The sequence below is a fragment of the Palaemon carinicauda genome, chromosome 12 (genome assembly GCF_036898095.1).
Source record: "Palaemon carinicauda isolate YSFRI2023 chromosome 12, ASM3689809v2, whole genome shotgun sequence".
Classification (NCBI taxonomy): Eukaryota; Metazoa; Arthropoda; class Malacostraca; order Decapoda; family Palaemonidae; genus Palaemon; species Palaemon carinicauda.
The window spans coordinates 33,726,191-33,783,690 of record NC_090736.1 but is presented as its reverse complement, the minus strand read 5'-3'; the positions used below and the strand labels follow the sequence as shown (position 1 = coordinate 33,783,690).

The 57,500-nt window shown below is 34.4% G+C and overlaps 1 protein-coding gene across 1 annotated transcript; it reads right to left on the bottom strand.

The window, feature by feature from the left end:
• Positions 1-24,228: 24,228 nt before the first annotated feature.
• On the bottom strand, positions 24,229-25,341 carry LOC137650756 (uncharacterized). The gene has a single exon (XM_068383914.1). It carries the CDS (start codon positions 25,339-25,341, stop codon positions 24,229-24,231), a length of 1,113 nt encoding a protein of 370 aa, XP_068240015.1.
• Between the last annotated feature and the right edge of the window lie 32,159 nt (positions 25,342-57,500).

Here is a 57,500-nt window from a genome sequence, read left to right as displayed (position 1 = left end):
AGGCAATGGAATCTAGACTAACTGAAAGGCATTTTCCAGCTCAATGTGTTGACAAAAACCACAAACCCCAATGTATTATAATCTCTATCTTGCTAAAGAATTGCTTGATGAAAGGTAAAAGCGAATGTAAAATAAAGCAAACAACTTATTTTTGTGATCAAATTGTTGAAAAGCTCCCTCTGTATCATTCCATGTTTTGAGACATATAATACCCATAAAGTGTACAAAAAGCAATACTAATGTAGAGAATAAATATATAAGTCAATGATAAATTGAGTGAAGGATTATTAGTGGAATTGATTAAATCATCTTTGGAAAGGAATTTTTGTGATTTTTCTTAATATTTACCTATTTATCGAAGAATTTAAGCCATAAAGAGATAAACTCAGGTGAAAATATTGTTAAACCCTAAAAACAGAAAGGTTATAGAACACAAAAAGCTTACTTTCATTAAATTTTGAGCATTTTGAATTTATGGTGAAAATGTGCACAGAGCTGTGAAACATCCTATTTGAATATCCGCAGCGAAAGGGTTGAGTTAAGATGATACGTTCGTATCTGTCAAAATAAGCCTTCTGGAATTGTTGTGAATGGTATAGAAGTGCAAGTGGTGGTGTGGCTAGTAATTTCAATTTTCTGGAAGCGTTTAAACCTTTTAAACATTTCCTGAGCTAAAAAAAGTTATGTAAAAACTGAAGAGTTGATTACACATTCCTATAGTGTTGTCATAAGTATGACATTCTAAAAGGGATCATAAGTGTAAGAAGAGGAAAAGTTTGTGTCTGTCACAATAAGCCTTCTGGAATAGTTGTAAATGTTGTAGAACCGGTTCAGTAAGTGCAAGTGATGGTGTCGCCAGTAATTTTAGTCTTCTGAAAGAGTTTTAAAAATTATATAGGTTGCCTGAGCAAAAACGTTATATAGAAGATTTGATTGCACATTCCTATAGTTGTATTTTCATAAATATGATGAATATGATGAGCATTTTTCACACATTAATAAAGTCGTTAAATAAGTCGTGACTTTATCATTTTCTATAATTCGAGTTAGATTTTGGATGTTAGCCCAAGAAATTAAAGGAATTTCTTTATGGTAGTCACAATATCTTAACATTAATTGTTGATCGTTAAAAATAACTTTTCTATAAAAGGCTAACATAATAGATTACTATAACAGAAGTCTATCTATGTAGTGATTTAATATCTGTGATCTAAAATGGCAGGATTTTTTTTATGTAGAAATGAATATAAAATAAAAAATCAACCTTGATATAAGCCAAGGCAAAAATAAGACAGTTGTTTATTTATGTTTCATAATCGTTTGCATTTGTTTCCATCATTATTTCTTTTCAAATAATTTTGGCTTTACACCTGAGGTTTTGGGAGTATATACATTGAACTGTCAGTTTTTATTTCAGGAAAAAAATGAAAATAAAATCAAATCCTTTTGAGTTTATCAATATTTTTCATTTCATTATAAGAATGAAGAAAAGCATTTTCCCTAACGAACGTAACTATTTTTTTTTTACTACATATGAAGCTTTGAGATATAGAAGCACTAATTTGTTCTCGATAAAACTAAAAATTTAAAAAAAAATCATAATGATTTCTGATTTGGAATTTCTAGTGGCATATCACTTACAGACTCACCAGATATAGAAACCTACCCACGCGTGTTGGCAAATCTGTACACATATGCACACACACACACACACACACACACACACACACACACACACACACATATATATATATATATATATATATATATATATATATATATATATATATATATATATATATATATATACACACACACACACATATATATATATATATATATATATATATATATATATATATATATATATATATATGCATATATATATATATATATATATATATATATATATATATATATATATATATATATATATATATATATATATATATATATATATATATATATATATATATATTTATATGCATATATATATATATGCATATATATGTATATATATATATATATATATATATATATATATATATATATATATATATATATATATATATATATATTCATACACAACGATATATACTGTATATATACACGCATCCTCCACTAAATAATGATGAGCAAGTGTCTGGATACATATATATATACATATATATATATATATATATATATATATATATATATATATATATATATATATATATATATATATATATATATATGTATATATATATATATATATATATATATATATATATATATATATATATATATATATATATATATATATATATACATACATATATATCGTTACGCTGAGCACCAAGTGAGGGGGGAACGAGTAGTCATACTCTGATCAAAAGGTGTTACCGTTAGGAGTAGTTTTATTTTATTGGATTTGTGAGCTATAGGAAACATCTTATTATCGACTCAGTTTTTATATATAATGTATAAATTTCACATAAAGCCATATAGTCTGCTAAATACCTTCCTTAAGGAACAATGTAGTGTAATTTTCAATACGGGGGTTTGTTATAGTTAAAATTTTCCATCAAAATTACATCATAAAAAAAGAGTCATGTAATATATGAGAATATAAGGTTATGTCTCAAAATTCTCATGTATTTGGTCTTGTTGGTAAATGTATTTTATTGTTGGCTTATGTGGTATATCATCCAAAATAGATTTGCTGAAAAGAGACGGTTCTCTGTTTCTTTTTATTGGTGCTGATTATTTTTTTGTCATTAACTGCATATATGATCACCAGCATTACATATATTTTTGTGAAGCAGACACACAACAACGTACATTAAACAACATAATGTTAATAATTATCAGTGATATGATGAAGATTCCTATCACCACAAGTTACCAATGAATTCCATAACTATATGTAAAACATCCAGAACTTTATTATTGTGCAGCGTTACACCGGAAGCATGAAATCTTGCAAATGACTGCAATAAATAAGTGAAAATTTTAATCTACCTTGAACATAAATTCTTTTTCATAACCAAAATGGAAAGGGGATAAATTCCGTTGTAATCAGCGCATTTCATTACAACCGTTACAACCCAACCCTGTTTACTCTCACTAAAAGCCCATATCATATATCCATTAAAACCTGTTGGTATGTGTTGCTATGCGCATTTCTATTTTCCCATCGTGAGGATTAATGTGAGTATGGCTTTATACGATTATAAGTATATTAGGATAATAAGATTTTTATTTTCAAAGGTATCAAAATATGGGATTTTTGTTTCTAATTAGCTTTCGTCCATTTATTTTATAATTTTCGCTTGAAAGGTTTAGATGAAAAACAATATGTAAGCACATTCTGAATGCTCTCAATAAATGTACATTTTAGCTGCTCTTCCTATGAAATTTAAAGAATCCATAGCTTTCCTCTCGTACTTCTCCCATTGCTAATAGGAGTCACTGTCACTGTTGTTTGTTATGACAAAACTTTTGACGGTTATGGAGAGGCATTGCAAAAGACTATATACTGAAGGAAGTGTGACGGAGCCGAGAGAGGATTGTGGACTCAAAGGCAGGATGCAATCAACTGAGTTATTTATTAAGGAGCACTCTCCTTTATATACAAAACCTCAAGGCAACAGGACATAACATGTTCGAGAGACAGACAATATTACAGAGCAAAACCGGAGACATGATCATTCAGGTTCTTTTTAGTGCGAGGGAAGAGCGCAGATACAAGCATAATATATACAAAATAATTATGTACAATTGTGTGACACACGGTTGGTACAGAAGATAGGAAGGCTCAAAATACGAATGTTAATGTTGTGAATTTCACTATTTTATTAAATCTACCCAATGTACTGGGCGGATCGCAAGGCCTTGAAGAGGCGAGATTCCCAAAACCTTCCAGGAGTTAACTAAAATACGGCGATGAAATTTACAATTTTATTATAAAAATAAACTTTGATACAAGACAAACAACATCCTTAAGCATTCTCAAGACTTAATGAAAAACAAGGCTGACTCTTGGTAATATAACACGTGCTCTTCAAGCACAAAGTCCACATTGGACTCATTAACAAACTGAAAATAGTGACAATTCGAATTCAATACACAACGAATCACACACAAAATATCCCTATTCTTATTTAACTCAGGATTCAGATCCCCAATCACAAGGATCTCTACATTAAACTGCGATATAAAAACTACATGTCTTGCACACAAACTTATACTACAACCAACCTGGTACACGAGGTAGAAAGAAGAGAACAAATTAATAAATGACTTATCTTTAGGGGGGACGATGAAGCAAAGAGCTCGAGTGAGGCTCGGCAGCTTCGAAGAAAGCTTCGTTTTCCCGCGTTAACTAAAGTTTCCTTAGCAAAGTGGAGGGAAATCTTAGCTTATTTATTTGCAAGGGGTTTGAGAATGCCTTTTCATATACTACAAGATCAAAAAACATTTAAGGCTTTTCTTTAAACACAAGGGAAGGCTTAAGGCTTCGGCTGAGGGCCAGAATTTGTCCATATCCAATGACTTGGAAAGTCATTGACACTAAACACATACATAAGACATTTTTGTCATGTTGCCTCAATTTTACGTTAGATTCATCATTGATATATTATAAACAGACAATTTCCATAACACTCGCTCCTTCCCCACCAGGTGGTTAAGATTTAAGTCCCAATACAGTCGTGTATCAAACCTCAGTCATTCGCCCGCGAGATCCCCCAGCCTTTCCCTCATTTGATGAAACGTTTTGATGTCAAATGGCGGGACTTTCGAATGGCCAGTTCGAAAATTCCCGACAATTAATACACTAGTTGGCAACTCCAAAGGGAACACAACTATAGTTTGACCGCTCAGTATTCAGATGGCGCTGTAGATATATCGCATGCCGTCTGTTTGTTAACATTTAGAATTAGATTGACACAGAAGAAATCATGGCGCCAACAGTGAATAAGTCACTCAGTGTGTTGTTCCCAATAAATGAAAGAAACCGATCATCATTAGGTGTTTCACCGGTTCCCTAAGGACAAAGAACGGTAAGTACTAGGAGTATAATACATGAAATATGTGCTATTGGATCTAAGATTAAGCTAAGGCATCCGCAGTAGGCCTACCTTTTTTTCAAACCTTTTTTTTTCTTATTTTTTTTTCTTTGGTTATAAAGCTGTTAATATGATATATTTCTCAGGAGCTGACATATTTGGCGTTAGGAACACGTTTAGTGGTATGTATTATATTTAACTTTGATTTACCTTACGAGTGTATGAATATTTCAGCATGTTTGCACACCTGAGTAACTTTACAGGAGTATACTGCTTCAACATGTTCTTTTGTTAGGACATTCCTTGTCTTCTCATGTTTTCCCTTATATAAAGACTAACATTTTACAGTATTTTTATACTGTATTTTTTTGTATTTGTATTTTCATGTACATTGAATGTGTGTTTACTGTCTGTGCTTTACTATGTTTACATACTTTCTTTATCTTACGTTTGTACTATGTATTTAATTCTTGAAGAAAATTTTTTTCTAGTATTATGATTTCTCATATTTATAATTATATTTGACTTTATTTGCATGTAATTCATGGTGCAATTTTGGTTTGTTTGTATTTTTTTTTGGGGGGGGGGAGGAAGGAGAGTTACAGTTTTTATATGAGCAATATGTTTTACTGAGTTTTTTTTTTTATTTATGTAAAATTTATTAAAGTTCATTTGCATGTGATTTATCTTGCATTTTTGGTTGGCTGTATGCTACCTTATTTCTATTTCCAACCCACTTTTGATTATTTTTATGTGTGATACAATTTAGTGAGTTATTGTGTTCCTTCTGTTTGTATATTTATACATTTATGAGTTTATATTACTAAAGAGTATACGTGAGTGCATCGTGGATATCCTTTCCAATAAAAAGAAATTACAATTATTGTTTTATACACACCTAATAATATCTCCATTCTACAGTGGCTTACAAACTGTGATTAAATGTATACCTACACATATGCACTTGTGGCTAAGTTTAACATATCAGATATACAGTATGTTTTACTTTAATCGAACGTTATACTGTATAAAACATTTAAAAATGATTGAAATATACAATACTTAAATTTGCAAGAAAATCGACTAAATTATAACCGATATAGGTATTAAGTTTCTGAAAAAATACTAAGAAACACAGGGATGTGTAAATTTGCAATTTAGTTATCTAAAATTTACGAATGTCATAAATATAAGAATGAAATATACTAGTAATGCAATATATGAACAAATAAGTGACAAAATTTACAATCGAACTCCATCCTATATTCCCGTAAGCATTACCGCTCTGAATGGTTAACCATCCGCTCAATAGATGGAGTCATTCGTTTCGCTGCCACATTTTTGCTATTCTTGACATCAAGTAGAAGGTCTTTGAAGAGTCTCGGTGCAGTATAACAAAACGTGCTTCCTCCTATTGCATGACTCACACTAATTTTTAATAGTCTATATGGGTCATCAGCATGTATAACTCTTACAGCAGCGCTAGTAGCTTGAGGGTAGGGGACCAAGCAATCACGAAGATATTTAGGCTTATCACTTGTAAGTGCTTTGTGAGTCAACAAACAAATCTTAAATTCAATTCTAGCCTTAATAGGTAACCAATGTAGATCGATCAGTGCAGGAGTTACTCTCTCCCGAAATTTAATGCCTTTTATCAGTCTGGCCGCCTGGTTTTGCACATTTTAAAGCTTTCTTATTAGTGTATTGGGCAGTTTATAGTACAGTGAATTACAATAATCAAGCCTTGATATTACGTGACTCATCGCTAAAATTTTTGTACTGCCCTCTGATAGTTACACACTTTCACTGTGTTCACTATTTGATCCCTCATTGACAAATTACAATATATCAGAACATCCAAATTTTTCACAGCAGGCATAATACTAACATCAGCGTCACCAATTTTTATACTTTGAAATAACTGGTAATTCTTCAAAGCCACCTTTGTGCCAAAAAACATACAATCTGTTTTATCATCATTTAATTTAAGCTTTTTCCTCTGCATCCATGTTTTTATTTCAATCATTATCTCATCAATTTTCTTCTTTGTATCTTGTGTTGTTGAAATTGAAAGGTAGAACCGAGTATTATCTGCACATAGTTTAAAGCCCACTTTTTGTTTTTTTCAAGATATGTGATAGCTCGGTAGTATATATGCTGTACAAGATAGGGCCCAAAACACTACCCTGTGGTACACCTTTCATAAGAATTCTCTTACTGGATCGATTTCCAGAAACTAATACATTAGTCTTCCTGTTCGTTAAGTAGCTTCGTAAAAATTCCTGTGCTTCCTCAGTCACTCCAATGGACTTTAAGTCATCAAGTACTCGTGCACAATGGTATCGAAAGCAGCACTAAGATCTATCAATCAAAATTTCACACTTTCCCTCATCAAGAAGACCTATCGTATCATTCATTATTGAGCATAAGGTAGTTTCTGTAGAGTGATTAGCTCTGTAGGCCGATTGATTTTCCGGGAATACTTCTAACTCATCAATATGCGCCGATAATTGCTCACTTATGATTTTTTCAATGAGCTTTGACATGTAGGATAAATTTGAAATGGGCCTATATGAATTTAGTTCGTTTACATCACGTTTACCTTTGTATATTGGTTTGATCAACGCAGTTTTTTCATAGATAGGAAAACTGGATTGTGATACACTTAGGTTAATTATATATAGGTAAATATTATATACAACTTGCTTGTTTGGAGCTTCACTTATTGAACGATTTGGGAAAGGGTCGTTTCCACTATGTATTCTTCATCTCTCTCATAACCTTTAACAAGTCACGCATATTGGTGTCCTTAAAATTTATTAAGTTTTTACCCCCCTTCACTAGCATGACTGACTGTTCTTCTAACTGATCTTGGGGGAAACCTCTATAAATTTCATCAATTTTTTTCATTGAAGAATATATCAAATTTCTCTGCACACATTATCAGGCAAGACATTTTTTCTTTAATCCCATCAAATCATCGAGGTTTTTGTGAAACCTCCCTCGTTATTAGATTTTTTACTTTCGCCGTTGTAGAATTTTCTTTTTGTTTTTCTAATAGGTTGTTATAGTCATTTCTGGCCTTATTATGTAGATTTCTGGCTTGTGAGGATTTGGCTCTTTTCCATCTACCTTCCATCTTACATCTATGTCTTTTTGCCTGTAATAGCTCACTATTATACCATCTAACATTTTCTTGTACAACTGTTTGTTTGCTCTTTATAGGACACTTGGTATCATACATTTTTCTCAAATTGTCATTATATTTTTTGGTATAACAACCAGCACATTCTCTATCTACCATATTTTCACATTGTATGTTCTCACAAGACATTTGCGCTACACTAACTTCAATAAAACTCTCAGCATCGAAGTTTTCCCGTTCCCTATATGCGATCCATTTCTTCAATACTCTGATGCAATTTATAACATCAAAAGTGATGAGTTTTGTGTTTTTGTGCTCTCAAAGTCTGGTTCAACTTCAAGGTTTTTTATTAGGTCAGAATCTTTCCCACAGATGACCAAGTCGAGTGTATGACCATCTACAGACATTGATACCAAAACACTGTTTATTAAATTGAACATTTCAAATACTTCCTTGAGTTCTTTAGCCTTATTGTCATTTTCATCATCTGCCCAACAATTAAAGTCACCACCAATTAATGTATTTATAATATCGTCCACCAAACCCACAAGAACACTAAATTCTTCAATGATTTTTTTTTCATATTACTCCCCGGTGGTCTACACAATGATATTATATTCAATACCTTACAGTTTGTTGGTTTTAAATAGATATATTCAAACGTTTCAAATACTATTTCATTCATGATAGAAATCCTAAAGAAGGTTTTCGACACGAAGACCCCCACTCCTCCAGTTTTTTCCTTTCTTGTTACATGGTAGAAATTATGAGTACACGGCATCATCTCCTGAATCTTTGAGTTATCACTAAAATTTCCCTGCAACCAAGTATCAGTTAGTAAGCATAAATCTAATTCCATTTCATTAATAGGATGTCTAATCTTTATGGTTTAATTCCCCACCGATTGAATATTTATCAGACTACACTTTACCAATGGGGTAGACTCCATGACCAGTTCTATTTTTTATCCTGGCAAGCTCCTCCTTGTATAATTTACAGTTTTCATCATAAGTCTTATGATTCGTATCATTGTAATTCCTCACTGAGCAGTTATGACACTTTTAACGTATTAACACTACAATCCGTGGTTCGGTGTTCCTGGCTACAGTTGGCACATACCCAAGTCTTGCTACAACTATCGGCAGTATAACCAAATTCCTGGCATTTATAATACTGAAATACATTTTAGGAATCATAAATTTGACAGCATCGTCCATACGTGGTAAATACTCTATCGTCCTTTTTACGGAAAACTCTCCTGATAGTTGGACTACACTTAATAATGACATGTGAATTACTGCTATGTCTTGATTTAAACTTCTTGATCATTTTAAAGTCCTCTTCACTTTCACATACATCATTCAACTATTCATTCTTCTCCGTTATACTAGCAATTATATCATCTTAATTTTCATCAATATTGCAGACCTTGATCTTCCGTTTAAGTAGATCCTCTTTATCCACTTCTACCTTATTGTCATTCTTGACCTCTTCTAAGTCATTTTTAGCCTTTTCTAACCAAACTTTATCCGCAAAATGAACTAACAAGTGGCCTTGTTTAGAGGTTTTGACCTGTTCAACATCAAGGGTTATCTTCTTCATCATTGTTTTCTTGACCTCTGAAGCCTTCATATTATCCTCCGAAGATTTTATGACCAAAGTGTTTTTTGACTTCAGCTTACTTGCATATGTGGTCTTGGTCACATTCTCTTGTTTGTATTCTGCAAGTTTCTCTTTCAGCTCAACAATTTCATGACACATATTGGTGTATTGAGCAGTTATCATATCCATAATATCTGGCATCTTTTGTTGTACATTTACCTTCATCTCTTCCATATTGATGATTAGCCTAATGAGGCAGTGGCTATGGCCGGCACTCGCCAAAGGGGGATGCCTGCTAACAGTCATGGATGGACACCTACAAAAGTTTATGGGATCCACTTCCGGCTTGCTCATCAACTGGCCACATTTATGACCAGGTTCACCAGGGCTCACCTGTTGATTTGCCATCCAAGACTCAACACTGAAAACTTTAGAAAAAAAGTTAAACCACTATAAGGCAGCAGAATAGCTGCCAAAGTCAAAGGGAGCATTGCTCTACCTAGTGAGTGGTCAGGGCCTACCATCCAATCAGCAGCTATAACTACGTTTTTAAAGTTTCAACGAATGTTCCAACTTGGTAGCAAGTCTTACTATTGAACAATGGTTTGCATTCATGTAGGAACAAATTTAATCTAATAATACCATTCCAAATTAGTGTAAAGTTCCATGGATTCTACATAGTTCAATCAACTGCTATCATAAGTATTAAGAGCTTCTCCTAAAAACCTTAGAAATATTCATCCAAAGGAGAATCCACTTCATGAAACAAATATTACAGTATGTTGACCACATCGAAACCACAAGGAAAAAATACATGGCTTTTTTGCGTTTTACAGAAAATTTCGGTTGGAATTTAAAGAATCGTGAATGTGGAAGCCTATTAAGATGGATAGGTACGATGGGTCGTTCGCGACCCCGAGCGTCAAAAAAAAACAGGTTTTTCTCACGTGACTCACCCCCGTGACTGAATTTGTGGGTGATCGACCTGCAGGAGGTGTCTCCCCTACACGCTCTAGTAGTGTCCAGATGTGCATTGCTGTAGCTGTACTCCTTCCCCGATTTCTGAGACGCGTCGGGGTCGAGCGCGACCGAGTTTACCCTTCTAAGGTAGTTTGCATAATTATCAAAGTTATTACGTATTATGAAATTGTCGTAGAATGGTGCAACTTGTATAGGTTATCAGTTGTGGAAAGTCTTGGTGGATTGTTTGGCTACCATGTGCATGATTTTTTTTTTAGTTAAAATGTCGTTCATTACCACGAGGACCATTTTACCGCGAGTGCCCCTTTTTAATTTTTTTTCATTTTTTTGCCAAGTCATTTTTCCGTAAGATATTGCCAAATAGTGTCGTAAAACTTTTGCTTGTTTAGTGTTGGAAAGTGTGTCTAGATGATCTGGCTACCCATGCATGACTTTGTTTTTGTCAGATACGACGTAGTTATTGGTATATTGGGTATTTAACTGCGGTTACCAATTTCTGTTTTTTTTCAATATTTGTAAAAATTACTACGTAGTAAGGAATTGCCGTATATTATTGATTTTTTTTCATGTTTATGTGTTAGAAAGTGTGCCTTGATGGTTGGGCTAACACGTGCATGTCTTTTTTTTTATCTGAGATGCCGTATATTAGAATGTCGGGCATTTTACCGCGAGTACCCCTTTTTCATTTTTTTTCATTTTTTTGCCAAGTCATTTTTCCGTAAGATATTGCGAAATAGTGTCGTAAAACTTTTGCTTTTTTAGTGTTGGAAAGTGTGTCTAGATGATCTGGCTACCCATGCGTGATTTTGTTTTTGTCAGATACGACGTAGTTATTGGTATATTGGGTATTTAACTGCGGTTGCCAATTTCTGTTTTTTTTCAATATTTGTAAAAATTTACTACGTAGTAAGGAATTGCCGTATATTATTGATTTTTTTTCATGTTTATGTGTTAGAAAGTGTGCCTTGATGGTTGGGCTAACACGTGCATGTCTTTTTTTTTATCTGAGATGCCGTATATTAGAATGTTGGGCATTTTTCCGCGAGTGCCCCTTTTTATTTGTTTTGCATTTTTTTGCTTAGTCATGTTACCGTAAGGAATTGGCAAGTAGTGTCGCAAAACTTATATTTTTATAGTGTTGGAAAGTGTTTCTAGATGATCTGGCTACCCATGCCTATTTTTTTTTTTAGCCAGATATGGCGTATATATAAGTATGTGTTCGATTTTCCTGTGATTGCCATTTTTTCGTTTTTTCCCATTTCTTTCAAAATTACTACGTACTAAGGAACTATCACAGAGTAATGATTCATTTATATGTTTATTTGTCGGAAAATGTGCCTTGATGGTTTGCCTAGCACGTGGCTGAAATTTTTTTTTTCTGAAATGCGTATATTAGAATGGCCATTTTTCCACGAGTGCCCCTTTTTATTTGTTTTGCATTTTTTTGCTTAGTCATGTTACCGTAAGGAATTGGCAAGTAGTGTCGCAAAACTTATAATTTTATAGTGTTGGAAAGTGTTTCTAGATGATCTGGCTACCCATGCCTATCTTTTTTTTTTTAGCCAGATATGGCGTATATATAGGTATGTGTTCGATTTTCCTGTGATTGGCATTTTTTCGTTTTTTCCCATTTCTTTCAAAATTACTACGTACTAAGGAACTATCATAGAGTAATGATTCATTTAGATGTTTATTTGTCGGAAAATGTGCCTTGATGGTTTGCCTAGCACGTGGCTGAATTTTTTTTTTTCTGAAATGCCGTATATTAGAATGTTAGCCATTTTTCCGCGAGTGCCCCTTTTTATTTGTTTTGCATTTTTTCGCTTAGTCATGTTACCGTAAGGAATTGGCAAGTAGTGTCGCAAAACTTATATTTTTATAGTGTTGGAAAGTGTTTCTAGATGATCTGGCTACCCATGCCTAGCTTTTTTTTAGCCAGATATGGCGTATATATAGGTATGTGTTCGATTTTCCGGTGATTGCCATTTTTTCGTTTTTTCCCAATTCTTTCAAAATTACTACGTACTAAGGAACTATCACAGAGTAATGATTCCTCTAGATGTTTATTTGTCGGAAAATTTTGTTTACTTTTTTTTTGATTGAATATCATCAAATTTTTTTAGCTAAAATATTATATTGTTTTACAATTTTTTTTTTTCGATTTTATTTCCCTTCAAAAAATTTTTTTTGGGTCAGAATTTCAATTTTATAGTCGTAAAATAATCGACAATTATCCAGCAACCCACCATACAATTTTTATGCATATCCAATAATAATTAGATTAGTAAATAACACCTTGAAATTGACATACCCTTCCTACATTTCAAGTGGCAGATTAGGGAGTCTGAGTCAGTGTGGTTGGCGGCCATTTTGTGGACATATCCGAAGCGTAAGCTGCCCTATCTATATATATTCTTGTTCCCTATAGAATTTGTGATATTTTGGTATATTTTTACCTGCATAAATATCATATTATATATTAAATATATGTATTTTTTTACGAAATTTCTAAGTACTCAAAAAATTACCTTTAGATATGGCCCCTGATATAAATGTAATTTACAAAATAATGAAGATTTTTTTACATATTTCTATTTTAGGATAACATATGTTTATTCCCTAAAAAAATTAGCCACTTCCTATTCCATTTGGGTACCCAAAAAAATTCATGAAATTTGGACAAATTTTTTTGGCCAAAAAAAGTTACTCTTTTTTTCTCATTTCAGATCTTCACCTCCATGGGTCTGACTTCATCCAAAATACATCAAGATGTGTCCTAAACATTCAAGAATCAATTCCTAAAAGGATTTGTGTATATATGTATAAACTTTTTTTTTATGAATTATTATGTCAGGTCTTTTTTTTTTCTACTTAATTTTTTAAAATATTTATAATAAATAGTTTTTCTGCAGATGAGTAGTATTTATTTTTACAGTTGTTTTAAGCATTCATTGAAGTTTTTTTTGGCAAAAGAAAAAAGGAGGTTACTGCAAAAACTGATTTTTCAAGAATTTTTTTTGGCGTCGGGGTCGTTCGCGTCCGAGTATACCCTTAAAGGGGTGTCCGAGGAGCGTACCTATCCAGGGTTAAGATTAAGCATGGTCATTACCTAAAGGGCATTGTTGAAAGAATTCTATGGGCTTGGTTTGTAGGGGTTACCTTACTTGCATATGAATACATGACTTAACGGAACGCCTTTGGAACTTTCCAGACATGATAAAAGCTTGAACAAAAACTTACACTAAAATTTCATAGATTTGATAAAACTAAAGCACTTATCACATGAATTCTATTGGAGAAGAGGATTATATCTCACCTAGCATATATACCCCACTAGCATTTACCAGCCAATGCAGTATTTAAACAGGGTATCCTAGTAAAATGGCTAAATCCTGGAAACATCCGAGAACTTGGTGAAAATTCTGATGTTTTAATAGATTTAGAAGTGAAAATTCTGATGTTTTAATTGATTTAAAAGTGAAAATTATGTTGTTTTAAAAGATTTAAAACTTAAACCGAGAGGAGCAATAAATGTTAAAAGCTCTTGACAACTTCAACAAATTGCTTCAAACATTGCAATGCTGTTCAAATACTTATTGCTTCCTACATATACGATTGCCCCTTATTCTTCATAACGCAACTATGCTATAACTTCCAGCACACAGAAAAGGCCCCTTAGAAGAATTTAAAATGTCATATTGGTTATGGGAACTATTCTACAACGATTTTGAATATTTGGCAACCATTGGCAGAACATTGTAAATAAAAGTTACAATTGAACACTTTAAATTTTTAACATGCTTGTTTTGTTCTAGGTAACAGTTAACCCAACCTAGTATAAAAATTGAACATGACAATTTAACCGAAAATTGCACCAGGCTAAGATTAGTAGAGAGAATTTCGTTGGAAGAATTGTTAGATGAGAGCCAAAGTTAATGACTTTCCTATTAACCATATTATCAAATTTTGTTTAACCAGTTAAACTTAGGTATTCAAGAAGTCAAGTGACCATTTTCTTCCCGCACTTCTATGACCACACCTTGCAGATATGTCGCGTGTACCCTAAGAAACTAGCTATTAAAATTAGAATAAGATAATTAATAGCGGAGGTTTCCCTTTCTATATCTCAACCACCAGAATAGCTGATAGAGATTTGTTTTTTTTTAAACTTCCATTATTCATATATATCTTATGTGACGAGACTAGCCTCTATTGATCATGGCACTTAGCTCAAGCTATCTAAATTCAATTTCAATTATATGGTATACATTAGGATAATGAGCAATTAAACAATTCCCATAAAACATAGCAGTTAAAGAAGTCGCTAGACAAACCATTGTTAAAGGAACACAAAAAACTTTGATAAAACTAAAACAATTTTAAGTTTTTCATTAACACAACAACAGCACGGAGAATTTCTGAAATAAACCGGGAATAAGCTATACTCTTCGGTAGACAGTCTTGCAACCAGCTTTCATCCAATCACAACCGTCCATTACCTTTCGCGCGGGCAGGGATGAAAAACAGGCACGGAAACAAAGGAATACAGATCCACAGAATAGAGTGAACATTACATCACATCAACAAAGCATTAATTATTGAAATTTTACATATCTCTACAGGAAATTAAATCATTTAAGTAGTTTTTTATTCCCTGTAGACTATAGAACATTTACTCAAGCATTTTTCCTATTTATGACGCATATTGGTATTGGAATGAAAACAAAAGTCATTCACAAAATGCTTTGGTTGGTTGATTTTTTAAAAATTCAATTGTTAAGTCAATATATCATTATCCTAATGAATGCTACGTCAAATATTTTATTAATTAGTTCTTAATCCCTTCAAATGTGTTTGACATTAAAGTTGTACATTTGACTACTTTTTAAGTAACTTTCGTCACAAGAACATTTCTAATTTGTATGAAAAAGAGATAAATATGCCTTGCTTTTTTCTGGTTAATTCATTCGATTCGAGAAAAGTGGTGTCTGGTATAGAATAAAACAATAATAGGATCAGTTAATTCTAACAATCATACCTTTTCCATCGTGAAGCTCAACACTACACAGTATTCTAAAAGTTTTATTCTAGCGGTGACCAGATTGTTAAATGATCTTTCTAATCTTGAAGTTAAATCGATGGAACTCAACAGAAGTTCTTTTTTGTTGAAAGGGTTGACTACGTCTCTCATAGTTTATGTGCGACATATCTATTTTAACGTTGATACTGCTCCTAAGGTATTTGAAAGTTTATATTTATTACTTATGTATAATTAATTTGTTATTCTCTTTTTCCTCTCCTCGTTGGGCCAATCTCCCTGTTGGAGACCTTGGGCTTGTAGCATCCTACTTTTCCAACCAAGGTTGTATTTTGGATAATAATAATAATAATGATAATAATAATAATAATAAAAATGTTTATTCTAATTCCAGGGAATAATATAATTTTCTCTTTGGTTATTCGATTGCGAATATTGCCGCAAAATGGCATTAAGAGAGGCTTTTTCTTAAATATCGTCATTTAGTGATTCTTTGGATTTGGGAATTTGGTCCAGTAAGCATGGCTCTGGGATCAGGGAGGCCATTCAGTACCCAAGGGCAACAGGAGAAAAAACCAACGGTTATAGTAAGAAGGAAAATTTTAAAGACTGGAAAGCAAGATAAAAGGGAGAAAGATTGAAGATGACTTACAGACGAAGGCCAGAGTGTGGTATGAGGGGCAGCTACCTAACCTAACCTATGTACCGAAAGGGCAAGGCAAAGACCTTAAAGCAATGCCTACACTGCTATATATATATATATATATATATATATATATATATATATATATATATATATATATATATATATATATATATATATATATATATATATATATATATATATATATATATATATATATGTGTGTGTGTGTGTGTGGGATAGATGGAGACGGTTTGGGCATGCTCTTCGCACTTCACAAGAGATATTTGTTCACCAAACTTTCAACTGGGCTCCACAAGACACTAGAAGAGTATAAAGACCCAGGATTACATGGCAGAGGACTATGAAGCGTGAAGTAGGAGATGACGAATGGAGAAATATTGATTTAAAAGCTCAATACAGAGACGAGTGGCGAAATTTAACTGAGGTCCTTTGCGTCAATAGGCGTAGGAGGAGATGATGATGTGTTGGTGTAAATTAAGTCCTTCCTTGTTAAGAGATGCTTTATAGCATTGGCCGAATCCGAGACTATAATTCCTAAAAAACTGTCATATTTTCCTTAATCTCTACCAGGACTATAGCAATATTTCCTAATGTTTCCAAAAGTGAGACTTTTTTTCCATGCGTCTTGGTTTATCAAGAAATTCAGAGATAAATTCCAACCTTTACCGGAAGAAGCACATTTCTTCTTGTATGTCAAATCAACAAATTTCCCTTATCTGCTAGTTTCAATACAGCTGTTATATCATAACAAGAAAAGGTGTTTATATAAAAAGGAAATTATTTAATCTATTAACCTTTCTGTGTTTTTTTTTTATTTTTTTTTCATATCAGGCTAATTTAACATATACACTCCGAAATTTGTTCAAAGTCTCTCCAAATTAATAGCAACGAAATCAGAACCAAGATGGAGTTGACCTAACCTACGACGGAAACATAAATTAAAAGCTTATTTTACGGGTCAAATCTAACAAGAGGCCCCTTGCGTCAATAGGCGTAGGAGATGATGATGGATATTAGCAATGTTGTAAATTTTAATAAAGTGTGTAATATATCAACTACGAGCAGCTTTTCTTATTGAACAGATTCGGACGTCAAGTTTATTTCCCCACTCTATGGCTCTTTATGAAGAGATAGTAAGTTTGACCATTATCAGGCAAATACAACCAAGTTTAAGCATGGACAGAACTATACATTGATTATGTTTTTCACATAGCAAAGTATTATGAGAAACAACTAATGTTTTGAATGTATTCTGGTAACTATTTTCACACTACTATCGTTTCCAGAGGCCGTGTAATAGTGTTTTTCACAAATATCTAACAAACCGGCTTATGAATTTCCATGAAACTACAGCAATGAATGTTTCAAACATTGGCCTAATTTTTGGTGGTACAATGAATTGACAGATGTGCTTAAATGACGCGTTTACTCTTAGAAAAAAGAGGAACTTCTTCCCTTCCTTCAGAGCGTTTCGAAGAAGTGTTACTTAATCACGTAACTGTAACGCAGAGGTTCCCCCAACCCTCCTTCGGTGTTTACACCTATGGCTATCCTAGTACTCCCCCCCCCCCCTTCCTTCTTCCCTTCTTTCCTTCATCACCATTGCTATTAGACTACGATTAAATCCCTCTTAGGAAAGACTGTGTACTGCACATATAAAATGAGCCGGAAGAACAATACAATGTTTTATGGGGGTAGATAATGATTAGATGGTTAGCACAAATGATCAAACAAAATAGAAGTTTAAAAAAGGGGTGTGGAATCGCACTGAGAGATATCCTACTCGGGCTCCTACAAAGTTTAGATTTGCGACTAAAACATAAAATAAAATAAAAAAAAAAAATTAAATAAAAACATTAGTAGAAATAGAAACAATTTTTGTCCTTGAGAGTGATGATGAGTAAAATGTATAAGTGTCCACTTCTTGTTTTTTTTTTTTTTTTTTTTTATCCCTCATAAATCTTAGGTTTCCAGCAATTGGTGATGACATTATTTTGGAAAAGCAAAGCTAATGAATACTTTGATACGAGTATATCAGCTTGGCATGTAGACAATGTCAATGGATTTCTCAAAGTAAGGTTGATTGGTTCATTAATTGATGTCTGGTATAATTCCAGTGACAAAGTCGCAATGATATTTGTCACATACCTTTTAAGTAACAAAAATAGGTACTGGTACTTATAACGTAAATAAATATATAAAACTATAGGCTGAAATATAATAAATCTTATTTATGTATAAACACACACACACACACACACACACACACACACACATATATATATATATATATATATATATATATATATATATATATATATATATATATATATATATATATATGATTTAAAAATTTATCAAATGGCCGATGTCAATGCCCTTAAATGAGACATCTTTTAGAAGTTTACCTTCTAAGGAATTTAAGCTACTCTCTCTGGTGAAATTGATTTGATAAATTATATCAATCAATGCTCTCTGTCATTTTCTTCCTGGCAATTGATGTATCGAGTAACCTGTGTTGTATGGAAGAATGAGTCCTACGGCTTAACCTAAAGAAAACTATATTTCTATTGCTTTACCAACACTCGCTTTAAGTGCGAAGTGTATGGTTAGCATGGCTTCTTTCGTCTCCGACACTCTCATTCTTGATCTTCAATGTAAGTGAGTGAGTAAGATATAAAACGTTGGTCTTGTGTTTAGGTAAAGTCTAAAGTCACGAATCACATTACCCGGTATGCTGAACTTTTACTGACAAAGAATTTCGTATTGCTTGGGGTAGGTCATATGACAATTATCTATGGGGTTAGACAGGCGTTTAACAATTTGGGGGATGGGAGGTACAGGGGAAGAAACGTTATAACAACGTCAACGAGGGACGTCATCACTTTTGCGAATGTGTGGGTGGCTAAGACTGGCTTTAGCCTCATTTTCTTAAGTAAAAAAGTTAATGAGACGTAATTGGCAATGCACAGTATTTCCCAAAATTAGGCTATTGTATGAAGCCCTCCCTGCTTTGATATCATGGAAATCTATCAGTTATTTTAGGAGTTATTTAAAAAAAAAACACTATTACACGGCCTCTGGAAACGATAGTAGGCAATATTACTTGCTCTTTCATAATGACATGATGGTTACGAAGGAAAACTACATAAGCTTTCCAATCAAAGAAAACGGACAACACGACGTCATATAGATCTCCCCGGACAATTCTATCCTGTTCGTAATACTAGACAGGCAGGCAGTTAATTCTAATAGCCAGGCCTTCTCCATCATAAGACTCAATACTACGCAGTACTCTAGAAGTTTTATTCCAGCTGTTACCATGTTGTGGAATGATCTTCCTAATCGGGTTGTTGAATCAGTAAAACTTCAAAAGTTCAAAGTTGGAGCGAATGCTTTTTTGTTGACCAGGCGGACATGAGTCTTTTTATAGTTTATATATGACATATTTGTTTTTGACGTTGTTAATAGTTTATATAAGACATATCTCTTTTGACCTTACTTTTTTTTAGAATGATTTATTGTTAATTTGTTCTCTTCAGTTATTTAATTCCTTATTTCCTTTCCTCACTGGGCTATTTTTCCCTATTGGAGCCCCTGGGCTTATTGCATCTTGCTTTTCCAATTAGGGTTGTAGCTTGGATAGTAATAATAATAATAATAATAAAAATAATAATAATAATAATAATTGGCAAGGTTTATAAAGGCTACAGAAGATAACCTTACTGGCAGTATCTGGCATATCATGCGTTTGTTTTAAACTGCATTAAAGAAACTACCTCATTGATGCTTTATTCAGAATAAATGTAATTAATTGAGATACACATGAAACCTAGATAGTTCGATTAATTTATTTAGATGTTCGATTCCATGAAAAAAAAAAAAAAAAAAAAAAAAAAAAACGAAACGGGCGAGTTCTGCAAAGTGGTTTTTGTAATACATTAAAGACGGAGACTTATGGAACGATAACAAGAATTACCACAATAATATAATAAAAAATATTTGGCTACAGAATCCTATACTGTTTTGTTAGACACTGTTATAAAACCTCAACCTCTCTACAGAGTTTAAAAATAAATAGTCTTGTGAATGGGGCATTATTTTTTTTATTTGATATTCTCTCGTATGTTCTACTGATTGGACCTTTGCCAGCAGACAGCCCTTGAGCTCATGAAGATAAATCATCTAGATGAGTTTGTCATTTTTATAAGTGAATTGAAGAATATTCATCACTTCTATCAATAAATAGCTTTACCCTTAATTCCGTTCAGCTGTTGTTACAACTTAGAAAATCTGCTAAAACTATTGGAAACCTCTGAATCTTTCGCCTGCAACCGGTTTTTTTTTTTTTTAAACATATTAAAAACTTCATTATCAAAGCATTTTTACTTTTCAAACTCCACTAAGTCGCTTCAATTCATTCCATTCTGAAATTATAAGACGAAACACTGTTGTATTTAACGATATGAAAACGCAGAAAAAAGATTATTAAAAACCATTATGACTACGATTGTAAAAGGTCAGATAAATGTCTATAGGCCTATATCTAATTTGTAAATGCACATAAAACTAAAGGCGATTACGACACAGATTAATTAGATGGGAGCATTTCGTTAGATCATTTCCTTGAATATTACACCTTAGGGGCAGAAATTGCTTGAGATTTGGCGTTCAAAGAGAAAGTCAAGAGAACAATTATCAAGAGATATATCTCATTTAAACAACACTAGATATACTATATCGTAATTTCTACTTACAACTAGCTGAAACAAGAGGAATATTTCGAGGCAAATAACTGTCGACTATTCTCTAGAGTCTAGATACTATTGAATCAACACCTTAATTCTCATAATGAGTACTTCGTTAAATTGAACAACTAAAATAGCATGTATGACTCCATTTCAAAAGCAAAAACAAATACACGCAAGCGCACGAACTCACATTCCTATCACGCAAATGTAGGCAAGTTAAACTGCAATGATGTTTTTTCTTCACACGACGCAAAAGAGTTAGGAGAAACAGCCGCTGCTTAATTAAAGTGTATTCTGGTCACTATCTACGCACCAGGCAAAGTTGCTTACAATACAGTATTGCATACAGTAAACAGCATTAGGTAAATATAGTTCGCTTTTGACTGCATTCATTTTAAAATGGACTTTTGCGGTAGCAGCCCATAAGGGTAAACCAAAGACCGGTAAACAGATAATAGTTACGAGACAAAATGGCAAAAACTTTTCAATCAACGCAAACGGTTGACATGATGTCATTACAACGATTAATTAGGCTACAAAAGATAACTCATAAGCAATATGTGGCTTAATATTATTATTATTATTATTATTATTATTATTATTATTATTATTATTATTATTATTATTATTATTATTGTTATTACATGGAATATCAGGATGGTTTAAGCCCAAGGGCTCCAACTGAGAAATATAGCCCCGTGAAAAAAGGAAAAAAATAAACAAAAGGTAATAAACAATCAAAACAAAATATATAATGAACATTAAATTAGATATTTCTATATACACTATCAAAATTTCCAAAAATTGTGTATCGAATAGTACGCAAGATAAAACTGGAAAATAAATCTAATATATCAAGCATCTATATAGAAAACTGGTTCCAGGAGGTGATAGTTTTTTTCATCACGTATTTTAGGATGAAATTGATAACGCCTAGAATTACTGGGTGTACCAACACACAATCGATTCCCTGTTATGTGAAAAAAATCAAAGCATGTAAAAAAATGAATAATACAACATGTTACTCGAGAATTGGAACTCATTCATCAGAGCAATGCTGTAGGCTTTGATTCGTCATTATAGTGTAATGACTTATTTCTGGAGGCGGGAATATTTAAATATATATATATATATATATATATATATATATATATATATATATATATATATATATATATATATATATATATATATATATGTATATATATATATATATATATATATATATATATATATATATATATATATATATATATATATATATGCATATATATATATATATATATATATATATATATATATATATATATATATATATATATATATATATATATCTATATATAAATATATAAATATATATATATATATATATATATATATATATATATATATATAAATATATAAATATATATATATATACAGCATATATATATATATATATATATATATATATATATATATATATATATATATATATATATATATATATATATATATATATATATATATATATATATATATATATATATATATATATATATACTCAAATCATCCAAGAAGATACAGGGAGTGAGCGACTAATTACGATATCTAATTCGGTATGATTACTTTCTATGACATTTTCAAAAGAGGCGAAACCGATTATTTACTCCGCTGCAATGCAACTACATTCTTTACATTGAGCTTGTTGCAATGTTCTCCAACATCACAATTCTCTTCGCAATATTAATAGTCTTTTTAACTGCTTGTCGTAATTAATGGATTTTAATTATTCCCTGCGGCTAGTTACAACAACAGATGTTTGATATGATATAATATTATGTGAAGGAAATCCATATCAATCTAAATTTGGCAAATTAACGCACAGCGATGCTAAATAAACCATTTGAGCGTATCTTTATAATTCATGGTTATAATTTACTATCAGAATGAGCAATTAATACGGGCAGTTAGACGTTATTATTGCTTATTGGAATCAAGTAATAGCGGTAATCAGGCGAAGAGATAATTAGATTCATGCGCATCATAGTAATTATACTCGTACCTTGTGATTTATGAATAATTGGATGGATTGATATTCGGCTGGAAAATTGTTATGTCGCACAAAGAAGGAAGTTCGGATTGAACATTTACATTTCATTAAAATTATTGACCAAACAGAAAACATAATAAAGTCATTTGAAGATAGGATAGTGGCACATGTTGGACTTAATCCTTTTGGATGATTTGTGAGTTATAGTGTTCGATCGAAAACAATTCCCAAAGTCAGTTATGTCAGGATACAAAATAACTCAAAATCAATCAACCAATCCTCCGTCAAGTAATGTACCACTTAAGCCTAGTACAGACTATGATTCATGTATCAGCCTCGTGAAGCAGTATATATATATATATATATATATATATATATATATATATATATATATATATATATATATATATATATATATATATATATATATATATATATATATATATATATATATATATATATATATATATATATATATATATATATATATATATGAGAGAACCTCAACTAGCAGGAAAAGTTACTGTGTTGCCAGATTTTACTTTTTCTGCTAGAAAGAGAATGCCGATGCTCTCTACCAGGAGAAACTACTCTTATTATTATCAAACTAATATTATGAAAATAAATAAAATAATTATTATTCAAATTATTACTATTATTATAATTAAAATTAGTATTCAAATAAAATGAAGTGTTGGTCGTTGTCCACTCAATAGAAGGCACAGAGTCAAGCCATTGGCGCTAGAGAGCTGAGCGACCGTCCTTCCACAGCGAACGCTGACACAACACTGAACAGTGGGCACTAGTGTTGCCACTATAAAATTTTGTAATTCCCAAGAACGACCCATGAAAAATTCCAAGATTGACTATAAATTCCCAAGACCCTCAAAACACACATTTGAAAGGTAAACCCAATTGATTTGAGTGATACAGTATAAATATTTCTCACCTGGAGCAGTTGCTAATTGAGGTAAACATTCATGGCTTCTTCAATCTCGTCAGTATCACCTTCATCCGCATATAAAGTTGCCAGTTCACCTCCTTTTCTGCTAGCTTCTCGTTCCATATATCGCTTATGACACTTCCCTCCTTCAACATCTTTAATGAGTGCAGGTGAGGGTTCCCAACGGTGGCACCCATCTTGCCTTGAAATGGAATGCATTACAAGAATGCGGTTTGCAACAGTTGACACTTGCAGCTTGTTAGTTTGCTTATTTTTAATACGATTCAGCTGGGAAAATACTCTCTCTACACAGGCAGATGAGTGTGGAAGCACCATTAAATTGCACATAAACGTAGAGAGATGATGGAACTTTGTCTGATTATTGGCGTCTTTAATTGAATTCAACTCAAGCCAGAATGAGGTTGCAGGCATACCCGAGATGTTTTTCATAGATTCCTTGAATTGCAACAAATCCTTCCACTGATCTTGTAATTTATCTAAATCTTCTTTAACTAAGTTTGGAAAATTCACTGCCAGTTTTCCAATAGATTTACTCCCTCTCTGAGGTGAAAGTGCTTCTTTGGGATCCATGATACTTAACATAGCGAGAATACTATCCTCCTTAAAATTGAATATTTTCTTCATTTGAGTGCACAACTCCACCAAAAATCTCTTACAATCATTCCGAAATCTGCCTTCTTTTTCTCCTAATGGCTGCTTAATGAGCATGGCCTCACATCTCCCACCAAGTTCTATAACGCTTTTGTGTTTTGCAGCATCATTAGGATCAAGTTCTGCCAAACTATGTGAATGAAGAATGTCTTCATCTACAAACAAAGCAAGGATACTTCTATATTCATCTGATATAGTAGAATGTAGGGTTGCAATTCGAAAATATTGAGATTGGAACTCAAGGTTCATTTTATCAACTTTTCTTATGATGTAATTAAGAAATAATAACATGTGCTTTGTACCTGGGGTAGCCATGGTCTTGCTAATTTGCGATGCCCCATCCACCTTATCTGTTTTAGCTTCTCCCTGAAAGAATAACTGCAGTGCATCCCATTGTTCTAAAATCCTCGATAATACCAACCCCCTTGACAGCCATCGAGTCTGTGACAGTGTCAACATTTTGTGCTTAGGAGACTGTACTACATCTTGAATCATCTGAAATTGGTGTTGACGTTTACTGCTCCTTGAAAAATAACAACACACATCTTTTAAGAATGTTTCAAGGAATGATGGCAATGTGTTACTGGCAAGGCTCGAACATAAGGCAAATGAGTGACATACACACCCTAAAATGAACACAGACGGAAGGTCTCTCTTTAGATGAGCTTGAAATCCATTGTTTACCCCTAGCATAGTAGAACAATTGTCACTTGCAAATCCTACAATATTTTGTAAGGGTATCTCTTCCTTTTCCAACATCTCTTTTACTGATTTATAGAGTCCTTCTGCACTCGCATCATCCACCTCTACAAAATCTAAAAGTAAGTCTGCAACTTTACACTTTTTTTACATCATACACTCGTACCATCACTGCTAAAATCTGAGACACAGAAATATCCGTGCTTTCATCAATAATCAATGAAAAATAATTTTCTCTACAAAACTTCGCTACCACCTGTCTTTCTTCCCATGCAATGCCATCCTGAAGCATGTATGAGGCTTTTGTCTTTTTCATTTTCATGTTGCGAGCTGTTTCACACTCTGGGAACATTTTCTTTATTACGTCAACCAAATGGTCAGCTTGAGCAAAAGGTACACAATGTTCTGCCATGTAACCTGTTAAATACATTTCAGCTTTTGCAACCTTATCTTGTGGAAGTTCTGCATCACTCCTCTTGAAAATTTTTTTAATATTTAAGGTGTTCTTTTTTGCATCAAAATTTCTTGTGTGCTTTGATGAAGCTTTGTGCTTCATAAGTGCTGATTTATTACAGTTCTTTAGTTTCCAGTCACAAACACTACAGATGGCAGCATTTTTATCATTCGGATCTTCTTTCACCCAGTCTCTAAGTTCGACATCTGTCAACCATTGCTTATTAAATGATTGTTGATACCACCCTTTTGATTTTTTTCTTGGAGGAGTATTACAGCCACTCTTAGAAGTTCCAGGCTCAGGATCGCTAGAGTCACTCATTGCTGCGGGTGCATATGTGTGTTCTTCAACTGTTAATCACAAACTAGATCAAGCTAACCTCCTTACCCTCAGAGGCTCGGAAGGCTCGGAGAGAGACAGGAAAGCTACGATCACCTTACTCGATCTCGACGTGTACTGTACCTGTACGGGCAGGGAGGGACTAGGGAGGGAGGGGCCGGGTGGGGAGTAACACGTTGAGTGAGTAATCAAGTACATTAAAATGATATAGACAATTGGTGTTCTGATACATATTCAGAAGAGGCTATTATCATTTTTTTAAGTAATTGAAATGAATGAAAATCCCAAGAAAGCAAGGAATTTTACATTTAAATCTCAAGATCTTGGGAAAAATCCCAAGGAGTGGCAACACTGGGCAGTGAGCTGCGAGCACTGACGGTTAGAATTACCCAAAAATCATGTAAAAATTTCCCCCAAACCTGAAAAAATTCCCCATTTCCAAATAATTCTTATAATCAATGGGTAAGGGAAATTATATACCTTAATAACCTAGAGAGAATCTTACAAATAATCAGGAGGCTATATGTTCCGATTATGTAAGATAATAATACACTTAGATAGGTGCACTCCTTACCTCTTCAACAGTTTTATATGCGACATTTAATTTTTTAGAAATCTTGTAGAAGAATTTTACTGAAAGGAGACGTATACCAAAGGAAGTCCATTAGAGAGTATATGGAATTACAATTAAGATTGACTTGATATGGATGCACTTCTAGAAGCTTCAATTTATATCACATATGATCACTGACCATAGCTTGAAACATTTCTCAGCAACACTATATAAATTTACTAAATTATTAAGTAATAGATTTTGAGATAAAAAAAAAAATACTATGAAAACATTTAATAAAAAAAAACAATACCCTAAATATTTTTATTTTACAAACTTGAATCTTGATTTTGCAATAGTGAATTGATGTATGCAAGACGTTCAACACAATTAATTTGTTTTAAGCTTAATTAATAAATCCAATGAATTTTAACTAAAAGATTGAATCAATTAACGGAACAAAAGACTCTTTCAAAACATTTAAGAAAGGAAGAGTACTCAAACTCACAAAATATTTTGGTTTTGAAATCTACCACAAAAATATTCTAATATTCGCAATTACAATTGTGAGATGACATTGGACAACATTCAAAGTTCGCTGATCAGAAGGTCTAACTAGGTTTCACTGGGTTTAATTTATTAGTCAGTTCAGGAACAACATCTCGTATATATATATATATATATATATATATATATATATATATATATATATATATATATATATATATATATATATATATATATATATATATATATATGCATTACTTTCATTTTTATGACAATTTAGATGCAGCTCATCAACCTCTATTCAGAGTAACTTTCATCGTTATATATATCAGAAGTCACTCTTTTAAGGAGATTGATATTTGGAATAAAGCTGCCGCAAGTTCCCTTTCTTAAATAGCGTTTTGAATGCAACAGTCCTATCGATGTCTTGGTAGACAATCTGTTTTTGTCTTTGTCTTCATGATATTTACAGCAGGGAAAATTCTGTACGCAGCTGCACTGGAATGAGGCCAACTCAGCAGACAGGAGACAATATATGACAAGAGAGGAAACTTGGGGCTGTCGTCTCCAGCTTTAATTTTGCTAACATGACGCCAAAATATTATAAGACGATGTAAGCCTACACATCTTGAACAGTTCTTGATCACTCACTGTGGTGGTGAGGGAACTAATGCCTCTTCAGTAATGATCACAGGACTTAGGAAGTCTCGACTGAGAAAAGCAACACTCACCAATTCCATACTTGTATTCGACAGTCAGTCATGTTCTGTTCATGTAACATGCTGAATTAACCTGTCGCCTAGCTGGTAGGTGGGAAGGTGGCACATTCCCATTGTTAAATGCAGGCATACAAATCTTGACTCTAGTGTAAAAAAGTTGATATTCCTAATTGTGACAATCTGGTCATCAACAGGTTGCAGAGATTTTCGGAAGTTCCTACGAATGGTGATGAAATTCCCCAGATTCCCTAAATTATTTGTTCTCAAGACTGAAATTCCCTGAATTTCAACCAAAATCTCCCATCATGTACCCAAATTCCCCAGATCTGGGGAAAATTCCCCATGTATGGCAACATTGCTGAGCACTGCGACAGAATTTCAGAAATCGGTCTGACCCATCAACACGTTGGTGGTATGGTTTCGTCTTGAAAAAGTCGTTTTTCAACGCATACATTCAATACCGAGCGCATCATGAATCATAGTCCGTACTCGGCCTCAGCAAATGCACTCAGCTGCAGGGCGAGTCTATGACTCAGTTAATTGTGTTAGACCTGATCAGATCAGATGGGGGATACGTCTACGTCTCAGTGAATTATATTAGACCTGAGTAGATTTTGAACAAGGGACCACACAGCACAATTCTCCATGGCACAGATTGTGGTGGTCGATGAGGTAACGTCCCTGACTGGGGTTCGAGTCCCGCTCAAACTCGTTAGTTCCTTTGATCGTTGCAATCTCACCCTCCTTATGCGCTAAGAATAGTGGGTTTGGGGGAGCCTATATTGGGAGTTAAATTGCACGACAGGATTAGAAATGAAACCATAAGAGAAATTATTTGAGTGCCATATGTGGATGAGATCATGGTGAGGGGTAGATGAGGATGGTTTAGGTATGCTCTTCGCACTCCCCAAGAGAGATTAGGTCACCAAACATTCATTTTGGCTCCAGAAGGTACTATAGACAAACCATTCGGTGGTGGCCGCTGAGAAGAGCTCTTCGCCAGAACGTATCGTGTCCGAGCGTAAACAATTAATTAATTTTTCTTTGAAGGAATCACTCTTTAGATACAAGTCTAAAACCTTTGAAAACAACAATAAATGGAGATTAAGAGATTAACAGTTATATAGGGGAGAGTATCCTATTTTCCCTTACCCTTTCTTTTCAACTGTACTTTCTAGTATAAGATCGTCTAAATAACATCATCATCTCTATATTAATAGCTTTCTTATAGTCTTTTCCTACAGGCACACAAAAAATATTGTGTGTATATATATATATATATATATATATATATATATATATATATATATATATATATATATATATATATATATATATATATATATAAAACGGATAACCAAGCATAAACAATGCTTATAATGAACCAGGAAGGAGTTTCTTTAAAGACAAGACCTTTTAAATCCTTTTAATTGCTCTGCCCCTTGGTACTTATCTTTCACTACTGACATTTCCGTGCTTGTAGTGTTCGGGTCACATCCGTCAATCAATGGCGTTTCAGCTCATAAGATTAGGATTTCTTGAAGGAAAAGTCAATTTAATCTTCTTTCTCTCTATGCATGAGGGTACAGTCGGGCACACTATTCTATCTAATTTCTCTTTCTCTTGTTTTCTTAAAGTTTTCATAATTTATGTAGAAAATATTTATTTGAATGTCATTGTTCTTAAAATATATTATTTTTCCTTGTTTCCTTTCCTCACTGAGCTATTTTCCCTGTTGGAGCCCCTGGGCTTACAGCATCTTGTTTTTCCAACTAGGGTTGTAGCTTAGCAAGTAATAATAATAATAATAATAATAATAATAATAATAATAATAATAATATCATGTAGCACTTTCCTAAGATTCTTTGCATCTATTAAAGGGTGGGGCTTGCCTTTCGTGCATAAAAGTTTAACACCGCTTTTCTTAAAACACATTTCCTCAAGTCGTCTAGAGCAGTCATAATACGGGGATGATGCTTTGTTCTGTCTTAAAATGTAGGTTTTCCCCATTCTTCTTGCGTGACTCGTCCCTCTTTGATTATTCGACGTAGCCTACTGCTTTCAGGAACATTTGCGGCTTCAGACGTGCAGATACTGGACATGCTTTGGTTAAATCAAAGCATGTTCATCTTCTCTTTTGTGTAATACTTGTACAAACTATGTACCGTTTCCCTGGACTCAGGACGGAGATCATGTGTTGGAGATGTTTCCATCGTTGAAGTTTGATAGCTTATGCATTCTCAAGTAGTATATTTCCCACTCCAAGATCGACCATTCAGGAATTACATATATCTCTGTTATCTTTGCCTGACAAATTTATCCTTGTGGCCTCCAAGATGTACTGGTCAATCAGATTTCCAACTTCCCTTTGCCAGAGTTTTATTAAGACGATAGGATAAAACTGGCAATTAACCTGGGATTATAAATTCGATAAAAAAGTGACCACGTTTTATCAGTTTCACTCTGTTTGAATCAATACTAGGTCTACCCATCAGCGACCCAAACTGTCCTCTACTGTGCAGGCTATCCATGCGGTTTTTGATGACGTCACTCCTACCACGGTATGATTTAACAACCCTTGTTTTCCGGTATTTACAATTTTACAGCTTGTTTGCAAGGAAGATGGTGTTCAGTTTTCCACTCTTTTCCTCCACTTCTACGTTAAATAGTTGTGTTAGTATGGTGGATGTCGAACCACAAATCAGAAATAATTTTAAGCGTGTTTCCATCTAATCATTGCCTAAAAAAGTTGTTATGACAAAAATTCAGATACTCTTTATTCTCTAAAAATTATACTATCATTGAGATAGAATTAGCAAATTTTACTGTAATGTTTATATTTAACGACCTAGGTCCTACCAACGTTAGTTTATATTAATCTTTAGGCATAAGTGTGCATAATTTGATGATTGAAAATCCAGCATCACCGATCGCGTTATTTGTGTCTTTGCTGATGTTCCACTTCTTAGAGACTAATAAAAAACAATTTCTTTGATAATGGTTTTCAGCAAAGTGACTGTGATTTTGTCCACTGCTCTTCGCTAGAGGAACTTCTAAAGTAAAAGTGATCTCAAAACATCATATAAACTTGGAGAAACATATAAATGTCAGTGGCTTTCAGCGTATGAATGTAAAATTACACGTACAATTGATGTCAGAAACAATTACGAAAACGCTTAAATATTTTTGTAGCCAATGATTATTTTTAGATAAGCATTGGGAATAAATAAGTCAATTTATCTCTGGAGCTCAACACGATACAAAGATGTCCAGAAATTAATACGGGTTGGACTTACAAAATCAGGATGAAATCATCAAATACACAACACCCAGTAAAATAATTGAAATTAATTGGAAATAATTGTCTTTATTCATTCCAAATAGGATTGGCAGTTTCTTGTGAATCTTTGCAAAAATTGTTAAAAATGGTAAAATTATATTTAATATATAATTTTTATTGACTTATAGAATGAATAAAGATGGACTTGAATATTTCCTTATCTTTTTGTGATAAAGGGAAGTCTGCTATCAGCACCCAGTGTTAGATACAGTTAAACATAGTGTTAAATCTCATCTATCAGAGGAGAACAGTTACCTTATGAGGTAAAATTATAATACAGAACCCAACTGCAAAATAGATAACGTAACAGCTGAAACCTTTTATTTTCTTGGTAATGAAACCCTTTTCTCTTTCAAGATAAAGATGACAAATCGCTACAACGTGAATTAAGGTTATCTGCGATGGTATTTTGTTTACCCGATGAATGCGACGGTGAAGGAAATGATGTTACAGAAATTATAGGGGAAGTTTGTAATTGAACACCCGGGTGATGCAAAATAGAAAGGATGTCTAGACTGTTTCGCAGGTTTCATTGCTCTTAAGTTTCCCTAATGCACAAATCTTGGGTCGTCTGTATTAATGGGGGACAATTCGTGGACAAGTATAATTAGCAGAGTAAATAAGGAATTAGTGAAGCCATCAAAAGAATTTACTGATCTGATGAAGAATATTGAAAAAAAAATAAAAGTTGTCATGGGTAAAAGGACAAACATGGATAGTAGGTAGTAGGTTGGCCAGGGCACCAGCCGCCCACTAAGATACTACCGCTAGAGAGTTATGGGGTCCTTTGACTGGCCAGACAGTACTACATAGGACCCTTCTCTCTGGTTAAAGTTCTTTCCCTTTGCTCACACAGACACCTAATAGTCTGGCCTATTCTTCACAGATTCTCCACTGTCCTCATACACGTGACAACACTGAGATTGCCAAACATTTCTTCTTCTCTCAAGGGGTTAACTACTCCACTCTAATTGTTCAGTGGTTACTTTCCTCTTGGTAAGGGTAGAAGAAACTCTTCAGCTATGTTAAGCAGCTCTTCTAGGAGAGAGACACTTCAAAATCAAATCATTGTTCTCTAATCTTGGGTAGTGCCATAGCTTCTGTACCCTGGTCTTCCACTGTCTTGGGTTAAATTTTTCTTGCTTGAGGGTACACTCGGGCACACTGTTCTATCTAATTTCTCTTCCTCTTGTTTTGTTAAAGTTTCTATATTTGATATAGGAAATATATATTTTGATATTGTTACTATTCTTAAAATAATTAATTTTTCCTTATTTCCTTTCCTCATTGGGCTATTTACCCTGATGGGTCCCCTGGGCTTATAGCATCTTGATTTTCCAACTAGGGTTGTAGCTTAGCATCTAATAACAATAATAATAATAGAGTAGTAAATAATTAACATTAGATATTCCAAATGAAATGCGATTACTACTTTCAGTAACTTATTTTGTTCGTTGTCGAAATATTTTTAGAATAATAATATTAATTAGAAAAATAACTTCCGCAAGGAAAATAATTAATAAAGTTAGAAAGTTGCAAAATGTAATAATCATGATTACTTATTTCTATAGTTTGTTTGCACAACTTTAATTAAATAGATATTTGCTAAATTTAGTTTTGAGTCATTAGTAAAAGATTAGTGTAAAAATGTGTCTAAATATGCATGACGTTGCTTATTTGTACATTTGGTGAAACAATATTTCTATAAAGGATTTGAATAATACTTGTTCTCTTCTAATATGCGACTTTTTGAACCATTTTCTTTAAAAATCCTGTCACAAGAAGTATTTTGTAAAGAAATCTAGTCATCAAAATATCTTATAATATTAATTTTTCTGAAATAAAAATGTTAGTTTCAACAGGATAATGAAGAGTACTGAACTTTTGCAAAGCAAGCTAATGCTGAATGGAACTCTTTCACAGGCCAATGGTGCACCGTGACGTCACAAAACTTACCCCCACTATGCAGTGGTCCAGAAACCGTCTTATCGGCCACGACAGAAGGGTTTTACTTTAGAAGAGTTGGAAGACCCACGCCTACATGGATGAAGAACATGAAGCGTGAAATAGTTGATGAATGGAGAAGTATTGATTTAAAAGCTCAAGATAGAGACGACGGACGAAATCTAACCAAGGCCCTTTGCCTCGATAGGTGTGGGAGGAGATGATGAAGATGACGATGATGGTGATATATATATAATATTATATATATATATATATATATATATATATATGGATTAATATCAACACAACATTGTGTTCAAATAGAAATAAATTTCTACCTCATAACTGGGATCGAACGCTAGCCCCTTCTAATGAAAGGCCAAGTCGAAACCAACCATGTCACGAGAGCCCATAAAAAGAAATTGGAACCTGACCGCTACCAGCTGTCCGAGGATTTACCTGGCGAGACATCAGTCTCTTACCAGCGAGTTTTACCCAATTTCCCGGGCCACCACGTGACACAATTGGTAGTAATTCATTCAAATTACCCCTAATGAGTCAATATGGATTAATATCAACACAACATCGTGTTCAAATAGAAATAAATTTCTACCTCATACCTGGGATCGAACCTGGCCTTTCATTAGAAGGGGCTAGCGTTCGATCCCAGGTATGAGGTAGAAGGCAGAGTTAATTAAGAGAGAGAGAGAGAGAGAGAGAGAGAGAGAGAGAGAGAGAGAGGAGAGAGAGAGAGAGGGGGGGGGGGGCTAACGTCATGTAAAAAGAAAAATACAAAGAGAAATAGCAAATTTATGGTTAATGTATCTACATATTCCTCTAGAATATAACAAATACAGTACTTACTCAAAATATAAAATAACATAAAATAGATATAAATATTTCACCGAAACACAATAAGAATATTCTTGTTTTTAATTTTACGTCCTCTCTCTCTCTCTCTCTCTCTCCTCTCTCTCTCTCTCTCCCTTCTCTCTCTCTTAATTAACTCTGCCTTCTCGGCTTACTACTTCGTATTCAAGCCTTCGACACCTATATGAGAAATATGATCAAAGGTTTCCACGAGCAAGACGTGTTGAGATCAGACAATTTTTTACCCAGGAAACCGGTGCGAGTTAGGAGGGTGCGAAGGGGGATATTTTGGCACTAAGGGGGTTAGTGGGAGTGAGGCGGGAATAAAGGGATCTAGGAGGATTAATACTACAAGAAGGGAACGTAGATTAAATGGATCTCAGCCTATGATGGGAGAAATGGAAAGAAATGGGGCTCACATCTATGAAGGACTGCCAAAATAGGATATTTTCTCAGATATATATATATATATATATATATATATCTATATATATATATATATATATATATATATATATCTATATATATATATATATATATATATATGATTTTAGGTAAATTTCTCGAAAGTCAAATTCTCGAACTCAATTGCTGGAAAAATAATTTCTCGAACTATCATTTTCTCGAATCCCATATTTCTCGAAAACTGATGTCTATTTTGTCGAGAAAATTGAATGGAAAAAAATTCATGTATTTCAAGGAAAAATATATCCTTTTGGGTTGACAAACACAAGTGTTAAAAATTTATTGTAAATGAAGGAATGAAAAAAATACAAAGGTTATAATTTTATTGTATGTATAAAAATATTATCATTTAGAATGAAATACAGTATTAAATTTAATCAATCAAAATGATATGTTGTATGCTACACTTCGTAGATATTCTTCGACAGGCCTCTCTTCGTCTCTTTTTATTTTCTGATTTTCCCTTGTTTTAGTCTCACTCATTTTCTTTCTACTTTGTTTTTCCATACTGTATTATTTCATCTAAAAAAAAATAAAGTTAATATCTTTTATGACGCAAAAGTGTGATTACAAGTAGGTACGCAGTGTATCGTGCATTATTCGTACGCCCGTACATACAGGACATCACGGAATTCTAATAGCCTCTTTATAAATTGGTCTTTGGCGCTTATGGGATACTTTCGACTGTGTTCGAGAAATTTACTTGTTTGTTTTCGAGTAATTGACATTCGAGAAAATTTTAGTTCGAGAAATTATTTTTCGGTCAATTGAATTCGAGAAATTTATCTTCGCGCAATTGATTTCGAGAAATTTGCCTGACACCACACACACACACACACACATATATATATACTATAGTATATATATATAGAGAGAGAGAGAGAGAGAGAGAGAGAGAGAGAGAGAGAGAGAGAGAGAGAGAGGGAAAATAGCCCATTGAGGAAGGAAACAAGGATAAATAAAATATTTTAAGAGTAATAACGTTAATATAAACATTTCCTATATGAACTATAAAAACTTTAACAAAACACGAGAAAGAGAAATAAGATAGAATAGTGTGCCAGGGTGTACCCTAAAGTAAGAGAACTCAAACCCAAGACAGTGGAAACCATGGAACAGAGACTATGACACTACCCAAGTCTTGAGAACAATGGTTTGATTTTGGAGTGTCCTTCTCCTAGAAGAGCTGCTTACCATAGCTAAAGAGTCTCTTCTACCCATATGAAGAGGAAAGTAGCCACTGAACAATTACAGTATAGTAGTTAACCCCTTGGGTGAAGAAGAATTGTTTGGTAATCTCAGTGTTGCCAGGTATATGAGGACAGAAGATAATATGTAAAGAATAGGACAGACTATACGGTATATGTATAGGGCAAAGGGAAAACGAACCGTAACCAGAGAAAGGATTCAATGTAGTATGTTTGGCCAGTCAATTGACTCCATAACTCTGAAATCAGGTGATGTTGAATTTGACCTCTCAAGGTCACAGGAGGTCAAAGGGCATGGTGTCATTTCCAAGCCCCAATGTTGTTTTCAATTTATGAATAATGAACGAGTGTTTATCTATACTCGTTTGAGAGTTATGGCCCTCTGAAATACGGCGAGCTTGAAAATTCGGCCCCCATGAACTTTGAACCCACTAATATTCAAAACTATGCATTGTTATTTTTTTATATATAAAAATACATTTTCGGCACCGGAAAATGAAGATTTTGGTCATGGTTTCAAGGAAATGAAATAATATTTGACAGTTATAGTAAAAAATCGAATATGACCTTTCGAGTATTGTGACCTTGACCTTGACCATATGAGCTCTAAATATTAATAGGATCTATTGTAAGCCATAGTACATCTCTCCTGAAAATTTTGAGTAAATCGGTCTGTGCATTTCCTCAGAAAGAGACTTACCAGGAATTCTTGTGTCCAACTGTACATATACTTACTCGTTAATAACCGTCTTTTTGGGAACAATGAAGTCTATAAAACAATAATTTTTTCGGCCATTCAAATATGAATAACTTCCTAAAAATATTCATGAAGATATCTCTTCTTTTTTATTCATATTGTCACATAGAATATAAGTCAAATGATGGCATAGTTATTACTGCTTATGTAAACAAATTTTCCAAAATCTTTGTAGGACTAATAAAAAAAATTTGAATAATTCAACATATAAGGAAAACCTTAACCTATAACCTGATTGAATGTTCCAATCACGGAAAAACGGCAAAACCTAAGAAAACATAATGAAAGCCATAACTGGCACCCCATCCCACCCCAGCCCCGCCAAAATAAAAAAAAAAATCATGAAGATGAAGATAGATGACAAAAAAAAAGACAAGAAAAACAGAAGCCCTATCCGAAAAATTTCAATGTTCAGAGAATCCAACGTTGTTCCCAAAATTTCTTTTACTCCATCGTGTATCTTACAAGGGCAAGTAAAATCTGAATGTTTGAGGAACATGAGAACGAAACAAAACATTTAAATTTGTATTTTTTATTCGAGAATAGTTCAATCAATGTTTTTGGTTATTATTCCCTTTTCGGATTGTAGACGCGTGTCCAGAGTGAAGGGGGACATCACTGGATTTCAAGGGAGATGAAAGAGTGGATGAAACAATACAGAAATTAGTCGTAGTGTCACCTGAAGAGGGGGAGTAGACCAAGATTCTTATGAACATTAGAACAAACAAAACTTGAACATACACTAATAACACGTAGATACACACACACACACACACACACACACAGACATATATATATATATATATATATGTACACACACACACACACACACACATATATATATATATATATATATGTGTGTGTGTGTGTGTATATATATAAATATATATATGTGTATACATATAAATATATATATGTGTATATATATAAATATATATATATATATATATAAATATATATATATATATATATATATATATATATATATAAATATAGATATAGATATATAGATTAAAATGCAACATTTTCCGCGTATTTATGTTAAATAAAATAACCCACAATGTATGAAAAATTAAGTTTATTTAGCTTTCGAATGGACCATCTTCCTTCCTCTTCATAATACAAATGGTTACATTTTTTTTTTTTTTTGAAAAAAGAGGTACAGAAAGGTTAGTAAGAGATATAAAGCCCGTCACAGTCTTAGCGAATATTAACAGCATTTCACAGTGGTTTGTTTACACCTTTTAACAATTCTTTAACAATAGTTACATTGTTTTTTACAATATTAGTTAAAAACTGATCCAATTTAAAATTATTTATGATATATATTAAAATCATTAGAATACTGAATTAAAACAGCTGCAATCAGTTTCCGTCTATGTGTATCAGGCATTGATATCAATTTGTCCATATTCTTAAAATCTATTGGATGATTTTCCAGTGTCAGATGTTCAAAAACATGGCTATTTTCATCTCCTATTCTAATGGAATATCTATGCTCTCTTTTTCTTCTTTCAAAATCTACTGAGTTTCCTATGTATACCTTATCACATGAACCTCATGGTAGTTTATATATACATGCTTGTTTGGCAGCCTTTCCTTTCCCTGATTTTGTCAACACCTTTTTAATAGTTGAATTATTTTTATAAACCCCAATTACTTAACAACTTTTTAGGCAGGTGTCAAGTAATTTGTTGTCTTGGCCTGTTTGAGGAATGATAAGAAGATATTCATCAACTTTTAGAAATGGTTCTCTTTCTTTTGCAACATAATATGTCTTCCTTGCCTTTAGGTGTGCCTTTTCGATGAACCCAGAATCATAACCATGATTCTTGAAAACCGTTTTAAGATGATTTATTTCATATTCAGGAAATTCATGGTCACAAACTTTTTATGCCCTTAAAAATAAGTAAGAAATAACTCCTAATTTTGTAGATCTTGTATGGTTTGAAAAGGCATTCTTATATACATACATTTTCAAACCATACAAGAACTACAGAATTTGTCATTCCGTTTCACGAGCCATGTTATTTAGTTTAAATTCCTGATATATATATATATATATATATATATATATAATGTGTGCATATATATATATATATATATGTATGTATGTATATATATATATATATATATATATATGTATATATATGTATATATATATATATATATATATATGTATATATATGTATATATAAATATATATATATGTATGTATATGAATGTATATATATATATATACATATATATATATGTATATATATATATATATATATATATATTATATATATATGTATATATACATATATATATATATATATATATATGTATATATATATGTATATATATATATATATATATATATATCAGGAACTTAAACTACATAACATGGCTCGTGAAACAGAATGGCAAATTCTGCCGTGAAACATGAAGTGCTTAATGGATTCTTGAAACCTCAAAAGGAAGAACTGAAAACTTTCCCGGAGTATTTCTCTCTACTATCTCGAGACATACCACACTCGCAAAGGGGACACTACTTAACGAGTGCTTCTTACTTAACAACCTACCTGTAGAAGGTATCATTTACTGCCATTAGAGGAACTTCTTCTTGTCAGGGGAATCTATCCAATCTCTCAAGGTGTTCAGCTTTTTTTTTTTTTTAATTGCAAGCAATTTTTATTGTACAAATATGAATTAATCTTTCGTCAATCTTTCATTCGATGGTCTCTAAAAACTTGTTATGGCTACAATTGCAATAGTTACAATTATGCATCTCCCCTTTATGGAGACATGTGTATCTCAAATGGACCTAGAAAATTATTCGAAATAGTTTCTGTGAGACGATTGGCCTGCATGACGAGCCCCTTCACACTTCGATAGCCTGCCACACAGCTGAGTACCATAACCCTTTATTTCTCTTTAATCAACTGCATGTTTTGATTATATTTCTTTGTTATTGCACAGTAAATATTTCTTCGTTGACAACCCCCGTTGAATATTCAATTGTTTTTCTTCATATACCTCCCTTTTCTTTATTTAATTTTTACTTCGATTCGTCAGCATAGTTTGTATCTATTTTTTCCAGAATTTGCATAGATATGTATTGATGACACTAAGGATAACCCATCCATATGTTTTCCATTCTCACAATCGCCTGTCCATGATTTCTCAAATCATGGAACATACAAATCTTTAAGGAAATATTTATACATATATGTATATATATATGTATATACGTGTATATATGTATATAAGTATATATATATATATATATATATATATGCATACATATATGTATATATGTATATATATATATATATATATATATATATATTCTTTCCTCCAATGACAGTACTCGTAATTCGTCTGACGCACATTATTATGTGATTGATTGTATTTCCTTATAGTTAACCTATACATTTCATAATCAAATTTGAAAACACTTTATTTCCTTGAAGATTATTATGTTACATGATTTGAGAAATCATGGACAGGCAATTTTGTGAATGGAAAACATATGGATGGGTTATCCTTAGTGTCATCAATACATATCTATGCAAATTCTGGAAAAAATAGATACAAACTATGCTGACGAATCGAAGTAAAAATTAAATAAAAAAAAGGGAGATATATGGAGAAAAATAATTGAATATTCAACGGGGGTTGTCAACGAAAAAATATTTACTTTGCAATAACTAAGAAATATAACCTAAACATGCAGTTGATTAAAGAGAAATAAAGGGTTAGGGTACTCAGCTGTGTGGCAGGCTATCGAAGTGTGAAGGGGTTCGTCATGCAGGCCAATCCTTTCACAGAAACTATTTCGAATAATTTGCTAGGTCCATTTGAGATACATCTCAGCTAATGGCACACTATCCAACATATTCTTGGGAACAACTGACTCTCAAGCTGTCTAAGTTGGCTATTATAGGTTCCAAATAATGGTTTACTTATGGTATATATCATATATGAAACCATGTAGTTTATTTTCGTTAGTATAAGTCAAGTATACTTTATCAGTTTCATTTCCTGTGGCAAAAACTTTTAATGACAGGCAGACAGATGAACGGACGGTTAGTTATTGAAATTCTAAATGTTTTGCATGTTTCTTTGTGTAAAGAGGGGCACTTATGGTCTTGAAATCAAATTGTATGAATCAATGGAAAATGCTTGAAAAGTGGCAGTAGTCTTTGATATGTTGGAATAAAAGACCAAAATAAGGTTCTTCTTTAGTGATCTTCTATAGAATAATTAGGAAATCGTAAAATGTATCTCTTTTCCTTTTTTTCAGGATATATTTACTTCACAAGCAGTTTTTTTCTTTTTCAATTTGTGCTCTTTTAATAGCGCAATATACGGACGTGGATTGAAGTTATCCATATCTGATCTGATTCAAGTTAGATTTCATTATTCTGTTTTGAAAATGTAAATATGAAATGGGTTATTAGTCGTTTAGAAATACCAATTCTTGATTTTTCCCTTGATTTGGTCCCATGGAATAACACAAATTTTAATTTTTTTTTTTTCAGGTGTAACAGTCCAGAAAATCTATGAACAATTCGTTGCTATTTCAAATATCCATAACGCCTATTATAGTGGGCTGTTTCAAGTTAAGGTGATACCTGAGTTACACTGCAGAAATGACATCTGTATTGTATAAGACATGACCGAATAATTATGAAAAATGATAAGGAACTTACAAATTACTTTTAGAGTAGTGCTTAAATAAGACAAATTACATTTTACGATAAACTTGATTTTTTTTTTTTTTCATTGAATTACTATTGACATCCCTTGATAATCAGTTGGTGTATTTTTTTTTTAATGATCTACCAAGTGCGTTCGAATTCACCAATTATATTATTGTCTATGTAGCTTTTATGTCTCTTCATATCTGCTTCAGCAAAGGTTTACTATATCAAGGGATTGTATTTAAATGTTGGCGATTGCTGTGAAACCATTAGCGTTGAGCAACCTACTCCTTGATACATGTTATATAAAGTTGAATCTAAGTATTTCACTTTTTATTTGATTACTCTTATTAAATTGAAATTTCTTTGCATTTTCAATATTCAAGGTCACTCCCACTTATAAAGAAGTCTGTCTTCAGAACATATTTTTTAAAGAATTCTTTGTAAAATTCTTGTAAAATCACTTCGTGTTAAAGATTCATCATGGATTAGAATAAAGTCAACCATAAAAGAATCCATGGAATTTGACGACATCAATTGAACATTTTAATAATGTTTTAAAGATGATGTCACTTTCACTTCTATATATACCATACTGCGTTTTTACCTCTTCCAACGAACTTGGGAGGGTGTTATTTTTTCACCGCTGTTTATCCGTTTGTTTGTGAACAACTTCCTGATCACAATTTTGCTCTTAGAGTAGTGAAACTTTCAGGGATTACTGTTATGTTGAGCCTATGAAGTTATTCCATTTTGAAAGTCTAGGTCAAGGTCAAGGTTGAGCAAAAGGTAGGTTTGAAATTATTTTGGGAAAGGCAAGGTGGTTTCGAGAAATAGCTGCCGTGGTGGAGGTCTGAACTCTCAGAGTGCTTTTCTATTTCAACATCTTTTTTCTGTTCTTCCACCAATGTTATCAGTAAATTGCAGAGAGCCTTACCTTACCTTATTGCCTTATTTTATGTTTGGGTTCCCCAAGGTCCCTCAGTGTGAGGCACCTCGTATATCCACCAGAGAGTTGCTAATGCATCTTCCGGTGTATTTTGCATCTTCCAGTCTTGGATGGTCTGGGATGCATCTGAGGTATTTATCGAGGTTATTCTTAAACACATCTATGGTCACTCCTGATATGTTTCTTATATGAGCTGGCAGCACATTAAATAGTCGCTGCATTATCGATGCTGGTGCGTAGTGAATTAATGTCCTGTCTGCCTTCCTTAGTTTTCCTGGTATATTTTTTGGCACTATTAATCTACCTCGGCTTGTTCTTTCTGATATTTTTTAGCTCCGTGATGTTTTCAGTAATTCCTTCTATTTGCCTCCATAGAGAGAGAGAGAGAGAGAGAGAGAGAGAGAGAGAGAGAGAGAGAGAGAGAGAGAGAGAGAGAGAGAGAGAGAATTACATCATATGACATCAAGAACTAATTTCGTCGTTAATTTCTTTATTTCTGGAATTAAGAAGATGTACGAGTACCACACTGCCTTAAATCAATGTTTTCATTCTGAAATTGTGGTAACTGAAACCCAGCTTATCTGATTTGCAAACGTTATCTTCCTTGCTTAATTGCTAACTGAATCTGAATTGCAAGAGTGTTTACTGAATTTTGCGCTCGTGTGCGTGAATGCTCTTGTCTGGAAAACGTTCTTAGAAATATTTTAGTATCATTTGACCATATTTCTTTTTTTCTCACATAAATGGTAGCCTTACTGCATCGAACGAGACATTTATTGTTTACACAATAGTGAACAGATATCGAACCTAATGTTAGCTAGTCAAAATATATTGAACAAGAAACGTAGATTTATGAATGTACTTGCAATGTTAGAAATACGAGATAACTGCAATCTTACCTCCTCATATCTTTTATATTTTATCGGAAAAAATAAAAGCAAATCAAATGAAAGGAATGGAAAACATTTCTAATCGACTTTCTGAAGCAAATGACCCAACACGTCTATCCATCTTTCACACAAACGACATACAAAAAACTTCCAATATGCAATTGGAAATGCTAAATACCTAAGAATATATACGATAAACTGAGCGCGAAGGTCCTGTAGAGAGTAGGGTTCCCCTGTCGCATAGGACCAGAAAAGCAACCCTTCAAGTAAAATAAGTATCATAAACTAGGGATCAGGTGGCGTATTAAAAACATCCCTGCCTGGTGATCGCCAGGCTGGGGTTCGATTCCTGCTAAAACTAATTAGTTTCTTTAGTGTCTGCAACCTCACCATCCTTATGAACTAAGAATGGTAGGTTTAGGAGAGCATATAGATCTACCTGCTGAGTTATCAGCAACATTGCCTAGTCCTCCCTGGTCCTAACATGGGTGGAGTCCATGACGCATGGGCGTTGATCTTATGTATAGACAGTAGAGTGTGGGTTAGTCTGTAGGGCATTGTCTTGCTTGCTTGGGCAATGTCACTGTCCCTTGATTCTGCCATTCATAATCGGCCTTTAAACACGCTCTTAAAAATGGACAACGCTTACAGCAGAGCACAAAAGCAAATACATCTAATCATTGTGAGTTCTCTTCATTGTCCGTCGTTTATTTATAAGCTCCTCCACCTGCCAACCTCCTGCAGTGGCAGATTTACGACATCGCTTCTTCCTAAGATATGGTTCAAATAAGAAGGACACATAAAAAGAGATATACTCCAGGTGAATTCGGAGTTTTCTTTTATATGACAAGGTCCATAATGACGTAGTAGAGGATATATCAAGGTTTATGTAATTGTGAAATTTCCCGTTACCTTGTTGTGAACTTTATGAACGAATGTAACAGCGAGTTGTGTATTTTTAAATCGAAGATAAATAAATGTTTCATAAAATAAAGTAGAAGAAATTAGGTATCCATAAATGAACATATACAAAAAAATTTATTCATCTATATATATATATATATATATATATATATATATATATATATATATATATATATATATATATATATATATATATATATATATATATATATATATATATATATATATATATATATATTTTTTTTTTTTTTTTTTTTTCATGGCACGGTCACAGCAAGGCTTTTATTATTGAGATGATACCGATGGACTCCCAATTCTTATTTAAAGAGATCTGTACATTTCTGGGTAGATTGGTCTCAAGGGCATATGTTATTCATTTTCACTCGTATGATATATGAGAAAAATACATCATATGATTTGTCTTGTTGACATCTTTATTTTTTTTCCTTCGTGGTGCCGGTAAGCCTTAGTTTGGATATAGTAGTGAGATAGCTACTTTTTATTGTTTATCAAAATTCATAATCCTTATGATTCACATAAATCTTACAGTTATAGTCACTTCGAAAATTTGCTGCTCGTTTTATGTGTTTTCTTCACAGAAAATATGAATTTTTATACAAATCATAAAAATGATAGATCCTGGTATTCCAGGCATATAGTAACTTATTTCATAATATTCATGTGAGGTATATATTTTCAGTTATTAGACATTAAAGGAGAAAAAAGAATGGAACCAATATTTGAATAGCAAGAAGGAAACTATTTCTGAGAGAGAGAGAGAGAGAGAGAGAGAGAGAGAGAGAGAGAGAGAGAGAGAGAGAGAGAGAGAGAGAGAGAGAGAGAGGAGAGAGAGAGAGAGGGGGTCATATAGAAAGCAGTAGTTGTAAAGACCTTTTGAGTAAATCCATTTCTTGAAAACCATATTTTAGATAAGTGAAAGTGAAACCTTCATACCATCAGTGTTTTCTAATACAATATCGGTAATTACCTGAGTGCAAGTATCTCCTTACCTTCCTAAAGAAAAAACGAAACAAGATGAAGGTGCTTTAGTCTAGTAAATATATGGATGGACTTACAAAACGGATTTTGAGCGAAGCGAAAAATCTATCTTGGGTAAGATCGCTATGTCGTCCTGATGGAAGTTCCTAAGGTAGCTTCAAAAGGATATATTATATAATACAGTGATATTCCCAGAAAATTAACCTTCCGGTTCCAGAATTCTAACTCCTGGAGCGAATATCCTTAAAATTTTCTCAAGGATATCGCATAATATCAGAGGACGCATTCTTGACACGTCACATAGCAATCTGTACCCCAAATAGCGTTGACGCTTCGAGAGGGACGTGGCAAAAGAATAGAAGGTGGCCGTAACAAGGTTACCCCCGTGCCCGTATTACTATTGACCACCACCCCAGCACCATTCCCAAGATGGCGGACATTCCTTGTAGCATTGAGCGTGGTGCTACAGATACTGTACGTCCGGGAGGGAACTGTGAAGATCTTTTCTTTTAAGAAAGAAGGGTGGTCCATCAGGACGACATGGCGATCTCACCCAGAAATAGATTTTTCGCTTCGCTCAAAATCTGTTTTTTGGGCTAAAGCCATGTCGTCCTGATGGAAGTATACCAGAGCATTAATATATCAGTGGATTTTCATCAGTGCCTTAACCTTGGGACAACCTTTCTATGATCATTTGGATCAATTGAGACAAATGACGTTATCGTTATCAGTCATTATCACTAATCATCTCCGATGTTAGTGCTTCCTGCCCCCTACAGGGAAGAGTCATTTTAGACTGTAAAAAGGGGGGTCTCAAGGTGAGCATATATTGTATGGACAAACATAAGAATACACCAGATGAACAAACCATCTCGTAGTTTGTGAAAATTACCAAATACTTAACAACGTTTTTTAATTCCATTGTTTATGAGCATACAAATATATAAAAGTACATACTCTGGACTATAATCATGCAATTGTCGGGTGAGTTAGGACGCAATTACATTCTATTAGACGTTTATTAGTAAGTAAAAAGAATGTAGCATGATAACAGAACTATACATGTAACCTGTACAGAGATTATCTTACTTTCTTGGAAAGCAAGAAATGATATGTGCCACTCTCAGATTGAAGAAAATTATCAAACAAATTTTCTTAATAGTTCCTGTACTGGTTACTTTTATCGGCACTGTGTACTATGTAAACTGGCGCTATTACTATCTGTATAATTCCACACCTTGGATTTTGAACAGAGCTAGTGTCACCATGGTAACACTTGATCAAAGGAGGTCACACCCTAAGAGGGATAACCTCTTCTCCCTTTAATTGACAGTCCCAGTCAATTAGCTGTTCATCGTAGAATTAGACGGCGGGTTAATTTTTCTACCCAACGTCATCACACACTGCTTAAGATCATGGACTTGCTTAGCATAGTGTTTGTAGAACACTGTGGATGATTCTCACCCAGTATATGTGCGAGGACATTTGAAGTCCAAACCATTGACTGTTTATAACAGTAGTTAGGGGGCAGATTTTAATACACTACCTGCCGCCACTACATAGTGTTTCAGTTCATGTACCTGTTTCGTATAGTGTTTGTAAAACACTCTGGATGATTTCCATCCAGTGTATGAACGAAGACGCTCAAAGTCCATATACTGAAAGAAGTTCAGTGATGAAGCAATCTTTCTCGGATCATGACCTGCGGGAGTACTGTCTGAATCCGCTCTACTAATAAAGTAGGTGAACTTCTCCCTCAGCTGTTTTAGGGATAAGTTTTATCCAGAGGTTTCTCCTTTAAAGAGCTGTCTTCCCCTGAAGTCTGAAGTTCTACAAAGATAGACCTTTAGACACTGTACCTGACATATAGAGACATCTTCCTTCAGAGGGCAGATTCTCCAGGGACCCCACCTTTTAGTGGGTAGCTCATTCTTAGCGAGAAAGGATGGATCAAGGAAGAGATTCAGTTCTCCTGTTTCTGAGCACTGAATGTGGCCCTCATCCCTAGAAAGGGCCGCTATTTCACTAACTCTAGCCACTGAGGCTATAGCGAACAGAAAAATAACCTTTTGGGTTAGATCCTTAAGCGAACAATCTTCATTGTTCAAGGATGATGCATAATGTAGGACCTTGTCCAAAGACCAAGAGATGGGCTTTGGTGGTACAGCAGGCCTAAGCCTCGCACACGCCTTTGGGGTCTTATTAAAGATCTCATTCGCCATGTCTGCTTGAAAGGCATATAGAGGAGGTCTAGTCAAGGCTGACTTGCTCGTAGTTTTTGTGTTGGCCGCCAAGCCCTGGTTATGAAGATGGATAAAGAAGGACATGCAGAAGTTCATTGAAATCTCTCTCGATGCTTTTGCTTTTACGAAAGTAACTCACTTTTTCCATGATGACTCAAGGTGATTGGACGGGATGAATTGGAATTCCTAAGTCTATCCCTTCCATTTAAGAGACAGGATGTCTATCATTTAAATTAGAGGATCTTCGTATAGGGCTACATATCAAGGTAGTTCCTTGACGGCACTCATAATGAAGAGGACGGATTGCAGTTCGGAGACTGGTTTCCATCTCAGAGAGAATAGGTCTGCGTCCGTGGACCATTCTAACTCTATCGGTCTGAGCCTGACTAGAGCATCCACTGTCACATTGCGGATTGGTTGTATGTGAACTGCTGACAGGTGCCATCCCTTCAGGTAAGGGATGCCTAAATACACCTAAACTGTATGAGACGTTTCTTAGTATTGTCGATTGCAGCGTCATGTTATCGCTTCGGAGTCCCAGACCAGCTGTAGACAATCTGATCTGCTTGGAGAGAGTTTACCTACTCATGACGGGACCAACATGGCCTTGGGATTTTCGGGCTTTGACCTTTGTTTGGGAAGCGATTAAGGAAGGACTGCTATCGGTCTTTTTAGGCCTCTTTGAGCGTTTGATGCTTGTTTTCTCCAAGCTCCCAGTGCATCTTGCAGCCGTGCTCTTTGCACAGGGCCTGCCTTCATTGCAAACTGGAGAGAAAACAGGGTTCCTCCCTGTTCTCATTTTGGGAATCTGAAATTTATCTTTCATCCACGATGTTCCAGAGACTGGATCCATTCTTCGGATGTTCATAGACCAGCCACCTTGGGTGCTGCTCACCCCAGCCTCTTGTCCAGGAACATTGTTGCCTGAACCTTTCTTAGGCTTAAATATTGCATGACTGTCTTCTAATTTTATGAAGGCAGCTAGGACTCTGTCTAGTCTGGCGAGTATCTTTCCTGGGAAATGCGTTACTTTGTGTAACCTGAATCCTAGATAGGAGGGGAAAGGGTGATTGACTGGAAGCTGCGGATAGACAACTTTCAGGTCTGGTAAGACTATAGGCACACATTTTTTGCAGCGGGGTCCTTATGTTCAGGTGGATAAACCTACTGGTCTCGTTGTTTTATTTAAACTTGTTGAATAGTAATAAGTCCTGAATGACTGAATTTTCTTGAGTCCTTCTCGTAAACACACAACGGCCTTCCCTGGAATCCGGTGGACTAAAGTTTCCTTACCACTTGTATGCTCTAGAGCTCTCAGGTAAACTCCTCCAGGAGGCTTTTGAATAAATGGAGGAGTAGAGGAAATGGTGGTAGAGATATCTCCACCTCTCATCTTAGTCCCATCTTGATTAGGCTATGGACCCAAGGATCGGAGGTCCAGTGATCCTAAAGGAATCTCCCTCCTACTAGAAGCATTTCTATGCTCCGACTGATCAGTAGGAATCTTTTTTCGACCATCTGTCTGTGACATCTCGGTCACTACAACTGTGGATTGTTGTTGAACCGCTCGAAATGGATGTCCAGACCTCTCCATCTTCCTTTTAGGTTGGGGACCCACAACCTTAGAAGATTCTCTCCTTGAAAGGATGCCCCACTTTTGGAGAAGTCCTACTTAATCACTTTCTTGAATACTTCGTCTGGAAAGAGGTCTTTACCCCAGATGTTGGAAGATATTAGCTTTCTTGTATCGTGTTTTGCTCTTGTGTTAGCAAACACAACTCCCTACATGTTCTTCCAGCCTTTTTAAAGGTATAAAGGTCTTTTATCAAAGTAGCCATATGTATTTTGGCTTAGACCTTAAGCATATCTGGCGTATCTTGATGAGCCGAACAGAACTCTATGTAGTTCTGTAGAGATAAGGAGGCTGCAAGTCTCTCCTTTGTTTCCTGTTCATCCTGTAAGAGAAACTCAGATAATTTTGGAAGATTTTCCTTAAATTGTTGACTGGCATCCGCATCAAGTCTTCCTACTGAAAAGGTGAAATGGGTTCGCACTCCTTGAGTGTAGGACACGGTTTACCTGTCTCTATTGCCTCGGTGACATATTTGAAAGCCTTCTCCGTAAAGGGGAATGAAATTGAAACAGGAGCAAGAAAGGAAGAGTGCTTGTTACCCGGTGTGGACACCTTTAACACCGAGTAACCCGCCTTTTCTATGCTGCTTGATAGAATAGCCTGTGCTTTATCATTGTCGAGAATCATAACCTCCTTTGATTCCGTTTATTTTCCTGATGTTGGTTCATCCTTCATTCTAATGAAACAGTTCGAGAAAGCGTCAAAGCTTGGCCAGAACTGGATTTTGTCCAAAGAAACAGCACCCATCTTCTCCGAGATGTAGAGTTTGCCGTTTAAAATCAGCATTAGCTCCGCAAACCTCCAGGGATTGGTTGTGGAGCATGTCAGAATGTCAATGAATCTTTTGTACGACCCTTTAGGAGCGACAAGTGGAGCTTTACCAAGCTCTACCTTGCATTTTGCTTCCTGCTTTGTGCTCTCTTTGCACAAATTTTCTACCAGATTCTTGACTTGGGCCCATAACTGGTTCATTCCATCTAAAAGAGGGATAGAAGGCGAAGATATCGATGTCGTTGGCTCATGAGCCTGTTGGGACGGAGACGATTCTAACCCGACATTCTCCCCTTCTTCCCGTGGGCGCCTTTTGCCCTCCTTCCCGAAGGTTATCTGGCCATCGGGAAAAGTACCTCGTGTCTGGGGTACCACTATTTCCTTACTCGCTGTTGGAAATAGTAGCCTACGCATCCTGTCCTTAGGCAGGTAAGGTCCCGGAGAGATTTTCTGAAAGCCTCTCACCCAGTTGCGTAGTTTGAAACGAGCTGCATCCCTAGTCTCCACCGACTTGGGATTCTTGAAACCTTCGGACAATAAGGCCCGACATACTTTGCAGGCCTGCGGGTTCCAATACTGCAGGTGTTCAGAAATTATATTGCAGGGGGCATGAAACCTGCATGCATTATGTCCGTAAAAACACTTGCTTTTACTTTTGCAGAAGACTGCAACACATGACATCTGGCGTTCTTCCTGAAAAGAAAGGAAAACAAAATGAGTATACGATTGATTATCTCACTGATAACCAATAAATCAAAAGTCATATCTTAACAGAATAGCTTAGGGTAGCAAGCTATAAAGGGATAGTAGGAGACACATACTTGTGTATCCCTTGCAAGCAAATGCTGGTACCTCCCCTCAGTATTAAGTGATGGGAATTTCCTTTTCGTAGGAATTCCAACTGAAAAGGGGGTTTTCTAACCCCTAGGGATAGGGAAGTGTATACTTCATTGTCCCTTTCATACTAAATACTGTGGGGTACAGAAGACTGATTTTTCAATCAGCTTAACGAAGAAACACTATTCCTTCAATGTAAGAGCGGCTGCATCATAAGCTCACATGAGGATACCCAAGGTATGCTATAAATAGGTACTGTATAATCATGATGTAGTTTTCTATTTGCAGTATGCACTATATTGCTATATACTAGCTACTGTATAATTATATATAGTATGATCCAGCCAATGTGTTTCCTTCCTGGTAAGCAACTGACTGTATGGTCCAGCTGGCATGATGCCAACTGGACTGGGGAAAGGAAAGACATATATTTGTTTATATCCCACCCAACCTATTTGCTGTGACCTCCCTTAAAAAATTAAAACAGAGTTTCCTAATCATGGAGACTCAAGGATAAGGGCTCTGCCCTTTAAGGGTTAGGAGTGTAATCTCCAGTCCTTAGAATTTCAATATTGCAGGGTAATCTGAGGATTGATTTCTAATCAGAATATTGAAGAATTAAATTCTTTCAATATGAGATTGGGTTCCACAAATATTTGGGTAGGATTTTCAAATATATTGCAAAAACACTACTAGCATAAAATATACAGAAGCTTTCTATTTGAAGTATATCCTATACTGCAAAAATACTAACTACCTGTATAAACATATATTGTAGTACAGGCAGCATGTCGTCGGCATAGCTAGCTAATGCTAGCACATCTAGCCTGCTAGCTAAAAGAAAGAGAGATAGCATGGAGAACAGGCTACCAAATACTATATATATATACAGTGAAACGAATGTAAAACTCTACTATTACTACCTTCTCCAGAAGGAAGGTTCAAATGGAAGGGGAGAATATAAAATTCAACCTTCCATCCACCTACAGTACTGTCGCCGGCAAGGATCTGTCTAAACCTTGCTGGCTGGCACCGCTGGCCAGTACTGCCGGCCGCCAGTAGCAGTACAGTCAGCGTGCTGCCGGTTGAGCAGGCACCATTCTTTGCTGGCCTGGTAGGCAGCACCCCAGCAGTAACCACTGTTGCTAGCAGTTCAAGAAAGAACTGAAGAACCTTTGTAAACAGAAGGGACTTCTCACTTACAGCCAACATGGCCAGCAGCTGTCGGCCGGCAGTTTCCGTGGCAGCTGCCGTGATTGCCTGCTAGCAGTCACCATGACTGCCGGTCGGCAGTAGTGTTTACTGCCGGCCGGCAGTAGTCTTTATTGGCGGCCGGTAACTAAAATGGCCAGCAGCTCACAGCTGTCATTACTGCCGGCCAACAGATGTTAAGACTGCCGACCGGCAGCTATCAACTGTAAGAGGGGGAGTCTGGTCGATCCCGGCAACCCACCGGCAACAGTAAGGTTGCCGGGATTCGCCAACATAAAGCGATAGAAGGGAAGGGAAAAGAGGGTCCTGTGAAAGGTACAGCAGGAGCCGGCCGTAGCCTGTCCTGCCCCGCCTAAAGTAGCAAAAGAATTCTATTCATCTTGCCAGGTAGCTACCGACCACAGACTAAAAACTCTGAGATTCTGGCCAAAACCCCAAAAACCTGCATCTGTGGTTACAGAGGAAGGGCAGAGAAAACCGTAGGAAAATCATGCCTGAATTAAAAATTCGAGGCCGACTTGATAAGGTTGTAGCCTGAGGCTACACTCAAAGGGAAGAGGGATTACCCATAAACTCCCTTTTTGGAGAGGGGTAAAGTTCATCCAATTAAAAGAGATACTATCTCTGCATAATTAAAATCACCGCACACAAGGGCAACCGGGAAGTGTCTAACGTATAATAACACGCCTAGATTAGGAACCTAGGCGAGACGAGATCTCGGTACCTCACTCTCCGAGACTCTAACTATACGATCGACATGGGAAGGAAAAATATGCATAATGTAAATATCTTTACAAGAATATATTGCCTAAATAGCTACCATAATAAAAAAATTCATGAATGATATATGATGCTATTTAAAAAGCGGGAAGTCGTGTTGCTAACTAAATAACATGCCCAACGAACGACAGCGATCATATCGCCTCCGATACAAGCTAGCTCCAAACACAATATATTACTCAAATTTCACTGTGAAAAGGGAGCTGAAAAACTATTCATTGTAAAGACCCAATACTCAACTTTCCGATAATTGCATGATTATAGTCCAGAGTATGTACTTTTATATATTTGTATGCTCACAAACAATGGAATTAAAAAACGCTGTTAGGTATTTGGTAATTTTCACAAACTACGAGATGGTTTGATCATCTGGTGTATTCTTATGTTTGTCCATACAATATATGCTCACCTTGAGACCCCCCTTTGTACCGTCTAGAATGACTCTTCCCTGTAGGGGGCAGGAAGCACTAACATCGGAGATGATTAGGGATAATGACGGATAACGGTAACGTCATTTGTCTCAATTGATCCAAATGATCATAGAAAGGTTGTCCCAAGGTTAAGGCACTGATGAAAATCCACTGATATATTAATGCTCCGGTATACTTCCATCAGGACGACATGGCTTTAGCCCAAAAAACAGATTTTGAGCGAAGCGAAAAATCTATTTTTGGGCGAGATCGCCATGTCATCTTGATGGACCACCCTTCTTTCTTAAAAGAAAAGATCTTCACAGTTCCCTCCCTGACGTACAGTATCTGTAGCACCACGCTCAATGCTACAAGGAATGTCCACCATCTTGGGAATGGCGCTGGGGTGGTGGTCAATTATAGTACGGGAACGGGGGTAACTTTGTTACGGCCCCCATCTATTATTTTGCCACGTCCCCCTCGAAGCATTAACGCTATTTGTGGTACAGATTGCTATGTGACGAGTCAAGAATGCGTCCTCTGATATTATGCGATATCCTTGAGAAAATTTTAAGGATATTCGCCCCAGGAGTTAGAATTCTGGAACCTGAAGGTTAATTCTCTGGGAATATCACTGTAGTATAGAATATATCCTTTGGAAGCTACCTTGGGAGCTTCCATCAGGACGACATGGCTTGAGCCCAAAAAAGATTGCAGCAGAGTTTCTTTTTTTAGGGATAGGATCTGCCTCCCATATAAAACTCTTAGAGAAAAAATAGGAAAATCTTTGTGGGGGAACCATTTCAAAAATTAAGGTATTTTTTTTTTCTTTAATTTTAGAACCAGTATTAATGAGACATTGAAAACATTATCGTCTTCAATAAGATATGTTTTTTCTCGAGGAAGTCTAGATGAATTGAACAGAGCTTGTGGTATGTTGCATTATTCATATTTGAATATGTCTCCTAGATTCTCAGTAGCTGTGTTTGCTGTTGCATCTGTCAGAAGTCACTGAAAAAGTATGGGGGGATTCACATGTATGAGCACTTCTTCAACCTTTATGTATGACTTTCTGTCCAATTATGACAACCTTGTTTGTCTTCTTAATGGAATAATTACTGACATATTTTATTTTCATTGACTACAGAGTCTTGCATCCAACCTCGTTTGCCTTATCTGCATTTACAGCGTTATCAGCAGTCACCTCGGTGATGATATTTTCTAGGAACGTTTCTCTCTCAAAGGAATTTCTTTGTTGCAGGTAGTAGAGGAAATTTTTCATATCCCTACCATCCCTTGTCTTTCTGGTTGGAGTAGAATTTTTGTGCTGGTCCCAAGTTTCTGCATTGCATCATTGATACTGGAGCAAGCTGGCATCGATAAAACCCACTAACTACGATACCATAGTATTGCATAAATTGCATAAAAATCACAATTAAACGAATTCATAATTTCAATGCCGAGTTACAATCTCCCTTCCATTCTCTCTTTGGTGTTTGACAGTAAAATGCTCTTTTTACACAGGACCCACTCCATGTGAGTCTTGCCTTAACAGAACCGCTATTTTCACCATTAGTTAGTTTTAACAAATCAACGTTTTTTGTAGATTCTGGTATTCAAAGTAAGTTTATAATAACGTGTTTTTTTTTATTCTTGGTCTAATTTGTGTCCATTTTGTGTTGAAATATATGAAAAGTAACAAAATTATGCATGGTGCATCCGAAAACAAGCTCCTGTCGTTGACTTCGGATGATGTTGAGATTAAATTTAGATTTGGTAATCATTTGAAAACAATGATGGTATATGGACAAAAATACTTCCGACCAATTAGCTATTAGGAAATTTTCCGAGCTAAAAGGGCACCCCTGTGAGTCGGTGGTAAAACGTCTCTAAATAAAAAAAATTATCTATAGAACACGGTGTATTATTTAGATTGGCATTGCAGATGATAATTCATCATTTAATGTTTTGATGCTAACATGTGAAAAATTCATGTCCATTTCGCTTTACCAGTATCGGAGGCCTTTTTTTTTCACATGATTTTTAAAACCAGTAGAAACATCAGAACTGGGATTTTATGTTCTTAAGGTTAGGTAGCATTAATGGTTATTGTTACGGATTTGTATTATTGAAGGCAAAGAATCACGGTTGAAGTAAGGCCACGTTCTCTCTCTCTCTCTCTTCTCCTCTCTCTCTCTCTCTCTATATATATATATATATATATATCGTGTTCATGTAAGAATTATACAATGTATATATATATATATATATATATACATATATATATATACATATATATATATATATATATGTGTGTGTGTGTGTGTGTGTGTGTGTATGTTTATTATGCTTGGGCATAAAGCCATTTTATCTCCATCATGGATTTCCATAATCCTGTGTTTAATTAGTTTTCAAAAATTCCCCCACAACGTGAATATTAATATCTTCATTCCACATAATCCTTATTGCAACATGATATTTTTGTTTTCATTAAGAAAATTTTTTTGAAGCGAGATCAATAATTCAGTAATACAAATCACAGATACTAATCCATTGTGTATTACGCCCCCCCCCCCCCCAAAGAAAAAAAAAAAGAGTAATAGTCTGCCTATATCGGTATTTAGGATGTAGTTTATCTAAATTTAGTTAATTGAAGAGAGAGAGAGAGAGAGAGAGAGAGAGAGAGAGAGAGAGAGAGAGAGAGAGAGAGAGAGAGTTTGTATTTGATTATGAGAATTATGAGAAATAAAGCTAATCCTAATGAGGTGAAACTCTGTCTCTTATTTTTTTCAATAACAAAAAAATTAGGTTCATATCCAAGTTACTTCCGGTCACAATTTGCTTAATATAATTCTAACATGATTCTAATTACAGTGATATCTGACTGGTTGTCATCCAAGAAACCTTCCTCTTATCAATATGTATAGGTGAATTTTCATGTTTTACATTTTCAACGTCCTCTATAGTTACTAAATCGAAGGTCAAGACGGCCTCTCTCTCTCTCTCTCTCTCTCTCTCTCTCTCTCTCTCTCTCTCTCTAAATATTAATTAAGTCATTTTTAAGTCATTCCAACCACCATTTGCCCCATTACAGTAATTTAGTAACTAATGGAATATTCAATTACTCACCATTACCAAAGATATTTGACTAAACCTTGATTTGATACGTTTGTTGAATAATTACTGAAATTATTGAGTGATACTAATAGCAAGCACTCCTCAGAAATTGCCGTTAACGGTTTTTTTCTGTGGATGCTTCATATCAAAATTGAATTTAAAATATTAAAACCAGTTCGATTAAACAGAATCAGGTGTAGCAATTACCATTTTTTATATTGATGCTTCATATCAAAATTTGCATTTAAAATATTAAAATCTTTCCGATTAAACAGAATCAGGTATAGCAATTACAATTTTTCGTAATGGTAGTTCGTATCAAAATTTGTATTCAAAATATTAAAATCCTTTCGATTAAACAGAATCAGGTGTAGCAATTACCATTTTTTATAATGGTGGTTCATATCAAAATTTGCATTCAAATTATTAAAATCCTTTCGATTAAACAGAATCAGTTGTAGCACCTATCATTTCTTTATATTGGTGCTACATATCAAAATTTTTATTTAAAATATTAAAATACTTTCGATTAATCATGTCAGGTAGCAATCATCAATTTTTATATTGGTACTTCTCATCAAAATTGCATTTAAATTATTAAAACCAGTTTGGTTAAACAGAGTCTGGTATAGCAATTACCATTCTTTTCTATTAGTGCTGCATATAAAAATCGCATTTAAAATATTTAAACCAGTTCGACTAAACAATATCAGGTGTAGCAATTAATAATACAACATCGCATCGAAACTTTATATATCAAATTTCTGCGTGATTTGAGATCTTGTTCCAAGATTGCCAACTCCAGATACGATCTATGAGTCAAAACTCAAAATTAACATAATTCAAGTGAAACCCCACAATTTCTCAGAACTAAGGTCTTATTCGTTATACATTACCATTTCCCTAATGAGGGCAATTATAAAAAAAGAAAAAAAAAAAGTCTTTTCCGCCTGATGTTATTGATTACCTTTGGATATCTTGTTCACCTATCATTCATGTTATTAGATATATGAAAAAAAAACATTGAACTTGATCTAATGAGGAATTTGCGTGCTCTCTCTCTCTCTCTCTCTCTCTCTCTCTCTCTCTCTCTCTCTCTCTCGTCATCTTAGAGACTGAGTTAAGGGAGAAAACAACTAATGGAAAAGGCAATTTTGAGTTCTGTTTTTCTCAATTTTCATGATGGATATTCAACTGTCTTTATTATTTGGTCTTAATAAGCACTCTTTCTAATGCTAGCAAACAAACGGTACATTTTGTTTTCAACTTCAAGCAAGTAAAAAACAAGTAGATTATTAAATGGGATC

Coding starts and splice junctions, on each gene's coding strand:
- LOC137650756 (XM_068383914.1), bottom strand. CDS start 25,341: ATGTTGACACTGTCACAGACTCGATGGCTGTCAAGGGGGTTGGTATTA.